This window comes from Salvelinus alpinus, chromosome 36, assembly GCF_045679555.1.
Source record: "Salvelinus alpinus chromosome 36, SLU_Salpinus.1, whole genome shotgun sequence".
Classification (NCBI taxonomy): domain Eukaryota; kingdom Metazoa; phylum Chordata; class Actinopteri; order Salmoniformes; family Salmonidae; genus Salvelinus; species Salvelinus alpinus.
In genome coordinates, this window is record NC_092121.1 from 4,844,197 (window position 1) to 4,916,285 (window position 72,089).

The window sequence follows — 72,089 nt, forward strand, 5'->3', positions numbered from 1 at the left end:
AGGCCGACTGTTTCTGAGATACTGGAACCGGCGCGCCTGGCACTGCCAATCATACTACGCTCAAAGTCACTCAGGTCACTCATGTTGCCCATTCTAACGTTCAATCGAACAGTAACTGAATGCCTCGATGCCTGTCTTCCTGCTTTATATAGTAAGCCACAGTCTGTAGGAGCGAACAATGTTTTTGAATGGGGTGATGCACCTAATTAACTATGTTGAGGATATAAGACATGGTTCACAAGCATAGTGAGTGATCCGTCCATTAGCCCCTTAGTGGTATAGGCAAATACAATAGGTACTCCATCAGAGGCTGGCATTGGGATTCACTGATTTGGGTCAGATTTATTAGAGCCCTACACTCTCAGAAAAAAAGGTGCCGAATTGTACTTAATGGGGTACAAATTCTTATCACTGTAGTGGGGCCAGTAACCGAAAGTTTGCTGGGTTGAATCCCCAAGCCGACAAGGTAAAAGGGGTTGGGTTAAATGCGGAAGACACATTTCAGTTAAATGCATTCAGTTGTACAACTGACTAGGCATCCCCCTTTCCCTTACCCTGTAAGGTACGTCCTTTGTATCATTAGTTATAGGTAGATAATTGTACCCTTGCAGTTTGTACCTTTTTAGGGTAGCACCACAGTGAAAAATCATTTTGATCATTTTAAATGGCAAAAATGTACCTATTGCGTTGATGTCTCATCAAATTGGACATATAGGTAGGATGAAAACATGCCAACGGGATATGTATGTGGTCAAAATTACCATTTGCTTCCATAGTTATTGACAACATTGATGGATTCACTTTTAGCCCACATATACCGTCAACTATTGTTCTAACATGATACAATCACGAATTATAAGACACCATAATGGCATTATGCAGCAAACTAGCAACTAGGCAGGCACGTTGAGCCACGACTGAAATAAAACATATTTAAGTACATAGTTTAAGACAGAAGGCAACTTAGGAATCCCTCCTCAGAAAAATACAAATAGCAATTAACATTTTCTGTATCATGAATATCCCTCATTTGGAAGATATTTATCTAAAATATTGGCAAATATGGACCATTACAGATAGCAACCTACATTATTAGATTGTGAATAGCATAAAACAGATCAAGTGAGAATGAAAATACTACTTCATCGGTAAATCTTTTTTTATTTTTTATCGATATTGCAGACAGAAAAGTAAAGGTGACCCGGAGTAGTTTATTATTAAGAAAATAAATCCCCTTAAATAAATCCCCCCGAAAAGATTAAATTGGGCAAAATAAGACACAATCGCATATAGACTATCACTCTAGCCAATTTAAATCACGTATTTTTTATATTTTGATAGAAGGAAAATGTAAAAAGAAACCATCCGAACTGAAAGTCGACAGAACATTCTCAACAATAGACCTACTAGTATTCTGAAATCTATCGAAGTTAAAAAAAAATATATATAATAGGCCGCCATGCACCTGACCTGCCTTTTGTAGACCTACATACGCTACGCCTATATGAAGTTGCCTTACTTGGCAATGAGTGAGTAACTTCGTTTACTCTGTCATCTACAACATAACGGCAAAATAATTTTAACACTAAACCAAAACTTGGGTGGCTGTTCTAAATTAGGATAGGCTGGATAATATGGTATTTAGGAAATCCATAATGACTGAGGTGCACGTTTCAGTGGTTCAGTTTCCCATTTCTAATAGATTCACCATCGACACAACCCAAGTTTAAGCTTGAACTGTAAAAGTACAGAATAATCAACTCAATTTTGTTTTGAGTAACGGACAGACATATACAGTGGGGAGAACAAGTATTTGATACACTGACAATTTTGCAGGTTTTCCTACTTACAAAGCATGTAGAGGTCTGTCATTTTTATCATAGGTACACTTCAACTGTGAGAGAAGGAATCTAAAACAAAAATCCAGAAAATCACATTGTATGATTTTTAAGTAATTAATTTGCATTTTATTGCATGACATAAGTATTTGATACATCAGAAAAGCAGAACTGAATATTTGGTACAGAAACCTTAGTTTGCAATTACAGAGATCATACGTTTCCTGTAGTTCTTGATCAGGTTTGCACACACTGCAGCAGGGATTTTGGCCCACTCCTCCATACAGACCTTCTCCAGATCCTTCAGGTTTCGGGGCTGTCGCTGGGCAATACGGACTTTCGGCTCCCTCCAAAGATTTTCTATTGGGTTCAGGTCTGGAGACTGGCTAGGCCACTCCAGGACCTTGAGATGCTTCTTACGGAGCCACTCCTTAGTTGCCCTGGCTGTGTGTTTCGGGTCGTTGTCATGCTGGAAGACCCAGCCACGACCCATCTTCAATGCTCTTACTGAGGGAAGGAGGTTGTTGGTCAAGATCTCGCGATACATGGCCCCATCCATCCTCCCCTCAATACGGTGCAGTCGTCCTGTCCCCTTTGCAGAAAAGCATCCCCAAAGAATGATGTTTCCACCTCCATGCTTCACGGTTGGGATGGTGTTCTTGGGGTTGTACTCATCCTTCTATTCCTCCAAACACGGCGAGTGGAGTTTAGAGCAAAAAGCTCTATTTTTGTCTCATCAGACCACATGACCTTCTCCCATTCCTCCTCTGGATCATCCAGATGGTCATTGGCAAACTTCAGACGGGCCTGGACATGCGCTGGCTTGAGCAGGGGGACCTTGCGTGCGCTGCAGGATTTTAATCCATGACGGCGTAGTGTGTTACTAATGGTTTTCTTTGAGACTGTGGTCCCAGCTCTCTTCAGGTCATTGACCAGGTCCTGCCGTGTAGTTCTGGGCTGATCCCTCACATTCCTCATGATCATTGATGCCCCACGAGGTGAGATCTTGCATGGAGCCCCAGACCGAGGGTGATTGACCGTCATCTTGAACTTCTTCCATTTTCTAATAATTGTGCCAACAGTTGTTGCCTTCTCACCAAGCTGCTTGGCTATTGTCCTGTAGCCCATCTCAGCCTTGTACAGGTCTACAATTTATCCCTGATGTCCTTACACAGCTCTCTGGTCTTGGCCATTGTGGAGAGGTTGGAGTCTGTTTGATTGAGTGTGTGGACAGGTGTCTTTTATACAGGTAACGAGTTCAAACAGGTGCAGTTAATACAGGTAATGAGTGGAGAACAGGAGGGCTTCTTAAAGAAAAACTAACAGGTCTGTGAGAGCCGGAATTCTTACTGGTTGGTAGGTGATCAAATACTTATGTCATGCAATAAAATGCAAATTAATTACTTAAAAATCATACAATGTGATTTTCTGGATTTTTGTTTTAGATTCCGTCTCTCACAGTTGAAGTGTACCTATGATAAAAATTACAGACCTCTACATGCTTTGTAAGTAGGAAAACCTGCAAAATCGGCAGTGTATCAAATACTTGTTCTCCCCACTGTATCTGTATAATGACCCCAAACATTATGACCGAGCTGCAAGAGACACTGGCAGCCTAGTCGGATAATTATGACTGGCGTTTAGATTTCAGTCCAGATAATAAACTTGGAGGAATAAAAGCGTTTATGGCAGAGAATTCCCACGCAGTTCCAGGCAGTGCCTTGCGCTCTGTTTCAGCTTGGGCACAGTAAATACCCCGGCTCGAATCATTACACACTTTCATCTTCGTTTTATAATGGCGGTCTGTGCAGTCGTTCAACCAACCTGAGTTAATGGATGCAGAGACGAGAGCCAAGGAAGGTAACAAGATCCTTACCTGAAAAACGGTATAGGCCTACATGAGCGCCATTACGCACAGTTTACGCACCAGCCATTCTGTCTACTCTAGGCTGAAGATTTTTATTGTGGGCGTAGCCTATATGTTCACGTTATCAGTTGGATGACTCAAATTCAGTTGCTAGAACATCTTGGCAATTTGTTACGAAAAGTGCCTAAAACAAAACTTTACTATAACCAAATATCTATGGCAATGACACAGAATATACGTTTTGGGTTTGGCAGACTAATAATGGTGTTCTGACGTAACATCTTGGAGAGGGAAAAGCAATTGTTTCCCTATTATGAAGAGAATGCATTTCCAAGTAGGCACACTTTTAATAGTTTTGTGAACTTCAATAATGTCCATCAATGAAAACGAATACTGCATATACATGCTCCAGTCTTCATGTTTTAATAATAATTATGCATACTCTACTTTTAATAGTAAAATATTATGCTTCTGCTTTGTCTAATAGCAGTGGGGCAAAGGAGCCTATATTCGTTTGATTGCGCTGGGTTGGTTTGACAATGATATGGTGGTAGGGCAATAACTAAAATAACCAAACATTCAAATCCAAGGCGGTTGTTACAATGTGGGCTAATGTGCAGCATATATAACAGGAAATATTTCTGGAACAACGTATTCGATAAATCCAAAACGAGGTGAACGTTTAAGATGACAAGTACACTATCCATAAGAAACCTCGTCGTCAACATTTACGCACGGTTGTTTTGTCCCCTCACAAGAAACAAAATGTTTGGTCAAATTATAGGCCTAAGCTTACTAATAAATATTGAAATGACTATCATTAGGCATGTATTGTAATAATCCTGTAATAACATGATTGTGTTAAGGTACAAACCAACTGGGAAATGAGGTCCTGGCCGATATTCGTTGAAGGAATGATCCTTCAATTAATAAAACGCAGACCTTCATTGTCAATTTTAGTTTCAGGTCTCAGGTCAGAGGATCAAAATCACAATTTAATTGTTGCCCGTGAACGATAAAGCTTAATCAAATATCTAGTTGTCATTTGTTCAGATTTTTTTTTCATTTTAGTTCCACTTTCTCCGAATGTTTTCCACCCATGATGGCTAATGCCACCGTTTTCGTTAGTTTTAGCAAACAAAACATATCCTAAATTAGAAATAATCGGAATGGGTTGCAGAAATGAATATTAGCCTACATATTAATGACAAAGGTGCGTGACTGTCTGTTATCATACAGCTGTATGGAATTCGTCATATGGCATAGGTAACCTATAGCTGATTCGTTTTTGCACCATTTGATGGAAGATTTATATGATAGATTTCCCCTACCAAACTAATTCCAATAGCATTTATTTAATTTCATAATCAGGCCATTTTACAAAATAACTTTGTAGCCGCCTCCCTTGCTGTCCTAAACGTAGGCCTAAATATGGTGTATAGGACTATTTCACGAAATGTGATATTATGGAAGCAGTGGTTATGATTCAACGTATATTCTTTCAGTTCAGGAATCAATTGAGTTATGCTAGAACTATGCATTTGCCATTTTTTTTTGTCTAGGCAAAAATGGCCATTACCACTAGTGCTAGGCTTATTGTGTTCATTAAACGTTTTAGAACATTTAAGTCAGCCTACGATTTTCAAGTCTAATTGATTAAAAATGATGATGGACCAACCAGCCATGTCACCACCCACGATTAAAACAATTCATTAAACGTTCGTGCATGTTGAGCAACCCCATGAGGGTATTGGTGATGTCATGTTTCTTACATATTGCAGAGTGTCGTTAACATTCGGTTTGCCATATTGGACCAGAGAACGAACGACTCTGCCATTTGAAGCTGTTCCGTGCGTTTCATTACGACTCAACGCGACGCCTATTCTTTTTTGAGACCAAAATAAACCAACCGCCCCTGTAGAGATCGGTGGGAGTCGAACAAAATTCTTGAGCCGATGCCAATCCTTCTCCCTTGACTGAAACTGGAGTTTGTTAATTTAACGACGTTTGGCAAAGGCCCATGCCCTCTTTGTCAAGACCGAAGCAGATGTGGTCTGTGTGCAGTCAAGAGGGACCCACACTGGTACTGTTTATGTTGGGGAAACAAATATAAGCTTCACACGCACAGAATATAGGCTATAGGCCTCGGTGGATCCGTTTGTCTGCCACTGCTTCATCGGTTATTTGTATTGATTTCTTTTTGCTTCATCTCTGACAGGTCGTTTTAGCATCTGTGTTATCAAGAGGCGATATGTCAATCCAACGTCACTGTTACTAATGAAGGTACTACTGCTACTAATGACGTCATCAATATTTAAAAATAGTTTTGTAAAAATATAGATAAGGTAGCCTATACTGCAATTGTCACATTGTATATTTTTCAGTCAATGACATACAGAGCGATTCGCGTCCAAATGGGCGTAAATCTTTTATCGACGTTAATGCATTTGCGCAAAGGTTTATTTTCCTCTACCTTATGTAATATAGTGAACTTGAAATGAAGTTGGGTAAATCAATTAAAGAGTGTATTGTTGTCAAAATATTCAATAACAGGTGTTTTGTCCCCCTCGCCCAATGGTTTGACGCTTACCTACAGTGCAGATTAGGTGCGGGAAGGCGCACGTGGTGAAAACATGCGTGGTGCACACACGTCACAAGGAGTGCACACTGCCTCTATTAAGCATTATGATATGATCGTACCAGATGCATCTTTATTTATGGGTCAACAAGCACGTCGAGAGAATGTTCGATAAGTGCGTCGTTAGACCATGTGTATGTAGGATGGAAAGAAAAGCAGCGCTGCTCACGGATCAGCTTTCTCCATTCAAATTATTCCACAAAACTGACGACGGATCAGATCCCAGAGAGATACTACCACCTATTGCTGCAGTAGGCTATTGATGCGGCTTATTATGTTTACCCAATAATAATGGTCTAAATCACATATGGGGCACATCATTGCCCAAACGTTGGCATACACCATCAAACACTTGGCAAAAATGACAGACAGTAGCCTAGTCGCAAAATAGAACTCAATTGATTGAACATGAAATTGATTTCAATATGATTGAAATAGGCTATAGGCCGGCCCATGTAGCTTAATGCAGTCAGCCGTGGTTTTTAATTTATCCTTCACTTGTTTGTAACAATTCCAAATACTATGGCAACTTTGCATTTGTAGTCAACTTCGTTCTGAAGTTCTCTGCTGTCACAGACATACTTTTTTCTTCTTCGTTTTTGCCGCGGAAGAGCACTTTGTATGTGTGCACTTCGGCTGATAGCGGTGGTCTGGATCACTCGAAGATGTGCGGAGGTTTTTAAGAGCCACGTTAATAACGAAGGTTCCGCGAACCACATCCGATACTAAAGATAGAAGGTTCAGGTTCTAACGATGATCGGAACGCTACGAAACGAAGGTCAGCTATCATTGTTTTAACTGGGAACGGAAAATCAATATTTCAAGCAAGCTTATCAGTCCTCCTTATTAATTAGCTTATTGATCCATCCTCTATAGATGTCTAACTACAGCTCTGGAAAAAATTAAGAGACCACTGCAAAATGAACTGTTTCTCTGGTTTTACTATTTATAGGTATGTGTTTGGGTAAAATTAACATTTTTGTTTTATTCTATAAACGACTGACAACATTTCTCCCAAATTCCAAATAAAAATATTGTCATTTAGAGCATTTATTTGCAGAAAACGACAACTGGTCAAAATAACAAAAAATATGCAGTGTTGTCAGACCTCGAATAATGCAAAGAAAATACGTTTATATTCATTTTTAAACAACACAATACTAATGTTTTAACTTAGGAAGAGTTCAGATATCAATATTTGGTGGAATAACCCTGATTTTCAATCACAGCTTTCATGCGTCTTGGCATACTCTCCACCAGTCTTTCACATTGATGTTGGGTGACTTTATGCCACTCCTGGCGCAAAAATTCAAGCAGCTCGGCTTTGTTTAATGGCTTGTGAACATCCATCTTCCTCTTGATCACATTCCAGAGGTTTTCAATGGGGTTCAGGTCTGGAGATTGGGCTGGCCATGACAGGGACTTGATCTGGTGGTCCTCCATCCACACCTTGATTGACCTGGCTGTGTGGCATGGAGCATTGTCCTGCTGTAAAAACCAATCCTCAGAGTTTGGGAACATTGTCAGAGCAGAAGGAAGCAACTTTTCTTCCAGGACAACCTTGTCTGTGGCTTGTCTGTGGCTTGTCTGTGGCTCGTTTATAGAATAAAACAAAACATTTAATTTTACCCAAACACATACTTATAAATAGTAAAACCAGAGAAACTGATAATTTTGCACTGGTGTCTTAATTTTTCCAGAGCTGTATATGCTCCTCCATCCAAATGTTAATTTTCAACTCGGTGACGCGCCCACAGGTGGTACTCTGCACACTCGTTCAATGAAAGCCTTCGAACGTGAGCAGTTAGTGGTCTGATCATAAGGGGGCGCTCAGTGCCTTAACCCACTACCCCTTTTCTGCCCCCAAAACATGGGAGGGTATACACTATGGGAAGCTCAGAAGGTAGGCCTATATTTAGCCAATATAGTCTAATAGCAGAATGCATTCATGTGACCTATTGAATTGAAATCAGAGATAGGTAATTTAAGCGTAAACTGTTTTGTTTTTGATTTGTTAGTCTCTCTGTATAATACTAGATAGACGTGTGTGGTTAACGTCTATATTGGGGTAGAGAAGATACAGATGTCCAGAACATCGATGTTTCACACATCGAATTAAGTTGTATTCGCATTTGGAACATTATTTTGTAGTCCAATTTTGATTGAATAACGGCCAAATATGACTTTCTGGTTATTTGCTCCGTCTGAATGTCCAGGATGATTGTCAGTTAATTATATATATATATTTTAAGTAAAGAGAGAATGTGCAAACTTCCCACTTTGCAGACGTTTAGTGGCTGATATCAATCATGTCGATGATCCCACATAATAATTACCCTGTATTGCAGGCGCCATTGGACCTGGTTTGACCCGGTTTGCCTCTAGACAGAAGACAACAGTCAATCAACGTGGAGCCACTCGGCCATTTGTGATCAAAGAGTCTATGTATAACAATACAAACATCCACTTGGGGGATAGCAGTAGCCTAAGCCATCCTTCAGCGCCATGTCCGCAGATCTAACCACGTGCATGCTCTTGTCTGTCTACGTCTGATAGAGTGGTGGACTACTGCGCACCCAGGCTGCCACCCCTCTCCACTTTCCCGCTGGTCCCGATTTCCATGACCACTCCGCTGGGGCAAGGCAACGTTTATTGGGGCAAGGAAAGGTTTATACGTTGGGGAGCGGGACAAAGAGATGCAGAGGCTCTTCCACCAGTCGTATAGCCTACCCGGAGGCGAGCGTGTGACAACTAACACTTCCTATTCACCAATTACACAAAAATTACGTTCCCATGCTTTTCCATTTTAGATAGCCTATCCAGAATGAGGGCGACGCATCGATTCAGCCATCTCTGCAATTCATTTTTCACAGTGACAAATTAATGAGAGAGTTAGGCGGCTATGCATCAGATTTCGTTTAGGTCTATGATGAACAAATCTGCTCAATAGAATAAATAATCGATCCCCTCAGTGTTTGACGCTTGGCCTAGCTAGTTGAATTAACACTCTTTAATCATCGATGGGATCAGGACTGGATTAAGCATTGTAACAGTGTTCTGATGGAACATAATCCAATGATCCCATTGATCAGTCAACTAGCACCCCATTTACAAGTGCGCACTAGGCGCAACTATATTGACACATTAGTAAGCACTTAAGGTAGGCTATTTCCTCTGATTTTATAGGTACCAACTCCTATTTCAACGGGGGACTCTGATACATTTAGGAATCATATTTAATTTAAAATGTGTTAAATACATGTAGCTACGTTAATATTTCTGTTTGACTCTGTAGCCTATCAATAATATGTTTTACAATGTTTTAAAGCATGCCTCTGTTTCAATAATCATTAACATCATCATCGTCACATGTGTTTACATAGGTGTAATTATACCAGTGTATGAGTTGGTGTTTTAAATACTATTTATGCCAAACTATATGTCTAAAATGTATTAAGTCGTCAACAATATCTGAGAAAATGTTAAATGCCGGGCTTTCTGCCTTTGTGCAGGTTGTACCTCACATTTACGCAATTTACAAACATTAGGGTTCTAATGATTGACTTCCCGAAATACAAACATCAAACGCCACAGAACAATGAGGGCTGGTCTAGTTCGACAGGGAAGCTTCTGTAACAGTAAGGAAAGGGAGGTCGATCTTAATTCTCCATAACAAAAGTACAAAGACTGGTCGGAGACCAAAGACAATTGAACACCTCCTTCCCTCCTTGCGACCAGGCGGCGCCTTGGCGGATAGACCGTGTCTCTCATTAGCAAAAGATGTCTCGACCAGGGAGATATAAAAGACAGAAAGAAGGAGAGAAAGGAGGGGGGTTCAAACCGGGCGACAAAAACAACTCATCCCCTCTCTGTAAACGAACTTGGCTCGAGTCAACAGACAGTGCGTCAACAAGGCAAGGAGAGAGACACCAACTTTGGCGTTATCAATTTTGGATGATACAGTGGCCCACGCATTGGGAATAATTTTAATTTTACGCCAACATTTATAAAGGAGTAAACTTGGTTTAAACTTGAAGCCAGGACACATATATCAGAAAAGAAACGGCAATATGCGTAAGTAGCCCTAAAGTATTCTCAAATCTCGTAGTTGTCTGTAGCCTTGGCTTGCACATGCCAAGCGATAAAGTGTTCTTAGGCTATTCTCTTTTAGGCCCGTGCTACTTTAGTAACGTACGCGTTATTACGCATGGACAATACATTGCCAAATATTATGCTACGGGAGTTATATCTCGACTAGACAACAACGACCGTGATAGACTTCTGTTTGGTATTCTTTTCGAATAGTAGGCCTATCCTATTCTGTTGAGAAGTTTGGATTGAAACAGTTCGCAACAGACATGCACGTTAATTTCTCAAATGAAATCAAAGCTGCTCTTTTTCATTTAACTTTATTTCAATGTTTTGTATTTTCAGTTGCAGAGGGCAGGGAAACGCCGGTCGCCATAGTGGTTGATACAAACAGTGGACATGGAGATGAGCCATGCCCGCGCAGCTCAGTCAATTTGATTGACCACAGTCGGCGACACCGAACTGCCTTTACCCGGGAACAACTGTCCCGCCTGGAGCAAGAATACCTCAAAGAGAGCTATGTTTCTCGACCGAGGAGATGCGAACTGGCGACAGCACTGAACCTCCCCGAGACCACAATCAAGGTAGCTTACCCTACTGCACACATGGAAATTCTAATTTAAATTTCAAATGAGTTTTTACCTCTCTTCCTTGTTCATTTTTAGAGTTAAGCCTACACTTGGCATACTGACAGCCAAGCAGCCTGCCTTATGCAGGGGCCCTGACCAACTTAGTCACTTTAATATGCATATTAACGACATTTATCTCAACTATTTGAGATTTTTTTTATGAATGACAAGGAATGGAAGGCATGACTTCATAAATGAGGGAGTTTAGCAACAGCTTCTGTCATTTACTTTTTTATAGGTAGGGAGTGTCCGTTCAGGCTCCCGGACTACCAGTTTAACAGTGATGGTCCAACCTTACCTGAATGTAACCCAAACAAAGCACATTTGTGATGTATTATAGTGTGGGTCTACTGTAATTTATCATTGAGAAATGTGAAGCAGCCCAGGTTAATTGGGCATTTCGGTAGGTCCCTCCTTCCTTCCCCTCTCATCCTCCTTTCTCTCCTCCCCAACCCCAGGTATGGTTCCAAAACAGGCGAATGAAGGACAAGAGGCAGCGTCACTCTCTCAGCTGGCCACACCCCCTGGACCCCAACCTGTGTGCCCTTATGGTGAGCCAGGCTGCAGCAGGCCTACCTTACCCCTTTCTCCCCCACCTCCCCCTGCACCTCTACTCTCACCTCGGGGTGGGGGCAGGTGCCCCCTCCGTTCCCAGCCCCTTCGCTGCACCCCTCAGGCCACTGGATCCCCTGCACCTCTCTCACTCCCCCTACCCCAGGCCGGGTGGTCTACCCCCAACAGCTCTCTACCCCCATTCCAATGTGATGCACAATCCCGCCACTTGCCCCTGCCCCCTCTGCCTCCACTGGGGATCAGACCAACTGTTCAAAGCCAGAGGCCTGACCGCGATTGGCCTGAATCGACCACGCAGTCCCAAAACGATGGCTGCCAGTCTGGACAGGAGGGAAGAGGTGCCTTTGCCCAGATGAAGTTTCCTGCAGTAGCTACCAGGAAATGACGATATGAAGTCAATGGTGGTGACGGTACATTGAGCACAATCACACCTCATGATCAGATAATCTGCCCTCCCTGGAGGAGTGCAATTTGATCCAGTTTTCCATGTTGTTGGAGCTCTAGATTTGCATGTGTCTGTCTGTAAAACACAGCTGGGGTTGTTAATACTGTTTAATTTATTCATGTGAAATGCAACAACTTTCCAGATTGATGACCTTGAAACATTCCAGCCTAACACTGGGGATGACCTTGAGGCAATAATTTTTTTTTTTTTCCTTTTGTCGTAACTGCATTTTATTTAGCTCCAAGAACGAGAATCTTCATTCTAACTGCTGATTCACTAAAAGGCAGAGGAGATCCATTAGTAGAATGTCCAATTAGACATTGCAGGTGAAACAATATATTTAAAAAATAATAATACTGAAATGTTTCAGTCATAAAAATTCACCTATTTCACTGTTTGCTCTGATAATCAAGTATGCATCTCAACACCCGAGAAATGGCTTTGCAGAAACTACTGTTGCTCGTGTGTTTGTCTGATGTTTGCACTATTCTATTATCTTGTCTAGAATTGAAGAGAATGCATACGGTACCAGAATATGTGAAGGCGTAATGTGTACATAAGATTTTCTTTTCCACCTTTCGGAATATGTGATGAAATATTTTAGTTAATACATATTTATGAGAAATCTCTGGTTCAATATTTTAAAAGGACAAATTGTGATTGAGTACACTCGTTTGTATCAGCAATGACCTATATGACTCTGTCGAGCATACTTTTACAAAGTAAATTAAATAAATAAACTCAAATCAATCTACATTTTCAATGTACTTTTGAATGGTTCAATTGCACACATAGAACCTACATTATAATCATATAACTGTGTCTTATCTGATAACAGTTCCTTGGTCTAGGGCAGCAATACCTGTTAGACTTGTTTAGATTACTGTACGTGGTTCTTTGTCTGATTCAGCAGTAATCCCAGACAGACTGTAGACACAGAGGCTATCAATTACATTATTGCTATTTATTGACATTCAGGTGCCCTGTTATTATAGATTGTATTACACATTCAGAAGCTGCATGTTTTTACCAGGCTAAAAATAGAGCAATTATAGCACAGGCCAAAACATCAACAGATAGGAGATGGGAGGTCAATGACGGACAAGATTAAAAAAGGGCAGAGCGATGGACAGAATGGTTAACATGACTAATAGAAGCCCTCACCGATGTATGTCATAATCAAAGTAATATTATACTGTATGTCCGGGAATAAAACAAAATCAAAATATCCAACTCTCATTGAAGCTGAAAACAAATGAATAGCCTTCTGCTGGACACGGTTGCAGCTGTGTGCCATTATGTGAAACTGCAAAGCACAACAACCCTCCACATCTTGTAAATGGTTAGTGGAGTGGTAATAAAATGTTTTGGACAGAAATCCCCAAAACAATGTTTGTAATGAAGCTCTGTTAACATTGTAAAACAGAAACATGGATGGAAGAGTTCACCCTCCTCTGAGATAGACACAAAACCAACCAATTGGAACACAGCTCTGATAATCAGACTGGAAGTCTGGTTTACCAAGTTGACCATCAGGCCAACACACTCCGCTCCAACTCAACCTGTGCTGTTATCAAGAAGAACAGAACAACATTCTTTCTATACTGTAGTCCCAAACACTGAGTATCCATACAACCGTTTCTTTGCAAGTCTGTCCCTTGAAAAGGTGATAAACTGGGCTACTGGAAAACAAAGGTTGATCCTACTTCGCAAGTCTTAAAACTTGGCGAGGTCACCCTTCTCAAATGCAGATCAAACACCACTTTAATGATTTACCTACAGGAGCGGTTTAGAATATATTACAGTATGTGTAAGAATGTTTTATTGCACGTCTTTTTTTGGAAGCAAGAACTTTCACAGTGATATGGATACAGTTCACTGAAAAATCAATTTGGCACTTGAAGAACAAAAACAAACCAATAACTGCCGCATTATAAGCACTTGCTACTTACTGTATGGTACATTCCGTGGTGCATTAAGGTAACCGAATGAAGTTCAACGGAAGTTTTTAACCCTATGTTCGTTTCAAATTAAATCAGTCTGGATTGATTGCTTTTATCTAAGCACTCATAATGACTGGGCAGATGATTTCTAAGTTACCCTGTGGTCTCCACACCTGCACAGGTGCTTAACAAAGTATAGGGAGAGATTAGTCTGTCTGAATACAGCTTATGTTGGCGGGACACCAAGGGGAAGAGCAGCCATTTGTGAAGGCTCTTCTGTCTAGGGTTCATCTCTACAGCTCTGTTGTGATCATGCGTTTGCCTGACTAAATATGACTGTCTACCAAGACCGTCGAGGTCACATTATATATATAACAGTAGTATCAGCATTGGGAAAGGAACTAAAATAAAAAGTTGTTGCAATGGCAACAATATTGTATTAGAATAATAAATCATGAGTAGCCATGAGTGGTCATCGTGCCCTTGGATGAAATTACTGAATACATTTGTAAGCAGTTATTTGTTGCATAAATTAGTTAGCAATTTACCTTCATTAAAATTGCCTGTGAGGCGCAACCTGCAGGAATGGTGTCATCTTTTTTAGGGACCAAAGGGGATGGAGAATTGCATTTCTGGAGGAGACCTCGCGGTCCTATCCATCTCGGTCACAGGAGCAATGACGTACAAGGTCTCTAAGTCACCACCCTTATGCATTATGGCCAGTCTGTCCTGGCGTAAGATACGAGTAAAAACTCTCGTGAAGCCCTGTTGTCTGAATCACAATCCCCTACCGTCTTCTTGACCAACGCTACTCCAGACCAGCTCAAAGCACAATCTCCAATTCAAAGAACAATCTCAGAGTTCGGAGCGCAAAGTCTTTTGTCTTTCATATGAACAGTGACTGAGGAATGAAGCGCTAGGGAACGGCCTCTGTAAATGCCATGGAAACACTAGATGGGAACAGACAGAGGGGAATCTCTTTCCCTCTGGAAGTCTGCATGGGTAATAAGATCAGACAGACACTGGATAGAAAAGCTCTCTAACTGGAGAACTATGGCCAAACTAAGCAGCGAAAGCAATAGCAGACAGTAAAATCTCTGCTTCCCGCCCTGCGTTTCTGCCTGTGTATGGGGAACGCCACTATGTGATATTTACAACATCCTGCTGCTGGACATGCTAACGACATGCTAACGTAGTCCCTGTCTCTTTCTCTTGTCTTAATAGCAGAAACAGCCACAATGCTCTGCAACCAGACTCCTTTCTATACCTTTACTTCCACATACAGCCTAATAGTAAGAGATTGTTTAAGGTCTGGATTGGTTCACAGCCAAGGCCTTGAAATGGCATCAAGTTAATACGGTATACTTTGTAAACCACCAGCCAAATTAAGAATTTATAAGTACTTTCAAACTTAATACTGCAAATATGACAGTAACGACAACTATGTGACTTGACAAGAGATATATTCACAAAAAGCTGCTGAGGTGCTGGATTGTGTTTAACAACTAACGATAACTACATTCAATGTAATGTATCCAAATGGAGGCCTACCTTTTTTACTTTCAGCTACCAGATATCTTATTTTTTAAATGCTTCCCCTTGTGTTTCCCACTAATCCTCACAGCCAGCCAGCCAGCCAGCCAGCCAGGCAGTCAGTTCCACAAATGGGATATAAATACTGCGGTGGATAACCATCAGTGCTTCAGACTACAGGACAAGTTACAGCCTGAGCTATAAGCACCTGCTAGTTCAAGTTGAAATGATGTACCCACCTGCACATTTCAAAACACTGCTCTGTAAAACATGAATGAGTAGTAATAGATGCTGATATAGATGTTCAGACATTTTTGTTTACTTGATGAAAATATCACAGAGAGTAAACTGCTGTCTCTCTTGGTGGAATTGGTCACAATCAAATCAAACTTATTTTGTCACATGCGCCGAATACAACAAGTGTTGTCTTTACCGTGAAATGCTTACTTACAGTTGAAGTCGGAAGTTTACATACACTTGGTTGGAGTATTTAAAACTTGTTTTCCAACCACCACAAATTTCTTGTTAACAAACTACAGTTTTGGCAAGTCGGTTAGGACATCTACTTTGTGCATGACAAGTAATTTTTCCAACAATTGTTTACAGACAGATTATTTCACTTGTAATTTACTATATCACAATTCCAGTGGGTCAGAAGTTTACATACACTAAGTAGACTGTGCCATTAAACAGCTTGGAAAATTCCATAAAATGATGTCATGGCTTTAGAAGCTTCTGATAGGCTAATTGACATAATTTGAGTCCATTGGAGGTGTATCTGTGGATGTATTTCAAGACCTAAATTCAAACTCAGTGCCTCTTTGCTTGACATAATGGGAAAATCAAAAGAAATCAGCCAAGACCTCAGAAAACAATTGTAGACCTTCACAAGTCTGGTTCATCTTTAGGAGCAATTTCCAAACGCCTGAAGGTACCACGTTCATCTGTACAAACAATAGTACGCAAGTATAAACACCATGGGACCACGCAGCCGCCATACCGCCCAGGAAGGAGACGCATTCTGTCTCCTAGAGATGAATGTACTTTGGTATGAAAAGTGAAAATCAATCCCAGAACAACAGAAAAGGACCTTGTGAAGATGCTGGAGGAAACAGGTACAAAAATATCTATATCCACAGTAAAGTGAGTCCTAAATCGGCATAACCTGAAAGGCCGCTCAGCAAGAAAGAATCCACTGCTCCAAAACCGCCATAAAAAAGCCAGACTACGGTTTGCCACTGCACATGGGGACAAAGATCGTACTTTTTGGAGAAACGTCCTCTGGTCTGATGAAACAAAAATGGAACTGTTTGGCCATAATGACCATCGTTATGTTTGGAGGAAAAAGGGGGAGGCTTGCAAGCCGAAGAACACCATCCCAACCGGGAAGCAGGGGGGTGGCAGCATCATGTTGTGGGGGTGCTTTGCTGCAGGAGGGACTGGTGCACTTCACAAAATAGATGGCATCATGAGGACGGAAAATTATGTGGATATATTGAAGCAACATCTCAAGACATCAGTCAGGAAGTTAAAGCTTGGTTGCAAATGGGTCTTCCAAATGGACAATGACCCCAAGCATACTTCCAAATTTGTGGCAAAATGGCTTAACTTCTCTAGGATAGGGGGCAGCATTTTCACGTTTGGATGAAAAGCATACCCAAATTCAACTGCCAGCTACTCATCCCCAGAAGATAAGATATGCATATTATTAGTAGATTTGGATAGAAAACACTCTGAAGTTTCTAAAACTGTTTGAATCATGTCTGTGAGTATAACAGAACTTATTTAGCAGGCGAAACCCAGAGGACAAACAATTCAGATTTTTCTTTTTTGAGGTCACTCTCTTTTCAATGGATTTTCATTGGGAATCCAGATTTCTAATTGACCTTCTTGCATTTCCTACCGCTTCCACTGGATGTCAACAGTCTTTAGAAATTGGTTGAGGGTTTTTCCTTTGTGTAATGAAGAAGTACGGCCATCTTCAACGAGGGTCACTTGTTGTGTACTGTTAGATAGAGGCGCGTGACCAGAAAGCTAGTGTCACGAATCCCGCCGAAGATGGTGCCTCTTCCCGTTCGGGCGGCGCTCGGCGGTCGTCGTCGCCGGCCTACTAGCTGCCACCGATCCCCTTTTCTGTTTCAGTTAGTTGTGTCTGATTTGTTGCACCTGTTTTGTGTTTAGGTTTGATTGTGGGCTATTTAAACCCAATTGGCCCGCCGACTTTTGTGCAGGCTTGTTTTTCTGTTTGTGGTGTTTCGTTCATTCTTGTGGTGTCTGTTCCTATTCTGTTTAAGTCCTGTTTGTTTGGACTGGGACTTTACGCGCCCTTGTGTGTGTGGCGTGACCACACACACAAACACTGGTATTTTGGAATATTAAATCCACGTCCGTTTTGAACTACCCTGCTCTCTGCGCCTGACTCCTTCACTCACCACTTTTGGAATCCTTGACAGCTAGCTACAGTTTGTTTTAATCCTGTATTGAACACAGATCATCCCGTCTTCAATTTTATCTATTATTTACGTAAAAAATACCTAAAGTTCTATTACAAAAGTAGTTTGAAATGTTTTGGCAAAGTTTACAGGTAACCTTTGAGATATTTGTTAGTCACGTTGCTCAAGTTGGAACCAGTGTTTTTCTGGATCAAACGCGCCAAATAAATGGACATTTTGGATATACTGTATATCGACGGAATTAATCGAACAAAAGGACCATTTGTGATGTTTATGTGTCACGACTCCAACCGAAGTTGGCTACCCTTCCTGTTCGGGTGGCACTCGGCGGTCGTCGTCACCGGCCTGCTAGCTGCCACTGATCCCTTTTTCCCCTTTCTGTTTATTGGCTTCACCTGTTTGTGTTTTAGGCTGATTAGTCAGGCTTTATTTACCAGCAGGCCCGCCTACTGGTTGTGCGGGATTGTTTGGTGTACGTGTGTACACGTCTGTGTGTTACGGGTTTCCCATTTTTATGGGTTTTGCTGGACTGTTTAAGTTCCCCGTGTTTGGGGCATTTGTTTTGGTATGCGCCCTTTGGTTCGTGGGGTTGGTTTATGTTCATCGTTTTTTGTGCATTAAAAAGTATAGCACTAACCTGAACTCTCTGCTTCCTGCGCCTGACTTCTCACCCACTACACCCCGGTCGTTACATTATGGGACATATTGGAGTGCCAACAACAGAAGCTCGTCAAAGGTAAGGCATGAATTATATTTTTATTTCTGCCTTTTGTGTCGCGCCTGCAGGGTTGAAATATGCTTCTCTCTCTTTGTTTACTATGGTGCTATCCTCAGATAATAGCATTGTTTGCTTTCGCCGAAAAGCCTATTTGAATTCTGACATGTTGGCTGGATTCACAACTAGTGTAGCTTTAATTTGGTATCTTTCATGTGTGATTTAATGAAAGTTTGATTTTTATAGTAATTTATTTGAATTTGGCACTCTGCATTTTCTCTGGCTTTTGGCCAAGTGAGACAGTAGCGTCCCGCCTAAACTCAGATTTTTGGATATAAATATGAACTTTCCCGAACAAAACATACATGTATTGTGTAACATGAAGTCCTATGAGTGTCATCTGATGAAGATCATCAAAGGTTAGTGATTCATTTTATCTCTATTTCTGCTTTTTGTTACTCCTCTCTTTGGCTGGAAAAATGGCTGTGTTTTTCTGTGGCTATGTACTGACCTAACATAATCGCAAGGTGTGCTTTCGCCGTAAATCCTTTTTGAAATCAGACATGTTGGCTGGATTCACAACAAGTGTAGCTTTAATTTGGTGTCTTTCATGTGTGATTTCATGAAAGTTTGATTTTTATAGTAATTTATTTGAATTTGGCGCTCTGCATTTTTACTGGCTTTTGGCCAAGTGGGACGTTAGCGTCCCACATATCCCAGAGAAGTTAAGGACAACATAGTCAAGGTATTGGAGTGGCCATCACAAAGCCTTGACCTCAATCCTATAGAAAATTTGTGGGCAGAACTGAAAAAGCATGTGCGAGCAAGGAGGCCTACAAACCTGACTCAGTTACACCAGCTCTGTCAGGAGGAATGGGCCAAAATTCACCCAACTTATTGTGGGAAGCTTGTGTTATGCTCCCCGAAAAGTTTGACCCAAGTTAAACAATGTAAAGGCATTGCTACCAAATACTAATTGAGTGTATGTAAACTTCTGACCCACTGGGAATGAGATGAAAGAAATAAAAGCTGAAATAAATAATTCTCTCTACTATTATTCTGATATTTCACATTCTTAAAATAAAATGGTGATCCTAACTGCCCTAAGACAGGGAATTTTTACTGGGATTAAATGTCAGGAATTGTGAAAAACTGAGTTTAAATGTATTTGGCTAAGGTGTATGTAAACCTCCGACTTCAACTGCACAAGGCCTTAACTAACAGTGCAAATCAAGAAGAAGAAAATATTTACCAAGTAGACAAAAATAAAAAGAGTAATAATAAAAAGTAACACAACAAGAATAACAATAACGAGGCTATATACAGGGGGCACCGGTACAAAGTCAGTGTGCGGGGGTACAGGCTAGTTGAGGTAATCTGTACATGTAGGTGGGGGCGAAGTTACTATGCACAGGTAACAAACAAACAGCGAGTAGCAGCAGTGTACAAAAGGGAGTGGGGGGAATCAATGTAAACTGTCCGGTGGCGATTTTATGAATTGTTCAGCAGTCTTATGGCTTGGAGGTAGATGACATTGAGGAGCATTTTGGTCCTAGACTTGGTGCTCCGGTGCCGCTTGCCGTGCGGTAGCAGAGAAAACAGTCGATAACTTTCCTCTGACACCGCCTATTATATCGGTCCTGGATGGCAGGAAGCTTGGCCCCAGTGATGTACTGGGCCGTTCGCACTACCTTCTGTAGCGCCTTACGGTCAGATGCCAAGCAGTTGCCATACCAGGCGGTGATGCAACCGGTCAGGATGCTCTCGATGGTGCAGCTGTAGAACCTTTTGAGGATCTGGGGACTCATGCCAAATCTTTTCAGTCTCCTGAGGGGGAAAGGATATTGTCGTGCCCTCTTCAAGACTGTCTTGGTATGTTTTGACCATGATAGTTTGTTGGTGATATGGACACCAAGGAACTTGAAACTCTCGACCCGCTCCACTACAGCCCTGTCTATGTTAATGGGGGCCTGTTCGGACCGTATTTTCCTGTAGTCCACAATCAGCTCCTTAGTCTTGCTCACATTGAGGGAGAGGTTGTTGTCCTGGCACCACACTGCCAGTTCTCTGACCTCCTCCCTATAGGCCGTCTCATCGTTGTCGGTGATCAGGCCTACCACTGTTGTGTCGTCAGCAAACTTAATGATGGTGTTGGAGTCGTGTTTGGCCACGTAGTTGTGGGAGAACAGGAAATACAGGAGGGGACTAAGCACACCCCTGAAGGGCCCCAGTGTTAAGGATTGGCGTGGCAGACGTGTTGTTGCCTACTCTTACCCCCTGGGGGCGGCCAATCAGGATGTCCAGGATCCAGTTGCAGAGGGAGGTGTTTAGTCCCAGAGTCCTTAGCTTAGTGATGTGCCTCATGGGCATTATGGTGTTGAACACTGAGCTGTAGTCAATGAACAGCATTCTCACATAGGTGTTCCTTTTGTCCAGGTGAGAAAGGGCAGTTGGAGTGTGATTGAGATTGCATCATCTGTGGATCTGTTGGAGCAGTATGCGAATTGGAGTGGGTCTAGAGTGTTCGGGATGATGCTGTTGATGTGAGCCATGACCAGCCTTTCAAAGCACTTCATGGCTACCGACGTGAGTGCCATGGGGCAGTAATCATTTAGGCAGGTTACCTTCACTTCCTTGGTGGTCTGCTTGAAACATGTAGGTATTATTATTGAGGAGTAATGTCTCTTGATGAGGCTTGATAGATGAACCAATGTTCCATTCATATTCTCATCTGGACAAAATCATCTTGGCAGAGTAAAAACAAGTGTCAGCATGCAATCCACAAGCATGCCTGTAGTTATGTTGACCTGTACAACATACAGTCTCAACGAGTCAGATCGGCTGGTTTGGCTGGATCATGGAAGGGTCAGCAGCCTTGCCGTTATCTAAGTCCATAGCTTCTTCTTTGAGCAGGTCCCTTGAGTGATCGTGGTCGATGGCCTTGTTGTCGACGAGGTGCTTCCTGGTCTGGTGTTCTGCCTAATCACAGCGGTTGACCACAGTCTGGTCTGTAGCCTGGTATATCTTCATCACTCCCTACGACGCCACAAAGTTAGCGCTGGAGAGCTGCGGCAGCCGGAAGTGGGCTGCTGGAGTGAGAGCCTTGCGCTGCGTTTACACTAGGTCACGGCTGAAGACTAAGACAGCTGCTGTGGTTTCCCCAACAGGTGTGGGAAAATCTTATTTCACCCTCCTTGTATTACCAATTTGCCCAAAACCTGAAGAGAGGTGACATTTGTTACCACAAACAATCGCTGGGTCCTTCACATACCTGAGGGTGGGGCAGCCTTGGGTGGGGCGGCCTCAGGGTGATAGGGGAAGGGCCTTGCACGTGCATTTCAGCAAAGGGCCTGTTAGAGCTGCTGCTGTTGTGGTTTCCCAGCTTACCCAGAGAGGCACTGACTAGAGATGAGGAAGAGAGGATGAGAGGGGAGGGAGGGAGGGAGGGAGGGAGGGAGGGAGGGAGGGAGGGAGGGAGGGAGGGAGGGAGGGAGGGAGGGAGGGAGGGAGGGAGGGAGGGAGGGAGGGAGGGAGGGAGGGAGGGAGGGAGGGAGGGAGAACGTTAGGTATGACAAAGGATAAGGAGAGAGGTTATATAAAGTTAAAACAAAAGATGAGTATTAACTATTTGATGTACGTTTTAAGTACTGAGTGACATTTAGACCTCGTCAAAATGTGAAAAACAGTACGGAACAGAGGATGGAGTAGCTAAGCGGATCACCATCAACGTGGGGCAAACAGGCCTCACAGAAAAAGGAAGAAGTGAAAAAGGTACTGGTCCACTTACCGGGTAAGAGGAAACATTGTTCACTCCGAATAGGTGCACTTGACTCCCACTTTGGGCACATGCCCTGGAGAGGCATGGTGGAGACACTGTGGCCCAGCCCCTGGGGGTGCCAGTCTTGGTCCCGCCAGGGCCAATAGGGCTGAGACATAACAGCACAGGGAGCGTGACACTCAGACAGTACTGACGGCTCCTTACCTTTGGTCGCACTGCAGCGGTCGCCCTACGACTCCAGGGGGTCAAACTCAATTCCTGGAGGGCCATGTGTTTGCTGATTTTGGTTGTGTCCTTTCAATGTGTCCAATGAAGACATGAGGGGAGTTCCTAACTAATCAATGATCTTAATTGATTAATCAAGTACAAGGTAGCGAAAACCTGCAGACACTCGGCCCTCCATGAATTGAGTTTGACACCCCTGTGGTAGAGCTCTCAAGCATCTATTCACTTTTCTAATGGGGGTTTTGGGTGGCTAACAAGTGTTAGTATTGTTAGTTTAGTGTGTAGACATGTCTGGCCCTATGTGATGCCCATGTGTGTTGTTGTCGATGTTCTTCTCTCTCCACTTGTAGATGAGTATATCTGGACTGTAATGATTGAGCATTTCTGGGGGCTCTCTGAAGTTCTGATTTCTGAGATTATAACTATGCACCTCTGGGAATATTAATGTGCGTTTAATGAATTTTGAATGACCAAACATATGTGTTTGCATTTATGGGCTATTAAAATAGCATGTGTGTTTGGATTTCTGGATAGGCCTATATAAAGGCTTGGGTCAATCTTTAGTAGAAAACATGGTATTTGCACGTTTACAGTAATGGGATGTTTGAAGGAAATGTTGTTGGGCCTTTTATTAAAGAAACATGTTATTTTACTGTTGTTAAATTGCAGTCTAAAGAATATTAAGTACTAACCTTTGAACCTGTATAATCTGACATCTTTCAAATAGCTTCTCAGGTATTTATATGTGCCTGTCTGTGCACAGCATATATGCATAGTACCGTACACAGTTGACTCCTGATAAGTGAACTTCGGATAAGTGTACATTTCGAAAAGTGCTCACCTTGGCTGCCATGTTGCTTATGTATTGCCGTAAGTCAGTCTTGACAACAGGTGGCATTGTGACGTACACCTGGTCTGCCCAGGTCTCTGAGCAGGCTGGCCCTCAGCTGCAGCCCCTGAGACGCTCTTCCTCCCCCTCCTCTTCCTCTTTCAGCGCTTGGGTCACCCTGGGAGGAAGTGAGCGGAGCCGGCCAGAGGCTACAACGCAACGCCATAAAACAGTTTATTTTGAGTTGAGGAGGCAATGCAATGTTATTGATCAGGTAACAGAAACATATTTTTTTTGGGGGGGGGGGGGGGTTGAGGTAACTATAGGACACAGCAGCAGGCAGCAGACAGTACTCACATTGGGATGGATGGGGCAGAGGGGTACTTTGTGGATTTTACCCGTGTCCCCAGCAGACTCCCCCAGCAGGCCCAGTCTCTGACACCTCCTCTGGCTTTGTTTCTCACGGGGCTACTGCAATTGCTCTCTGCACAAAGAAACGTTCCTGAGTATACTTTGTGTAAACCTGTATACAAGCACTGCTATCTGCGCCACACATGGACAGAAACATCCCTGCTATGTGTATAGTCTATCCAGTAAACCTGCATGCACACATTATGGATGGCACTGAGGTTGGAACTGATGTTGTATACAGGTGTGGATGGGCACTTGTTGTTAATGTGTGGGTGATGTGTGTGTCTACCTGGTGCACCTCTCTCTGGCCTTGGTGGCAGCTGTCTCATGGAAGAGGGAGCTGCTGTGTTTGAGGTACTTGTACTCCTCTCGTCCCTGGTGGGGGAAGATCCTGCGGATGCCACCCAGGTGCTGGTCCTCGTAGCTCAGGTCTCGCTCCACACTGGAGGTCTGCTGCTGGCTCTGCTCCTTGCTCCTTGAGCACAGAGGACATTGGAATGGGCTTGGTCTTTCCTTTTATGTTTGGATAATGACGTATGACTCAGTGCAGACTAACTCTATTATGACTCAGTCAAGGCAGACTATTAACCCCGTAAGGATCCGCCCCTTTTTTTGAATGACATACCCAAATCTAACTGCCTGTAGCTCAGGACCTGAAGCAAGGATATGCATATTCTTGATACCATTTGAAAGGAAACACTTTGAAATTTGTGGAAATGTGAAATTAATGTAGGAGAACATAACACATTAGATCTGGTAAAAGATAAAATATTTTTTTTATTTTGTACCATCATCTTTGAAATGCAAGAGAAAGGCCATCATGTATTATTTCAGCCCAGGCGCAATTTTGATTTTGGTCACTAGATGTCAGCAGTGTGTGCCAAGGTTTATACGGATCCAATGAACTATTGCATTTCTGTAAAAAAAATGGTGTCAAGACTGCCCGAATGTGCCTAATTGGTTTATTAATAACTTTAAGTTCATAAGTATGCACTCTCCTCAAACAATAGCATGGTATTATTTCACTGTAATAGCTACTGTAAATTGGACAGTGCAGTTAGATGAACAAGAATTAAAGCTTTCTGCCAATATCAGATATGTCTATGTCCTGGGAAATGTTCTTGTTACTTACAACCTCATGCTAATAGCTTTGGCCTACGTTAACTCATCCGTCCTGCGGGGGACCCACTGTAACGCCAGGGCAGGCAAAGTGCAGGTCCATCGCCTTGGTCTCCGGACCTGACAGGGAATAAAGCTGCGCCTGAGGCGGTGTAGTGCCCGGGAGAAGGTCGATGGTGCAGTCATAGGGCCAATGCGGAGGAAGCGCGGTGGCACGGGCCTTGCTGAAAACCTCCTGGAGGTCCTGGTACTCCGCGTGAACGGGAGAGGTCCGGGGCTTTTCCCAAGCCCACAGGAAGATGTCCCGGGGCAGGCAGCGCCGACTTCTGGCAATGCCCATGGCAAAACGGGCGCCAACCCAGGATAGAACCAGTAGCCCAGTCGATCAGGTGATTGTGCCTCTGGAGCCAAGAAAACCCCAAACCCACAGGTGCACGAGGGGATTCGATGGGCAGGAACTGCATAAACTCACTGTGATTACCCAACACTCTCAGGTTAATGGGACACCTGGTGTGGGCGACTCTGCCAATAGAGCGCCCATCCAACGCTCTGACGTCCATGGGAATGGAAAGGGGTGGGGATTCCCTGCTCGGACACCAGGGTAGCATCCAAATGAAGAGGACTGCAGCTCAAAGATGAGAGAACATTGGGAGAGAAACGCCCGGCAGAATCCGGGATCTCCAGCGTAGCGATCCGGAGGTATGCGGGGTTCTTGGGAAGCCGGGGTAGATTGGGGAGAAACGCCGGTGGTAGTGGGGTAATTGGCAGTCTGGGGGATTACTGTAGTGGGGGGCTGCCTCACAGACAATCTGTCTGTCCACGCGTATCGTCAAGGTCTGGAATCCTTCCATAAGTACTTGAAGTAACTCCTTGTGTCTTCCAATGGTGGCTCCCTGGGAGGAGATGGCGCTGCAGAGCTGGTAAGAATCTGCTGTGTCAGTCATGGCCAGTTTGTACTATCAGACTCAGGATATGACACAGATGCAGACACGGGAGGCGGATAGTACAGTTCTCAGATTATTTATTAGGAACACAGGGCAGGCAGAGGTTCGTGATCAGGTCAGAGTCAGGTAGGTACAGGACGGCAGGCAGGCTCGGGGGCAGAGAACTAGAGAAAAAGGAAGGCGGGAAAGAACGCTGGTAAGACCTGACAAGACAAACTGGCAACAGACAAACAGAGAACATAGGTATAAATACACAGGGGATAATGGGAAGATGGGCGACAACTGGAGGGGGGTGGAGACAAGCACAAAGACAGGTGAAACAGATCAGGGTGTGACAAGCAGACTATTATGACTCAAAAGCAGCAGACTATTATGACTCAAAAGCAGCAGACTATTATGACTCAAAAGCAGCAGACTATTATGACTCAAAAGCAGCAGACTATTATGACTCAAAAGCAGCAGACTATTATGACTCAAAAGCAGCAGACTATTATGATTCAAGAGCAGCAGACTATTATGACTTAGACCAGTATTATGACTCAATTGGGTTATTCCATGCCAGGAAGTCCCAAAAATAGTTTTGGTATATCAGATTGTTCTGGCAATTCTCACATAGAAGCGTCATTGGGAGGAAGGATGTTTGATATGCGTTTTACATTTGTATCACAAACCATTTTTGAGAAAGTCATGATGGAAGAGGAGATTTTAGGCCCTTTTTAGACCTATACATGCCTCCTGTAAGACCCTATGATCCGTGAACAGCACATGATACAGACAACATCTTGGAGTCATTATACTCCTGATAGTGTGCTGTAAAATGTGGAGTATGTCTGCATTCTGAAATACAATGTTTCACATTAATTTATTAAACATAAAACAAAAATACAAATATCTCAGAAAGTACCTGTCACGATCGTTTTGTAGTGAATGAGCGGACCAAGGCGCAGCGGGTGATGAATACATAATGAATTTAATAGAGAAAAGAATAACGATGACGAAGCACACTTTAGAAATACAAAATAACAAAACGAACTAAACAGACCTGAACATGAGAACTACATAAAACGAAGAACGCACGAACAGGAAAAACGAATGAACGAACGAGACAGTACCGTGTGGTGCAACAAAACACAGACACAGCGACAATCACCCACAAACAGTGAGAACAGCCTACCTTAAATATGGTTCTCAATCAGAGGAAACGTCAAACACCTGCCTCTAATTGAGAACCATATCAGGCAACACATTAAACCCAACATAGAAATACAACACATAGAATGCCCACCCAGCTCACGTCCTGACCAACAAAACAAAGGATTAACACAATAACTAGGGTCAGAACGTGACAGTACCCTTTTATAATTTATTTGGAATAATATACTCTTCAAATACCTCACATTTCCAGAGTGGGTGCTCTGCTACTTTTGAAAATATAACCCATTTTATATATAGAAATGGACATTATAGGTTATTAACCAATCACATTCAGCAAATCACCAGCAGAGACAGTTCCCTTTGACTCCATTTTCCCATTCACTGTGTTCATAGCGCTCATAAGATGTATCATAACTTCAAAAGTAGCAGAACACCTGCTCTTGAAATGTGATGTACTTGTAGAGTATCTATAAAAATTAGCTAAATCAAAAAGGGTACTTTTGAGGTATTCATATTGATTGTTTCAATGTTGAAAAAAAAGTGTTTTATTTATTACAATCTAGACATACTCCATATTTTACAGCACACTATAAGGAGTATAATGGCACAAATATGTTGTTTGTATCATGCACGGTTCACTGATCACAGGATTTTACAAGAGGCAGGTCTAAAACGGGCCTAAAATGGCCACTTTCATCATGATTTTCTAACCAATGGTTTGTGATATGAATGTAAAAAGCATATCAAACATCCTTCCTCCCAATGAAGTTTCTATGTGAGAATTGCCAGAACAATCTAAGATATCAAAAATATTTCCGGGCCTTCCTGGCGTGGAATCACCCTATTATTATGACTCCATAACATCTATGTGCTGTGACTCTATCATGACTCAGTGAAGTGACTACAATGACTGTGCTGTGACTCTATTGTGACTGAAGTTTTGCAGAGTCCTCACCACACCTTGTCTCCTTGGAGCGGATCTGCTGCAGCCAGTCTCTGATCCTGCGCCTCTCTTCCTCAGTGGCTTTGCGTCGGTCACAGGCCCCCAGGTTAATCAGCACCAGCGTGTCAGCCTGTCCTTCACCTCTCTGTCCAGCCTGGAGTCTGTGGTGAAGCTAGCGGAGTGGTTGATCTCCACACACAAATACACAAGTACATCACACTGTACAACTACACGAGCAAGTGAGTGTGTGTGGTCTCATCTCGAACAGCCAGGGCTTGAGGCGGTGGTCGATGAGCACGTCGAAGCCCAGGATCTCGAAGTAGGCCCCGGTGGCGGTGTTGAAGGCGGCGTGGTGCGAGAAGCAGGTGTGGTAGCTGTGGTGGAGCACAGAGCCTTGATCACCACATCCTCGATGTCAGCCCACACCTTTCCCGTATCAGTGCACCGTCTCCAGGAGATGGGTCAACTTCCTGTGGGGAGAGAGAGAAAGAGAGACAGCGAGCGAGACAGCGAGAGAAAGACCATTCAAACAGACAGGAATGTCGCCATGTACAGTATCGGTTGTGCGTCGTGTCATAGACCTGTTCCAATGCCGCTGCCTCTTCTTGCGAAAACACTTTCAACTGTCACAATGTTGTCCGTGTGTACAACTGTAGACACAACTTCATTTTCACTTTATCCACACTGCTAAGGTTCTTGGAGTTAGTTTTGTTTGGGGGGGCTATAATAAGCTCGACATACCAAGCCAGTGATGAAATATGAGCGGCAGTATATCAGCCTCCTGAGTCTGATATATATACGTGCTGCAAATAAGATTGGCTGCTTGGCCTGCTGACAAGCCTGGCTGTGGCTCTTGCATACTGATACGAGTATGGTACGGGGGACCTGGGCCGGAGATGATCATAAGTCTCAGAGTGGGACATGACTGACAGCTCTGAGTCATTGCTTTTAGACTGACATGAATTGGTCGAGCTGCTTCATTCCGACACCGGTCGCATTTGCATGGTCTGTTTTGTGACCGACAGAGTGGATTGAGCCATTATCCTAATGAGAGGGAAACATATAGAATTTATACCTAAAAGAAAAGGCATTGTGCTTGCCTTTCCCTCCTGGAACCAAGCACTAGTACATACCCACGCTACCGGAACACGTTGGTGAAATACCATAGCTGGATAGTCAAATACAGCATCAAAGTGAAAGCCCAGGAAGACCCGTGTCAATAGATCACCTTTTTGCTGCCAGCGTTCTCGTCCCAGACAAAATTCTCACTGTGTTTGTTAATGGTGTAGTTGGTCAGATGCATGAAAGAGGACAGTGAGTGAGATAGAGACTGTATCGAAGAGGAACTAGAGAACAGGAGTACATTCACAGTGTTTGAATGTTTGGCATTGTTGCTAAGTCTTTTATGACAAGAGCTAGTAAAACGGTAGCTTGAGTCATCAATGGGGCCATATCACTGGTAAACAAATACGGTTTGAGAGGAGCAAGATTGAACACACCCACTGTAGGTCTGAGTTCAAGGACAGACGTCTATCTTATCTAAGTCCGTCTGCCTGCGTGTCTGTGTCTGATTATGTTCCTGTCTGTCTCAATCCCCTTGAACACGTTTACTACATACTGATGATGTACAACATATCAACACCGACAGAAAACAAATGCTACCATTTCTATCCTACATTGTACTATACATGAATTGTATTTTTGCACTGTCTATGCACTCACACACTCCAACACACACACACTTAATTTGCTCACACACACGTAACATGCACACACATTTAGACTGACACATTTACACACACTCACATACAGTACAATTATCATATGCTGCTACACTGAGGTGCTGCTATACCATGTACATATGCTGCTATACCATGTACTGTATCCTGAGGTCTAGTCACCTTACCTCTACACATATCCACCTCTATCCACCTCTACTCCAGTATCCCTGCACATTGTAAATCTGGTATTGGAACTGACCCTGTATATAGCTTACTTACTTCTCGTGCTCTTATTTAAATTTCTCGTGTGTTTTTGTTTTACGTTATGTTATTTGTAGCACTACATTAATATTGAATACTGCATTGTTGGGTTTAGCTCTTGTCACTGTACTTGTGCACATGGCATAAAAAACTTGACACTTTAAATACGATCCCTAACAAAACTACACAGTATGAACATGAAAGACCAATGACATTGAAATAAGTGTTATTTTCATAGTTTTGATGTCTTCACTATTATTCTACAATATAGAAAATAGTACAAATAAAGAAAAACCTTGAAATGAGTAGGTGTGTCCAAACTTCTGACTGGTACTGTACATCTTGTGCTTCTTGGCCCTGGTGTAGGCCTGGAAGTCACTGTAACTGTGGAGCGGTAGTGGGAGGGACACAACAAAGACGTTTAAATACAAGAGGCAGTTTTATAAACGACAAGGCTTCAGTTGCCAAAAAAGAAGCACAGATGTTTAGATCCATTTCCAAAACAGCTGCATCTTCTTCTTCACATCTTCTTGTAAATGCAGTACAATAAAATAAAATAAAAGCTCATCCTGCTCCTATTGTACTTTCATAAATGATTTAAATCAGGGGCCCCAACCATTTTCCCCCCAGGGCCCCTTTTTCACATTTAAAAAATGTCATATAAAAATGTGGTATATTTAGATAGCGTATATTAAATAAAACACCAGCTTGAATTTGTTAAATTTGAAGGACCTAGGAAAATGTTTGTTTTGAAGCTCATTTCCTGCAATTATACGTAGTTTAACAAGACTCATTACATATTTTGGTAGGCTAGTTAATGCTAAAACATAATAATAGTAATAATAATAATAATCATACAAATAATCATAATAATAATAATAATAAGCAAAATAAAGTGTAGACCCGATTTCCCTAAATGGTTTCCTGCTACCAAATATGTTTTATGAGGATCATTTATATGAACCCTCAATTTAATTATACTAATCATCTTTTACAGAAAGTTATTCGATCGATTGATAGTGACACAGTCACACATTGTATAAGATTACGTCTCAAATTTCTTTGACTTTATAAGGTCGTAGCTCAGCTTCTGTATGTCATAGAAACAAACCAAAGACATTCCCATGGGCATCTGAGCAGTGTCTTCCTCTGGCATTTTACAGCTTGTTTTTAGGCTAAATCAATGCAGATTTTTGCGTTACTTTAGATCGGTATAAACAATATTTTTTTTTTTATCAAGTAAGGTTGGGAACCCTTGATTTAGATAACAAATAGACAACATTATCAAATTCCAAAGTACACTGCAGGGTACAGGGCCAATAGTGTCCGTCTCCCCTCTGTCCTCTAAGAAAGAGTTTGGGATTTCAATTCACAGACATCATGCAATCAAAGGATAAGGGTGTATTATCTAATGTTAAAGGTGTATCAATCTAGCCTGGTTAAACCAGATTGAATGGTGAGCAGGGCATACAATTAACACCCGCCGCCTGCCAAATACGGGTAGATTTTGCCATTGTCGAGTAAAATGTCTATTTCACCAGCCACGCTGGCGGTTGGTCAGGGCTCCACAACGCAAGCATTTGATTTATGAATAAAAATAGTCAAGTGTGATCACATTTATAGTCAAATAAATGCTGCAGCAGCTGTTTTGAAAGCATTTGCGCAGTTTTGTTTCATAGCTGGTAAATTAATCGCACAAAGTCAAAGAAATTCGAATTAATCGTTTGGACTGACAACAAAGATGGCCGCGGTGATTCCCCCAAGAGCATAAAGCGAGGGTAAATGGAGGAGGGTGTGTCTTTTATGAGTTTGAAACGCAGCCTTAATCTCAAAGGCACAAACATGACTTGAGTCTCGCTACCACGGTGACTTCCCGGTTTTAAAGAGGCCAGTTAACTCCCCCCCCCCCATCTGTGATATTTTGGTTAAAAGAAAAAAATATATATTATTCAATATACCACATTAGTTACTTCTTACTAGTAATACATTTGAGTGTTTTAGAAACATTACTTAACATGCTCATCCGTTTTTTTTCTGTTTTTTTCTGAGTGGCTAGATTCTTTAATCTACCTGCCACAGTGGCTAGGGGACCAAAAAGTGAATTTTATGCCCTGATGGTGAGCGCAGAATTCAGTTTGGTTTAACCAGGCTAGTGTCAATTGACTAATGGGAGCGTCACCAGGTGCGGGGGAAGGTTCCTTGGGGAACCTCTTCAGCATGCGGTAAATGCTGCGAGCCTGTATGTTCCTCCTGCACAGCTCCATCATGTCAGGGAAGTGGTTGATCTTCTGTCCGGCCCACATTCAAAAATACTATAGTTTAAATACTGTATTATTACTATAGTGGGAAAACCATAGTTTTTTGAGGACTGTAGTGTTTTTTGCAGACTGTAGTATTTACTACTGTTTTTACAGTTTACACTAACATTTTACCATAGTGTTTTTGTTTAATTATATTTAACATAGGACATGGTGGCTTTTCTATAACCTGTAGGTAGGTAGGACTGGGGTCTGAACAGATAGTTCAGAGCTTCTGCTCTTTTCTATAACCAGTAGGGACCACAATAAATGGTCTATACTTGGCATGTAGGTTTCTCACTAATGGGTGGCACAAATTGGGATATGTGGGAGGGGAATGGGCAGGGTATATGCAAATTAAATACTGTACTATTACTATAGTTAAACTGTAGTGTTTTTGCGGACTGTAGCGTTTGAGGACATAACTTGTAACGGATCCCTTTGGAACTTTCATTAAGCACACCTGACCCCTATTCCCACTGATTGTATTTGTATATATATGTGTCCTTTTGTTCACCATGGTGCTGTCGATTATTGTTACAATGTCCGAAGATCACCATGCTCAATGCCATGCGTCGGCTGGAGTGGTGTAAAGCTCGCCGCCATTGGACTCTGGAGTGATGAATCACGCTTCACCATCTGGCAGTCCGATGGACTAATCTGGGTTTGGCGGATGCCAGGAGAACACTACCTGCCCGAATGCATAGTGCCAACTGTAAAGTTTGGTGGAGGAGGAATAATAGTCTGGGGCTGTTTTTTATGGTTCGGGCTTGGCCCCTTAGTTCCAGTGAAGGGAAAACTTAACGCTACAGCAAACAATGACATTCTAGACGATTCTGTGATTCCAACTTTGTGGCAACAGTTTGGGGAAGGCCATTTCCTGGTTCAGCAGGACAATGCCCCCATGCACAAAGCGAGGTCCATACAGAAATGGCTTGTCGAGATCGGTGTGGAAGAACTTGACTGGCCTGCACAGAGCCCTGATCTCAACTCCATTGAACACCTTTGGGATGAATTGGAACATTGACTGCAAGCCAGGCCTAGTCGCCCAACATCAGTGCCCGATCTCACTAATGCTTTTGTGGCTGAATAGAAGCAAGTCCCTGTAGCAATGTTCCAACATCTAGTGGAAAGCCTTCCCAGAAGAGTGGAGGCTGTCATAGCAGCAAAGGGGGGACAAACTCCATATTAATGCCCATGATTTTGGAATGAGATGTTCGACAAGCAGGTGTCCACATACTTTATATCATGTAGCGTATGTTAGTGTTTTATTTTCCATGAATATTTAAAAAAAATGTATCCCACTTTGTAACACAACAAAATGTGGAAAAAGTCTAGGGGTGTGAATACTTTCTGAAGGCACTGTACATCATATTATCAGTATGTGTTCATATTATGGTACTGTATCAACTTACTGGTCTTGATACCATTGACAGACTGTCCATATGTAGACAATACCAAATGAGCAACATCATATTTTCTTGGCGTTTCTGGAAATAATAATCTACATCTGACACTCAACTAGAGAACGGATCTAAGGATCTTTATTTGCCATTGGTAGGAAGTGAAGGAAATGTGTGGTTTGGTTCATGATGTGTATGTATGGACACAGTAAATGTATGTGTGTTCTTGGTTGAGTATCACAAGTGTTACTTTGGTGTTGTGTTGAATTGTGTGCCGTAGTGTAGTACTTTTGTGGATAACGTAATCAAAAGGTTGTGGTAATGGATCGGGCCTGTGTAGTTGTGTGGGTTTTGTGATTGTGTAGATCTGTGGCTGAGTACTTGACTATACAATTGCATTTAGTTCTGTGGTTGCAGATCGGATATGGTCGCAATGCTTACTGCTTAGTTCTGTGGTTGTGTACATGGTTGCTCATGTTCTCCCTCTGTGTGGGTGTGTTTGCATGTGCGTGCATGTTGTGCATTTTACACACTTATAGTATGTTGTTTGAACCCAGAGACACAGAGTGTGGGAAATCCCTATGCGAAGGGAAAGGAGGCACAGCACAGCTGCCTTCTCATCACATGCCCCGAATGTAGAGCAGTCTGTACGCCGTCTGGCTCTGCCAACAAAGCATGCCACAATTTTATGGGCTTGTATATACAGTGGGGAGAACAAGTATTTGATACACTGCCGATTTTGCAGGTTTTCCTACTTACAATGCATGTAGAGGTCTGTAATTTTTATCATAGGTACACTTCAACTGTGAGAGACGGAATTTAAAACAAAAATCCAGAAAATCACATTGTATGATTTTTAAGTAATTAATTCGCATTTTATTGCATGACATAAGTATTTGATACATCAGAAAAGCAGAACTTAATATTTGGTACAGAAACCTTTGTTTGCAATTACAGAGATCATACGTTTCCTGTAGTTCTTGACCAGGTTTGCACACACTGCAGCAGGGATTTTGGCCCACTCCTCCATACAGACCTTCTCCAGATCCTTCAGGTTTCGGGGCTGTCGCTGGGCAATACGGACTTTCGGCTCCCTCCAAAGATTTTCTATTGGGTTCAGGTCTGGAGACTGGCTAGGCCACTCCAGGACCTTGAGATGCTTCTTACGGAGCCACTCCTTAGTTGCCCTGGCTGTGTGTTTCGGGTCGTTGTCATGCTGGAAGACCCAGCCACGACCCATCTTCAATGCTCTTACTGAGGGAAGGAGGTTGTTGGTCAAGATCTCGCGATACATGGCCCCATCCATCCTCCCCTCAATACGGTGCAGTCGTCCTGTCCCCTTTGCAGAAAAGCATCCCCAAAGAATGATGTTTCCACCTCCATGCTTCACGGTTGGGATGGTGTTCTTGGGGTTGTACTCATCCTTCTATTCCTCCAAACACGGCGAGTGGAGTTTAGAGCAAAAAGCTCTATTTTTGTCTCATCAGACCACATGACCTTCTCCCATTCCTCCTCTGGATCATCCAGATGGTCATTGGCAAACTTCAGACGGGCCTGGACATGCGCTGGCTTGAGCAGGGGGACCTTGCGTGCGCTGCAGGATTTTAATCCATGACGGCGTAGTGTGTTACTAATGGTTTTCTTTGAGACTGTGGTCCCAGCTCTCTTCAGGTCATTGACCAGGTCCTGCCGTGTAGTTCTGGGCTGATCCCTCACATTCCTCATGATCATTGATGCCCCACGAGGTGAGATCTTGCATGGAGCCCCAGACCGAGGGTGATTGACCGTCATCTTGAACTTCTTCCATTTTCTAATAATTGTGCCAACAGTTGTTGCCTTCTCACCAAGCTGCTTGGCTATTGTCCTGTAGCCCATCCCAGCCTTGTACAGGTCTACAATTTATCCCTGATGTCCTTACACAGCTCTCTGGTCTTGGCCATTGTGGAGAGGTTGGAGTCTGTTTGATTGAGTGTGTGGACAGGTGTCTTTTATACAGGTAACGAGTTCAAACAGGTGCAGTTAATACAGGTAATGAGTGGAGAACAGGAGGGCTTCTTAAAGAAAAACTAACAGGTCTGTGAGAGCCGGAATTCTTACTGGTTGGTAGGTGATCAAATACTTATGTCATGCAATAAAATGCGAATTAATTACTTAAAAATCATACAATGTGATTTTCTGGATTTTTGTTTTAAATTCCGTCTCTCACAGTTGAAGTGTACCTATGATAAAAATTACAGACCTCTACATGCTTTGTAAGTAGGAAAACCTGCAAAATCGGCAGTGTATCAAATACTTGTTCTCCCCACTGTACGTGCGGTTTGCCCATGATCCTAAAGCCGGTCTCTTAACGTCTCTTCCCCAGCCCAGATAATCCTTTCCCTTCTCTCTCTCTCTCCCACAGAAAGTCATACAAATCAAATCAAATCAAATGTTATTTGTCACATACACATGGTTAGCAGATGTTAATGTGAGTGTAGCGAAATGCTTGTGCTTCTAGTTCCGACAATGCAGTAATAACCAACGAGTAATCTAACCTATCAATTCCACAACTACTACCTTATACACACAAGTGTAAAGGGATAAAGAATATGTACATAAAGATACATGAATGAGTGATGGTACAGAACGGCATAGGTAAGATGCAGTAGATGGTATCGAGTACAGTATATACATATGAGATGATTAAGTTAGGGTATGTAAACATAAAAGTAGCATAGTTTAAAGTGGCTAGTGATACATGTATTACATAAAGATGGCAAGATGCAGTAGATTATATAGAGTACAGTATATACATATACATTATATTAAGTGGCATTGTTTAAAGTGGCTAGTGATACATTTTTGATCAATTTCCATCAATTTCCATTATTAAAGTGGGCTGGAGTTGAGTCAGTATGTTGGCAGCAGCCACTCAATGTTAGTGGTGGCTGTTTAACAGTCTGATGGCCTTGAGATAGAAGCTGTTTTTCAGTCTCTCGGTCCCTGCTTTGATGCACCTGTACTGACCTCGCCTTCTGGATGATAGCGGGGTGAACAGGCAGTAGCTCGGGTGGTTGTTGTCCTTGATGACCTTTATGGCCTTCCTGTGACATCGGGTTGTTGAGGTGTCCTGGAGGGCAGGTAGTTTGCCCCCAGTGATGCGTTGTGCAGACCTCACTACCCTCTGGAGAGCCTTACGGTTGTGGGTGGAGCAGTTGCCGTACCAGGCGGTGATACAGCCAGACAGGACGCTCTCGATTGTGCATCTGTAGAAGTTTTCCTGACACCACACTCCGAGGGCCCTCACCTCCTCCCTGTAGGCCGTCTCGTTGTTGTTGGTAATCAAGCCTACCACTGTAGTGTCGTCCGCAAACTTGATGATTGAGTTGGAGGCGTGCATGGCCACGCAGTTGTGGGTGAACAGGGAGTACAGGAGAGGGCTCAGAACGCACCCTTGTGGGGCCCCAGTGTTGAGGATCAGCGGGGTGGAGATGTTGTTACCTACCCTCACCACCTGGGGGCGGACCGTCAGGAAGTCCAGTACCCAGTTGCACAGGGCGCGGTCGAGACCCAGGGTCTTGCCCTGGTTAAAAGCAGTGGTTTGCGCTTTCAGTTTCGCGCGAATGATGCCATCAATCCACGGTTTCTGGTTTGGGAATGTTTTAATAGTTGCTGTGGGTACGACATCGCCGATGCACTTCCTAACGAACTCGCTCACCAAATCAGCGTATTCGTCAATGTTGTTGTTGGACGCAATGCGGAACATATCTCAATCCACGTGATCGAAGCAGTCTTGAAGCGTGGAATCAGATTGGTCAGACCAGCGTTGAACAGATCTGAGCGCGGGAGCTTCTTGTTTTAGTTTCTGTCTGTAGGCTGGAAGCAACAAAATGGAGTCGTGGTCAGCTTTTCCAAAAGGAGGGCGGTGGAGGGCCTTAGATGCGTCTCGGAAGTTAGAATAAAAATGATCCAGGGTTTTACCAGCCCTGTTTGCGCAATCGATATGCTGATAGAATTTAGGGAGTCTTGTTTTCAGATTAGCCTTGTTAAAATCCCCAGCTACAATGAATGCAGCCTCAGGATATGTGGTTTCCAGTTTACATAGAGTCAAATAAAGTTCGTTCAGGGCCATCGATGTGTCTGCTTGGAGGGGAATATATACGGCTGTGATTATAATCGAAGAGAATTCCCTTGGTAGATAATGCGGTCGACATTTGATTGTGAGGAATTCTAAGTCAGGTGAACAGAAGGACTTGAGTTCCTGTATGTTGTTATGATCACACCACGTCTCGTTAATCATAAGGCATACCCCCCCCCGCCCCTCTTCTTACCAGATGCTTGTTTCTGTCAGCGTGATGCGTGAAGAAACCAGCTGGCTGCACCGACTCCGATAGTGTCTCTCGAGTGAGCCATGTTTCCGTGAAGCAAAGAACGTTACAGTCTCTGATGTCTCTCTGGAAGGCAACCCTTGCTCGGATTTCGTCAACCTTGTTGTCAAGAGACTGGACATTGGCGAGTAGTATGCTAGGGAGTGGTGCGCGATGTGCCCGTCTCCGGAGCCTGACCAGAAGACCGCTTCGTTTGCCCCTTTTACGGCGTCGTTGTTTGGTTCGCCGGCTGGGATCAGATCCATTGTCCTGGGTGGAAGGCAAAACACAGGATCCGCTTCGGGAAAGTCATATTCCTGGTCGTAATGTTGGTAAGTTGACGTTGCTCTTATATCCAATAGTTCTTCCCGACTGTATGTAATAAAACCTAAGATTACCTGGGGTAACAAAGTAAGAAATAACACGTAAAAAAAACAAAATACTGCATAGTTTCCTAGGAACGTGAAGCGAGGCGGCCAGCCCTTACTAAACACACCATGACCTAATTTTGGAGGCTGAGCTTCTCTTCAACTCAAAAATATTGCTTTGGAAATTTACACTACCGTTCAAAAGTTTGGGGTCACTTAGAAATGTCCTTGTTTTTGAAAGAAAAGTCACATTTTGTCATTAAAATAACATCAAATTGATCAGAAATACTGTGTTCCAATGGCACGTTGTGTTAGCTAATCCAAGTTTATCATTTTAAAAGGCTAATTGATCATTAGAAAATACTTTTGCAATTATGTTAGCACAGCTGAAAACTGTTGTGCTAATTAAAGAAGAAATAAAACTGGCCTTCTTTAGACTAGTTGAGTATCTGGAGCATCAGCATTTGTTGGTTCGATTACAGGCTCAAAATGGCCAGAAACAATTAACTTTCTTCTGAAACTCGTCAATCTATTCTTGTTCTGAGAAATGAAGGCTATCCAATGCGAGAAATTGCCAAGAAACTGAAGATCTCGTACAACGCTGTGTACTACTCCCTTCACAGAACAGTGCAAACTGTCTCTAATCAGAATAGAAAGAGGAGTGGGAGGCCCCGGTGCACAACTGAGCTAGAGGATAAGTGCATTAGAGTGTCTAGTCTGAGAAACAGACGCTTCACAAGTCCTCAACTGGCAGCTTCGTTAAATAGTACCTTCAAAACACCCGTCTCAATGTCAACAGTGAAGAGGTGACTCCGGGATGATGGCCTTCAGCTGTTTCTAGCTACAATAGTCATTTACAACATTAACAATGTCTACACTGTATTTCTGATCAATTTTATGTTATTTTAATGGACAAAAAAAATTGCTTTTCTTTCAAAAACAAGGACATTTCTAAGTGACGCCAAACTTTCGAACGGTAGTATAAGTTAGGCCAATATGAATAGTTGGCTATGCCGAGACCGTCTTGGAAGAGTCTGTAAATACTTGATGTGTCGGGATAATTCCTTTACTTTCAATGTGACAAGACAGAACCATTGGGTCTTTACAATTTCTAACTGTGTGTATCATTGAAACTGTACAATGGGTCAAATAGTCAGAGGGATATATCTGTCATCACACTGGTGTTCCAACATTTGACTGTGACAGTACTAACTAAACAAATTTGACACTTAATTCTACTGCCGATCAGGATAACAATATTACACTAGATCAGCATTTGATAAATATCGCAAGACAGCTTGTCAATCACTTTTGCTTCTTACTAAAAACCTGATGCTCAAGGCCACGAGTGTTGAGAGCACACTAGGTCTAGGTTAATGAGCTCAATTGATGATATTTTAATGAAGCTTGATCAATGGCACTACATCATGGAGACAATGGCATTGATTGATCAGCTCTATAGGGATTAACCACGATCCATTATCATTAGTCATTACTGTATTCAGTCATTCAGTGTGTACATCTCTTTGCTAATCATCAGGTTTGATAGTTAGGAGGACGGGAGGGAGGGAGGTACTCACCGCTCTCGAACTTGCAGTTGGTCAGGTTGATCCACAGTCATCTGAAAGAGAAGAAACAGACAGACAGAGGCACAGATAGGTGCATTCTGACGAAACACAGACCATCCCTGACTAAACACTGACCATCCCTGACTAGACACTGACCATCCCTGACTAGACATTGACCATCCCTGACTAAACACTGACCCTCCCTGACTAGACACTGACCATCCCTGACTAAACATTGACCATCCCTGACTAAACATTGACCATCCCTGACTAAACAGCGCCCGGCTAGCACCAAGTTTAACTGCATTTCCATTCACAATATTGAAATGTTTTCTCCCAACATCCAGATTTGAGTGGGATGTAAAATGCACTGACTATAAATCCTTGTAATAACAAGGTATGGTCCCATCAACATATGGTTTCATTGGGACGGCTTTCTACATTGATTGTATATTGTGCTTCAAGTCAAACATATTGCTACCCAAGCTTTTACAATAACATCCAGCTATACTGAGCTGCTCCCGGGAAGCTCTCAGTGTCAGCAGCATGTCATTTCTGTAAAGGCCTGAGTTCCCCAGTGCCTACTAACAGGAAGCACAGTGCACCAAAGGCCCCTCCATCCATTTCTCCCCCTCTCCCTTCCCCTGGTTACTGAGCCAAGATCCTAGACATACACATCATTGGCCAATACAGGAGTCTGATTCATACTAGTGTTACTACCACCACCTACTGGCTACTGGTCTACGGAGCACCATGCTCGCCCACACTGCCAAAGCTCACACCTCATAGTAAGAAGTGCTAGAGGCTGCTAAACCGCAAAGCCACAATCATGTTATCAGCGTGCCCAAATGTCAACCTCGTATTTGTATATACATAAACAAAAACATAAACAAACAAATACATAAATGACAACGAAAATAAATAAATAAATGGACAGAACCAACCGCTCTCTTTTAATAAGAGTCAAAATTAAATTGTCAGGTGTATCGCATTGTGACTGGTCCTCATAAAAATCATGCACCCTGACAATAATTAAGAGGAGGGCAATTTGACTTTCCGCCGTTGGAAAAGACAGACTCTTAAAAGGTACCGGTCTTGTAAACAGCATCTGAGAGCTCATTTTAAGGACCTGTATAGTTCACATGGCGCTTATTACTAGTTTCTGAACTGTTAAGCCTTCTCCTCTCCCAGTAAAAAAAAAAGGGGTGTGCCAAACTGTGCAGTAAAGAAATCCGCCATAAACTGTCCTTCACGGGGACTACACAAGGAATCCGGACTTAACTCTGCTCTCTCGGTCCTTCATCGGCTCCTGAATGTCATACGGTATGCAAGATATTTTAACAAGGAGATCAACTGGGTGGTGTGCCATGGTGGGTACAATGTTGACAACCAGGGTCTGGGTAAAAAACACATTGCCTGCTTATACATGACATTATTTTAACTACCAACACAATTTTTGTCATTATTATCGGTACTGTTTCTATCATTATTATTATCATCAATGTATATATAAATACTAAACGTTTATAACAGTATTTGGTATGCAGTAATAACATAAACCAATACATGGGATGGTCATTGATTCCTGGTCGTTGCTTTTAGGATCCCAGCTCACTCTGGGCTCTCTATTTGCCACCACCACCACCACCTGACACCCCTACTCACCCACCCGTACCACCCGGCAGCACCCAATCCTATTTGGATCTCTGACCCTCAATGTCGGGCAGCAGACATCAAAAAGAACCCCTTGTTTGTGGGATTGTGGCCCCATAGCCGCAGCTTTCGTCGCCTGTGCGATTTGTAGGTCGTGCCGAGGGACCTTGGGGGGCCTCTGGAGGGGAAAGAGAGGGACGAGGGGCCTGATTTTATGGACAGGTACTGTAACCGGAGAGCTGTGCTCCTGGCTGCTGCAGCGTCGCCCACTGTCTTTACAGACAGGCAGCTGCTCATAACCCGCCCGACGCTGCCTCCAGGCCCCACCCCCCTGTGCCACGTCCCTCCCTGCCAACCCCCTAATACATTCCTCCCAGCATCCCCTCAGACGAGGCTCAGGCTGCCCCTTGGGATCCAAATGGGCTGCCAGCACTGCCACATTTATGACAAGTAATATGTGTGTGTGTGTGTGTGTGTGTGTGTGTGTGTGTGTGTGTGTGTGTGTGTGTGTGTGTGTGTGTGTGTGTGTGTGTGTGTGTGTGTGTGTGTGTGTGTGTGTGTGTGTGTGTGTGTGTGTGTGTGTGTGTGTTCCAGGGTTTTAACTTTTTAATTTTTTTTTCTATATTGTAGAATAATAGTGAAGACATCAAACATATGAAATAACACATATGGAATCATGTAGTAACCAAAAAAGTGTTATTATTATTTTTTTTTTTTTACCAAATAGGGCTATCTTCTGTATCCCACCCCTACCTTGTCACAACACAACTAATTGGCTCACACGCATTAACAAAGACAGAAATTCCACAAATTAACTTTTAACAAGGCACACCTGTTAATTGAAATGCATTTGACTACCTCATGAAGCTGGTTGAGAGAATGCCAAGAGTGTGCAAACCTGTCATCAAGACAAAGCGTTGCTACTTTGAATAATCTCAAATATAAAATATATTTAGATTTGTTTAACACTTTTTTGGTTACTACATGATTCCATATGTGTTATTTTATAGTTTTGATGTCTTCACTATTATTCTGCAATGTAGAAAATAGTAAAAATAAAGAAAAACCCTGGAATGAGTAGGTGTGTCCAAACTTTTGACTGGTACTGCATTTCAACAGTACCAGTCAAAAGTTTGAATCAAAATTCGGCATTCTTTCCAAAATTCGGCATTCATTCCAAAATATTTACATTCAAGACCAATATAAAATATTAGTTGGCCCCCAAGTAGGAAATTGCATGTGCTTTGAATTAAAAGCATTGCGGGTGTTCTGGAAATGAATCATTACCACAAACTACCAAAATAAACACTGAACAACCACATCTCTGCTACCAGTTTTAACTGCTGTGTCAGTGTCAACTGGCTCCAGACACAGAGTCTGCTTCTGGGCAACATGTCAGCATAGCAAGAGTAAACACATTCACCTCCAGGAGTAGAATAGTAGAGATTATGTATTCTACTAACCAACACCCCTGTGAATGTAAACAGTGAGGAGTACCCACATGGCTAACCACAGGGACACCTGAGGTAAGTAGGGCAGACATTAAACAGCTCAGATTATGAGTGTGGGCTCATCAAAGCACTGAGGTTAACCAAAAGGGTTACTATAAAAGTCTCAGGTAGGTAACTGGCCAACATGCAGGTGGATGGAAGCTGAGACACTATGGGTAGACTGGGACACACCCAACCTGGCTGGATACCATAGCAACATAACCACCTGAGTTGTCTGGTCCTTATTCCTCTGGTTCGATGGATGGTATGTTTGAACCCAGGTAAGGTAACAACAGCCCTCAGACTAAAAGCGCAAGCTGAGAAGTGGAAAAATGTGTGTGTGTGTGTGTGTGTGTGTGTGTGTGTGTGTGTGTGTGTGTGTGTGTGTGTGTGTGTGTGTGTGTGTGTGTGTGTGTGTGTGTGTGTGTGTGTGTGTGTGTGTGTGTGTGTGTGTGTGTGTGTGTGTAACTGATAGCCTACCGAGCAATCCTTACAGCACTGCGCAAATATGACCACTGGTCAGGTACTGTTCTCTTACCAACCTTCCCCTCTCACGGTGGAACAGCTATGGGGCAAAACAGGATTATAATGCAGCTGTACTTTACATGTGTCAAGTGTATGCCTACTCTGTCCCAAAAAGACAGAACGATTCTGTCAGATTGTCAGAACCATAGCCTACTCATATCAGTAAGCTACTCTACGACCATAAAATGCATGACATAGCTAGCTCATCTTTGAAGTTCTGACTAACTAAGTTACAGACAAACTGTCATGGGGGAAATGGAGGGAAACGTGAGGGCACAACTCTGTAGCTAGCCTACAGTAGACAGTAGCTAGCATACATAACAACGTTTCTCATTTCAAGGTGCACATCAAACTGTGCCACTGTGGACCAACTTCAACTTAAGCCCATTCTAGCTAGTCATTATTGACTGTCTGTTGTTAGTGTTTAATATGAAATATTTTCTTACTTTTATCATGTCTGGCCCGAATCATTCTTCTTCACAGGTCCGCAAGGATGACCTTCGAGACCGAAGGAACGTCGTCTTTTGATTGGCTAAGCTTTACTGTTTTTATGACCCGATAGGCTTTTGATCGAGGCGCCAAATATTTTTTTTTACACGCGCTGTCAACCGACTTGAAACCTCTTAGTATTGGTTACTATGGACATTCTAGAATACTTGGGGCAAATTACATTATCCAGTGTAACAATCTATCGCTAAGGTGTAGGCTAATGCATCAGATCAATTTCTATATTCTCTATGAGTCTATCTATTCAACTGGTCACGGAAAGCTACAGGCCTACTGGGTGTGCAGACTTTCGTTCCAGACCTGATTCCTAATTTTACTGTTGACCAGAGGGCTGGGGTCAATTTGAATTGAATGCAGTCAATTCAGGAAGTCATTTTAATTTAAAATGAAAAAATGAAAAAAGATTAGAAATTAATAGCTTCTACTTCTCAGTTTGAGAAGTCATTGAAAATAGATGCTGTTTTTTTGGGGGGGGGGTTATTGTTTTCAAGTTTACTTCCTAAATTGACTGCCTTCAATTTGAATTGACCCCAGCCCTGGTTGACCAGACTGAAGACCATGATTAACCTAAAAATCAAGATAAACAGTATCATTCAGTCCACCGTGCACATTATGCTCCCTGGATCAGTCTCACCTTTTCCTTCCTAAGACCTAGTAAGCCTACTTACTGTATATGGATGTGAGTTGTGACATTTGATCTCAGAATGGGGGCGGATGAGCGCACTCCTGCTATATCCACATAGTGCACGGTAGTTTGATAGTTTAGACATAATCTTGGTTCACCCAGAATGTTTGGAGAGATACGTTTGACACAACAGCTAGCAGAGGGTGGACTTTTTCATGGTAGGCCATCACTGTAAATAAGAATTTGTTCTTAACTTGCCTAGTTAAATGAAGGTCAAATAAAATGTATTCAATAAATGCTCAGTATCATAGTAACACATTAACACCCCAAGGGGGCAGGTGGTGTGAGTGTAGCCTACACCAGCTGTTTCTTCTGTGAGTTGGCCATGGCCTCAGTTGGAACCATTGGATGGTGGGTGGTGGCTGCTCAATGGGTGGGCCTGCTATGGATGGACTGCTTTGCGTCAGTGCTGTTTCAGCCACACATATGCTCTTTGAGTGACTGACTGCTTGGTTGGGTTTACAGCACACCCATTGTCTGACCTATGGGGATGGCTTCTTTATATCAGCCTACATGACATAGCCACTACAGTCTACTTCCTTCCCCCATCAGTACTCTCCTCTGACTGATCCTGTCAGATATCTAGCTGTTGGGCGGCCATTTTCCTTCCTCGCCCTGAACAGGCCCTATAAATCAGGTGGTCCCCTCCTCCACCCCCCCACCACCACCCTTTTACGCATTCAATTAATCCAAATGATTTCTACAGGAAATCTGATGGACCAATCAATTCACCTGCACATTTCAATACCCCTGCAGATCCGTCGAGTGCCTCTGTGGCCGTAACTGCACGGCTCCATCGCTCTTGTAAAAACATTATTAATTGCCACGTGAGCTGGGCCATCCATCTTTCTCCGTCCGTCCGCCCGTGCAGGCAGCACAGAAAAGGCTGAATGTGTAATAATGTGCTCCGGCGACAGGCCGCGCCTACTACTACGTCCCTTTAATCCTATTAAAACAGCTAGCAGCCTTAGGGTCGCTCCTCTCCTCTCTCTCGCCATGCAGGGCCCAGTGTGATGCTACTGACACTGGGAGACAATGGTGTGGTCAGGAGGTGGGGGAATTTCAAAAGACTCATCCGTCTCCAGACTCCGCACCTATCGATCGCTCTGATGGTGGTCATTATTACCGTGTTATTGTTGGAAGGAATGCTGAGGTGGTGTGCAGTGTGTGTGTGGGGGGTTGGCTTTGGTTGTAGCTACGGTAACCTACCACCACCCCCCCATGCCTCACAGTAACGCGTGTGCCTGCCATTGTCTGCTAGAAGCTCCCCTCCCTTCCCTCTGCTGAATGAATGTAGTAACAAACTGCTCCAGTTGTTTTGTGGTAGTTCAGTGCTTGTCTTTGGACAGTTATGTACTGTGTATTTGGTGAACATTATAACTTAATGACTGTCTTTGTCAGAGGCAGCTGTGGCACCACCTTCCATTTTACTTGTCTAAAGCCACGTCACCAGCAGATGGTCAGTGGGGAAGAGAGAACCCTGGACCCCTCCCCTCCCCCTCATCCACCCACCAACCTCCACGTATCTCACCTCTCAAAGCTGGTCAGTGTTCACCCCATCGTCCATCAAGGTCTGGACAAATCCCACTCACCATAAAGCCATTGCATGAAACGCATGGATTCATGGATATAGTATCTGAAAGTCTATATTTTGAAGTTGTGACACTGTGTGACAGTGTTAAGAAACGAGATCTAAAATCTATAGATCTACAACCTTCCCTATAAAGGCCTGATGAAGCAGATTCGTGCTCTTTGGTATTGTGTAGAACATAGCCTGGAGAGTTGGTTCTAATATCATTTCCTCACTCAGCCAGCTAATTAAACCAGCGTCGCATCAGCAGTTAGCACTTAGTCATAATGACAATCATAACCCTTCTGTAGAATCGGCAGAGTAGTCTACAGGGGTTTTCATTCACAGTGAATGGGCACAATAAGCATCCATTCATTCACCCAGTGGATGAATGGTCCACTGTTGGGATCAGGGTCCCTGTTCTGTGTTTGTGTGGTGTTACAAACACAATGCCGGTGGTCATCGGGCCAGTCGGACACACTGCGTTTTAATATCAACCTGCTGAGAGATTGCCCCGTTTCAGAGCGCTAATCAATTAGCATGCTCTCGTTTGTCACAGCCCGTGCCCAGAGAAATAAGCTTCAGTCGCCTGTTAAGAGTATATTGATTTTACACTTGCCACAGCCAAGGCATATTGTTGATGGTGCGCGGCGTAGGGGTGGTGAGGGGAGGTGTTCAGGGTAGGGAGGGAGGGAGCTTGTTGTGGTCTTTAAAGACCTTGCATGTGATTCAGTACACCGCCCACTCCCCTACTCCCTCCCAACGTCTTGCAATTTATTAGCGACTTCAGCCCTAACCAAAGAGGCCCTTTGGCACAAGCAACTGATAACCATTTTGACAGCAAGGCCCACTTTTTCCAATACCTCAGGCCATGTTGTGCTGCTACGGCTGCGGCTATAGGCCTCAGAGAACCTGCAGTGTTTACTGAGGCTCTTAGCAGATTCTCTGTCAGTTCATGGAGGGTTAAGGGGTTAAATTGGAGAAGGGGTATGGGAGGAAACAAAGTACAGTGGCAGTTGAATTGGTTTCCCTTCAAAATAATTATGGGAAACCGATTAATTTCGGGGAAATTATGCTGAACAAAAATATAAACGCGACGTGCAACAATTTTACAGAGTTACAGTTCATATAAGGAAATCAGTCAATTGAAATAAATTCATTAGGCCCTAATCTATGGATTTCACATGACTGGGCAGCCATGGGTGGTCCTGGGAGGGAATACGCCCACCCACTGGGGAGCCAGGACCAGCCAATCAGAATTATTCTTCCCAACAAAAGAGCTTTATAACAGACAGGAATTACTCCTCAGTCCTCACAGGTGAAGAAGCCAGGTGTGGAGGTCCTGGGCTGGCGTGGTTACACATGGTCTGCGGTTGTTAGGCCGGTTGGACGTACAGCCAAATTCTCTAAAACGACGTTGGAAGTGGCTTATGGTAGAGAAATGAACATGAAATGGCAACAGCTCTGGTGAACCGTCCTGCAATCAGCATGCCGATTGCACGCTCCCTCAAAACTTGACACATCTGCGGCATTGTGTTGTGTGACGAAACTGCACATTTTAGAGTGGTCTTTTATTGTCCCCAGCACAAGGTGCAAATGTGTAATGATCATGCTGTTTAATCAGCTGCTTCTTTAATCAGCTGCTTCTTATTCCACACCTGTCAGGTAGATGGATTATCTTGGCAAAGGAAAAATGCTCACGAACAGGGATGTAAACAAATTTGTGCAGAACATTTTAGAGAAATAAGCTTTTTGTGCGTATTGAACATTTCTGGGATCTTTTATTTCAGCTCATACAACACGGGACCAACACTTTACATGTTGCATTTATATTTTTGCTCAGTATAGTTCCATCACGACAAAATCCCAACCGTAGTTTTACATTGCTTACAACACGTTGAGATGGTTATTCTGTTGAGAGGGAATTAAAATCATTAATGTACACATGACCAAATTGCTCTGCACTATTTCCATATATTGTGATATGGATAAGTGTAATTATTATTTTCTGTGATATATGAAAACTGTTTTATATTTTAGCTTTAGGGGATAAAAAAAAACGGAGATGGCTTCATAAGTCGATGCCCACTGCCATTGGTTACAACATAATTGCAACCGATACCCTATGCTCCGCCTACCAACATCCTCTGCTGTCTCCATCTGCGCTGTGGGCTCAGGTGCCAGGCTTCAAGCACGGCTGCCCTTTGACCTCACCGACGGATTACCTCACTACCCAACTGTTTTGCTGAGGAGGGTCAGTGTTACGTCATTTTTCATCCTCCGTTCACTGCATTGTCATGGAAATCATGTGCACGTCGTCGCAGCAGCAGAGTGCTCACAGTGAACGAGCCTCAAACATTTCTGGCCAAAATTGGACACAGCTCACAACCGTATTGCCGCGTATGTCCTGTTTATTGTACAGCCGTCATGTGGGCTCATGAGGGATGGGCTGTATTGTATCGGTAATTAAAACAGTCATAGTGGCCATCATGGAAGGACCAGTGGAGGCTTCCATTTCAACCAATGGAGGCTTTAGTTTCAACCAGAAACAATGAAGGCTTCCACTCCAACCCAATAGGTTAATAATTAAAATATTTATGGTTCTGTCGCGTTGCCATCTCATAACTGAAGGTTGCGTCTTTATTGGCAATGACGGGTAATCACTATTTTTCTCTCCCCTTTTTTTATTCACCCACACACACACACACACACACACACACACACACACACACACACACACACACACACACACACACACACACACACACACACACACACACACACACACACACACACACACACACAGAGAGACACGCACTGATGTAAGCTGTCTGGTGTTCCAGTCTTGCAGCTTGGCTTAGCCTTCGTGTATATAGGTCCAGCAGGAAACACAGGGGTTTTGGCCCATGTTTCCAGGCCTCCCAGCCTCTGGCCTCAGTCCGTCCTGCCCATGTGTGTGGCGACCAGGGTGGGCCTGATGGAAACTCGACACCATGGCCCCATGCGAGACCCATCTCCCCCTTTACAATTATAGGAAAAGTCCCCCTAGCTGCAGCTGTCTCAGCCCCCCACCTCCAACACACACACACACACACACACACACACACACACACACACACACACACACACACACACACACACACACACACACACACACACACACACACACACACACACACACACACACACACACACCTATAGTCCACAACCCAACACTACACCTCACCACATGACCATGTAAAGACACCAAAACACAAACAACAAAACCACCTCCTCACTACTTCCAGCCCCCCCTCCCCCCAGACGTTCACCATATCTCCTCAATCTTCATCCACCATCAACCACTCCACCTCTCTTCGACACACACGCACACAAATACACGCACGTCCACAGATGAGCAGACAAACAAAAACACACAAACACACACACTAAGCTGGTTGGGAAACTCTACACATCTGAGTGTGGGTTTATCGGCATCCGTGTCGACAACAGCCGTCAGCCCGTAAAACCCTCTCAGAGCCTCCAACTTCCCCACAATGGAGACCTATTAGACTTTTTATCACGTCTATGCCGGTGGGTTTGAGAAAAGAGGGGTCTCACAACCCACAAAATGGCTGCCCAATGACCAATAGTGCCCACTGTTGTGAAAACATGATTAGTGTGACTTTTCTATGGTTTTTATACATTCATTGAATTATGTCTCTAATTTACAATGACTTGCATGAAGCTGCGTAGTGAGTAGCGACACCGTGCACCAACTTTGACTTTAGTGTGAAATTCTCACCCTTTGATGTCAGCTGGCACTGTGGAGAGCTGTGAGATAGCCGACATACCTACAGAAGCCAAAGCTGCTGGTTGAAGTTTTGACACTGGTTCAGCTGATATGACTGCACCCACTCAGTTAAGAGCTCCCCCTTGAGCCATCAGAGGGGGAAAGGATCATCTCTGGACGATTTGGGTGGCAGGAAATGCAGGAATACCATTCAGGTATTTCAAGAATTGAAGTCATACTCTTCAATAATCAAGGTGTATATTTCAAAAGTTGAAATTGTCAACGGCACCTCGAGGGAGTATAATTTTCCACTCTAGTGAGCAGGTTTGTCATTCACAAGCTACAGGAAAGTATATTTAAAACCCACTTCCCTCACAACCCCATGTGACTAGGAGAATTTGCAATATTCATATAAATCAAACTGAAATTGTTTTAAAGATCTCAAATCTGGACGATCATGACCTGCCTGCTCAATTATCTGCTTCCAGTACATTATTTGTATGATTGAATCATGCATTTTGTTTTTTAAATTCTAATTTATTTAACTATTTGAGTCATGCATAACGGATGGATACAGCTATTGTCGGTGCTGTAGAATACCTGGTAGGCCACTCTGTGTGAGAGAATGTCTGGATGAATATGTTGGATTATTGATGAGCAATGAATATGAAACATCCTAATGATGAGCTATGATGGATGAACTGCCACCTGGCTTTTCCCGTTAACGCATAGTTTATAGCTGGTATTTCGAAATAGATTGAGGCTGAGCATTTATATTCAGATTCAGTTAAAAGCGAGGGGTTTCATACAACTAAGTAGAATGAAAGTGAAAGTGAAAAAAAGCCATTTAGAATTCATTTTTAAGGACCAGATCTGACCACTGAGAAGATAGTGCCACCTGATGGTCTGAATTAGCACATACACCCCTACAGAATCATAACGCTTGAAATGCAAATCTCAATAACTACCAGAACAGTATAAACGTGAGATGAAATGTGGATTAGATAGGATATTACTGCAGTCTGACTTCTAGTGAATTATTAGGGATTCTCGAGGGTTATTTCTACATCTCTATCATGTAAATGCAACCCCCCCACCCTTTGTATGTCGCTCCTCTTCCCCCCAACAGCATGCAGACTGACTCTGTGCTTCTCTCACTGCAGCTTGTAAAGGCGCTATAATTTATTGCTCTTGTCATCTGTAAAACATATCAAATCTTCCTCCTGCTGAAGTGAAGCAGCTTCGCATAGGAATAGGGTTTGTCTCGCTGTTTCAGGACAGGACGAACCCATACCTCCTCCCCTCCTTCATACCCCGCAAATGATGAGAAAAAAAACACACAAAAAAAAACAGGGGAAGACAGAAATTATGTCGGTCCCAATATATGCCTACGTTTTTATGATATTCTGTATAATTAGGAATATATTATGGATGATCTACTCGTGTATCCTCTTACGAGAGTTATACTGTAATGAATGAGAAGCAGACCATGTCCATATCTAGATGCTTTGCATATTCATAATTCATGGTGAACGTCCAGAAGGTCCGTTCCTTTGTTCTTATCTGTGCCGTAAATGTTGCCTGTCTCACTAAAATTGTCATGAGAGGGAAATAAAAGTAGGACATTATTTTGAGGTTCTGTTGTAAAAACATAATCCCAGTTATGTTTTTCAGTTTGTATAATATTTTATTTGAACATATTATTTGTAAAATAGCCTGACTATAGAGAAAATGCACAACTAATTGCTAGATATTAGGAAATCATAATATTTATGCTTGTATCTATAGAACTTTGGTGATAGGGATAATGCATTATAAATCACAAAAATTCATCAACAATTAGCCCTCGATAATTTGAAAACACAAGACACACCAAGCCCATTTATACAATAGCATACATTTATGCAAAAGTGACCTTGTATTGCAAATACTGAATATCCAAAAGACAATAATTTCATACCAATCCTTTAACAAAAAGGAGCCATTTTTTCAGATTTCAATATCATCACATGTAAACGGCTTTGAATCTGTTGACATGTTTTATGTGTCAACTTGAGTTTGTTCAAAGTATTCCCACCAAATGAGGATTTGCATTAATTAGTTCTACATCTTGCTGCACGACATCTTTCTGCGTGGTGAACTGTATCTAACAAACTTCCAGATACATCCAGATTCCTGACATCTGTAAATAGTAATGGAGTAACTTTATGGAGATAAAGTTGGCGTTTTGACCAAATCCTTTCTTTTAGAAGCTTTAGATTTGATATTCACGCTGTCGATGCCACTTTGGGCCGCAGCAGTGCTACTACAGTTGTTGCGCATTCTTGGGTTATTGTCCAATGGTAGTTAGTGTTGTTAGAGCGTGACCAAGCACAGAGAGCAGCAGAGAGGTCGATTCATTACAACAACCTCACTTGTGGTGTATCAACATGGCGTCAATGAGTCATAGATGATTGGACACACTGGGTGCATCTCAATAGACTAAAGTGACCTCCCTTCGTCTCCTCTTCTTCATCTGCACTGATCTGAAACTCCAGGATACTGTAGGTGAAAGCAATATGGCGGTTGAAAGAGGAGGCATGCTGGTTTAAAGTGGAAGTGGAGGGTGCAGAGGGGTGGTGGTGGTGAAATGGGGTTGGGAGGAGAAGGAGAGAGATTTTGGGGCTGATTTATAACCTCACTATAATCCAGCGCGGCCCATGTTCAGGCCGGCAGTTAAAATGATATAGACATCTTGACACGGAGAGAAGGAAAGGTCTGACAGCTCAGGTCATTGGGGAGAAGAGACTCAGAGTTCACAAACACTGCTGAAGGTATGCATGTATATTGCACTCCTGTTCAAAATAACCTTTCACTCTAACAGGCTCAAGTTCATGCACAAGAGAGCATGGGAAGGGTGAAATATGAGGACACATATACATACACACACCACCAGTGGCTCCAATTCATAGTAGTGTACAGGCAGATTGTCACCAACAGGTGGAGACAAAGCCCTTATCAATTAAGTGGATGGAGTTAACATTTCTACCTTGGAAATATTTGTTGATGAAATAATATATGGACAAGAGTGAAGTGACTTATTGGCTAAAGCCATGAAATCAAAGGGTTGCATGATGTTTACTGACAGTGTTGGGGAAGCTACTCTGAAATTAGTTTACCAAGCTACCAATAACTTCACACTGGAAGAAGTTAAGCTACACTAAAGCGACACTTAAGAAAAATATAGTTTACTTAACTAAAGTTACTTTAAAAAAGTAACAAGATGGCATTGTAATTACATTGTTTGTATACCCAACCAGGACCATTGTTGATGACTATTGACTACTGAATACAGGGTTACATCATAGACAACAAATTGCATATGTTAACAGAATGTGTAATTAAGCCGATTAAACACAAAAACGATGTTTCAAGTGAGAATTAAGCAGGTCTGATGCTGAAAAAGAAAGGAAATTATTGCCTACTTCACCCAAATTTTATTTTATTTTTGCAAAAAGAGTAGGCCTAGTGTGCAGGCCTAGTTACCCAGCAAACCTGACCCCATTGGCCCCATGTGGGTATTCGGCTTCCTATGCTCTCTGTGCATGAACTGGAGCCTGTTCGAGTGAAAGGTTATTTTGAACGGGGGTGCAATATACCTGCATACTTTCAGACGTGATGGTGAACTCTGAGTCTCGGGCTAGCCCATGTTGGGGTTGATGTGGGCCGGTGTAGGCTAGCCCATGTTGGGCTTGGTGTGGACTAGCCTACACCGGCCCACACCAACCCACATCAAGCCCAACATGGGCCAGCCCACACCAGTCCACACCAAGCCCAAAATGGGCTAGTCTACACCGGCCCACATCAAGCCCAACATGGGCCAGTCCACACCAAGCCGAACACGGGCTAGCCTACACCGGCCCGCACCAACCCATACCAAGCCCAACATGGGCCAGCCCACACCAAGCCGAACACGGGCTAGCCTACACCAGCCCAACAGAGGCCAGCGCGGATCCGAGGCTCAACATGGGCCAGCCCACACCAACCCAACACAGGCTAGCCCATACCATCCCAACACAGCCAAGCCCCCACCAAACCCAGCACTGACCAGCCCACACTAAGCCCAGCACTGGCTAGCCTACAACACCACAACACCTGCTAGCTCATACCAGACCAACAGGACCAAGCCCCCACCAAGCCCAATAGGGGCTAGCCTGCATCAAGCCCAGCACGGACTAGCCCACACAAAGCCCAGCACATGCTAGCCCACACCAAGCCCAGCTAGAGACAGGGTATCATTAGAATATTTGGGGTCATGGTTTGCAAACAGTTGTAGTGCATGTGACATATAAACTTATCAATTTCTCTTGGAAAAAATATATGTATGAAAGTAAGAACTTGGTTGTCTTTCTGTTACAGGGTATCACATTTCCTAAATACCTTTAATTTGTGACAAATACATTTAAAATAAATACATTCCTATTAAATATCAAAGGCTCATCGGCCAAATATGGGCAGCCTATGTTGGCCATTATTTTTGCCTGCTTTGGGGCCACATCGTGCCAATGTGGGCATGTTTTCTGGAGAAATAAAGGCTTATTTCAGGTAAACTGAGGGCTGCCTTAACCTGATATGGGCTGCCTACACTGTGCAGCACTGGGCTGCGTTCAGTACGAAAAAACATAATGCAACGTTCAATTAAATGCAAAAGGTGCTGTACTGTACGTCCAGTTGAAAAATAGGGAGGGGTTGGGTTGTGGGTTGTGGAACGCTGTCAGCATGGCCACTGTCCTTTAAATACCTCACTCATTGCTTCAAGCCACATCCCGCCACACCCACCATATGGAGCAAACGTATCTCAAAGTCTAAGAACATTTGAATTTTTTGGGGGGGAACAAGCCATTACACAAAGTATCAAACGTTTAAGCGAACTGAATATACCCCTGGGAAAATGCCTTTGGCTGCCAACGTGGTGCCAATGAGCATTGACCCAATGTTGGCTGCCTACATGGGGCCAATATTTTAGCCTGCATTGGCCAATGTGAACATGTTTGCTGGGTAGTTACACCACTATATGGCAAAAAAATTATTAACTACTGAAAACAATACCTACATTTGAATTTAGTTCAACTACCATAAATCTACTGCAAAATACAGTATAGTTACATTTTTCAGGACCCTGTCTTTCAAAGATCATTTGTAAAAATCCAAATAACTTCACAGATCTTCATTGTAAAGGGTTTAAACACTGTTTCCCATGCTTGTTCAATGAACCATAAACAATTAATGAACATGCACCTGTGGAACGGTCGTTAAGACACTAACAGCTTACAGACGGTAGGCAATTAAGGTCACAGTTATGAAAACTTAGGACACTAAAGAGGCCTTTCTACTGACTCTGAAAAACACCAAAAGAAAGATGCCCAGGGTCCCTGCTCATCTGCGTGAATGAGCCTTAGGCATGCTGCAAGGAGGCATGAGGGCTGCAGATGTGGCCAGGACAATAAATTGCAATGTCCGTACTGTGAGATGCCTAAAACAGCGCTACAGGGAGATAGGATGGACAGCTGATTGTCCTCGCAGTGGCAGACCATGTGTAACAACACCTGCACAGGATCAGTACATCCAAACATCACACCTGCGGGACAGGTACAGGATGGCAACAACAACTGCCCGAGTTACACCAGGAACGCACAATCCCTCCATCAGTGCTGAGGGCTTGTAGGCTTGTTGTAGGCAGGTCCTCACCAGACATCATCGGCAACAATGTCGCCTATGGGCACAAACCCACCGTCACTAGACCAGACAGGACTGGCAAAAAGTTATCTTCACTGACGAGTCGTGGTTTTGTCTCACCAGGGGGGGGTGGTCGGATTCACAATTATCGTCGTAGGAATGAGCGTTACACCGAGGCCTGTACTTTGGAGCAGGATTGATTTGGAAGTGGAGGGTCCATCATGGTCTGGGGCAGTGTGTCACAGCATCATTGGAATGAGCTTGTTGTCATTGCAGGCAATCTCAACGCTGTGCGTTACAGGGAAGACATCCTCCTCCCTCATGTGGGTCCCTTCCTGCAGGCTCATCCTGACATGACCATCCAGCATGACAATGCCACCAGCCATACTGCTCGTCCTGTGCGTGGGTATACTCTATCCACATTTATCATTCAAGGGTGACAATTTTAGGGTTGATCAACAAACCACCTACTTGCGTAGGTTATCACTTCAGTGGATTGATTCAGAAGAGATGGCAACCAGATTATCTCCCATTAGATTATCTACGGTAGATAGTCGAAAGGAGGTGGCAAAGAGGACCAAGTTTTGTCTTATTGGGTCTTCATGCAGCTTGGTTTATTGTGTAGATGTAAAATGGATTATGGAATTAAGATTTGGCTTCGATGAGAAAGACACAATATGATAATGTACTGTAGGCCCACTAGTATATCAGTTAGCCTACTTGGCTACGTCAAGAAAAAAATAAGACTTGTCTTGATGTGGAACCTCATTACTTTTGGTGAAGCGTGTGAATAGGAAAAAAAATGTGCATAGCAACCTAATGTATTCTCTTAGTAGGGGTCACGTGCAGTGTTGGGGAAGCTACTCTGAAAACATAGTTTACCAAGCTACTAATAACTTCACACTGGAAGAAGTGAAACTACAATAAAGCCATCCTTGTGAAAAAAAGACAGTTTACTTAACTAACGTTACTTTGAAAAAGTCGTTCACCGCATCCAAGCTACTTTGTGAAACATTGTCGTATGGAAAACGGATATGTCATAGACTACAAACTGAAAGGACAGAGAACTTTGGGGTCAACACATAAATCATGTTTCAAGTGAAAATTAGTCAGGTCTGATACCAAAAAAGAAAACATATTGCCTAAAGTAGTTTGTACTTCCAATAGTTAGCTACACCGCAAAAAAAGTAATTAACTTCTGAAAACCTTACCTAGATTTTATTTTAGTTCAACTACCACCAAGCTACTGTAAAATGTAGTTAAATGACTAGATAAACTACATATAAGCCTAGTTCACTACTCCGCAACACTGGCCACATGATCAAGCGCAGGCCATAAGCATAATGCCTGTTCCTAAGAGGTTCCTACATCAGGAGCAAGGTCACTACAGTGGCCACTTATACAGTAAGAGTCAACAGTTTGGACACACTGTAACGTGTACGCTAAGAATCAGGAAGCAAGTACAGGGAGTGAATTTAATAAATGAACATTGAACCAAACAAGAGTAGCATACCTACATAAATACTGAAACAGAGTCAATAACACCTGGGGAAAGCACCAAAGGGAGTGACAGACATAGGGGAGTTAATCAGGAAGGTGATGGAGTCGAGGTGAGTCTCACGAGGCGCAGGTGCGCGTAACGATGGTGACAGGTGTGCGTAATAATGAGAACTGGCGACAACGAGAGCCAGAGAGGGGGAGCGGGGGTAAACGTGACACACCTACGCATTCAAAGGCTTTTCTTTATTTTTACTATTTTCTACATTGTAGAATAATAGTGAAGACATCAAAACTATGATGTGAAGGTTTTGGAGCTTATTACCAACTATTTAACTTGCCAGTATATAATTGCGCACCCCACCCCCCACATTTTCCTCCCTTTCCAGTCTGACTTTGGTGATGAGCAGTGCACAGAATATTTCCTTGCCTTAATATTTCTTTATCTCTTAAACGTTTATCTCTTAAACATTTATCTCTTAAACATTTATCTCTGAACATTTTCAAGTAATTTTTTATGTAAATATTTTTCTTCTTATTGTAAATATTTGTAAATAGTTTTCTTTTATTTATTTATTTATTTATTTATTGAATATTCGAAACATACAATATACTTGCAGTGAAAGCCGCTCAACAACTCCATCATACCAGTCATCCAACAGATTCCCATTGAGAGCGACACACAGAAGCATCCAGGGTCAATGCCCTGCTCAAGGGCACGTTGACTGATCTACCACCAGGCCAAAAAACGTGAACCCGAACCCTCCAAGATCCCCCCACAGTTCCCCAATAGCTGTCCCTCAACCATTCGAGACCCCATCCCACAGTCCTCCCCCAGGAAGAAAAAATATATAAAAAAATGCAATTAATTCCATTCCCCACCCCCAAGAACCCCCCAATGCATCAACAACCAAGAGAATGAACTAAAGAGAAAAAGGAAAAGACAGAAGAAAACAGCAAACAACAATGCAAAAAAAATTATAGAACAAAATAATACATTTAAAATAAAGGACATCAAGGACAACTAAAATCATAGCAGCAATGCCAACTGTATATGTTTGTGTGCATTTCTGGCACTATCACCTGTATGTGTGTGTTCTTGTATGTGTTTATTTGAATGAGAGTGTGTGTATATGCATGTGTACCAACACATGGGAGTGGAGTTGCACTGGTCACCATAGCAGCACCCACTCGTAGCACGCGCTCCAGCAGGTATATCTCACTGGTCACCCAAAAAACGAATTCCTCCTTTGGTCGTCTTTCCTTCCAGTTCTCTGCTGCCAATGACTGGAACAAACTGTAAAAATCTCTAAAGCTGGAGACTCATATCTCCCTCACTAGCTTTAAGCGCCAGTTGTCAGAGCAGCTCACAGATCACTGCACCTGTACATAGCCCATCTGTAAACAGCCCATCTATCTACCTACCTCATTCCCATACTGTATTTATTTATTTATCTTGCTCCTTTGCACCCCAGTATCTCTACTTGCACATTCATCTTCTGCACATCTACCATTCCAGTGTGTAATTGCTATATTGTAATTACTTCGCCACCATGGCCTATTTATTGCCTTAACTCCCTTATCTTACCTCATTTGCACTCACTGTATATAGACTTTTTGTTTTCTTTTGTTCTACTGTATTATTGACTATGTTTTGTTTATTCCATGTGTAACTCTGTGTTGTTGTATGTGTCGAATTGCTATGCTTTATCTTGGCCAGGTCGCAGTTGCAAATGAGAACTTGTTCTCAACTAGCCTACCTGGTTAAATAAAGGTGAAATAAAAGAAATAAAAAAGGCCAGAAGTATACAGAATGGTGTCGTCTGCGTAGAGGTGGATCAGAGACTCACCAGCAGCAAGAGCGACATCATTGATGTATACAGAGAAGAGAGTCGACCCTAGAATTGAACCCTGTGGCACCCCCATAGAGAATGCCAGAGACCCGGACAACAGGCCCTCCGATTTGACACACTGAACTCTATCAGAGAAGTAGTTGGTGAACCAGGCGAGGCAATCATTTGAGAAACCAAGGCTATCGAGTCTGCCGATGAGGATGTGGTGATTGACAGAGTCGAAAGCCTTGGCCAGGTCAATGAATATTGTTGGTGGCAAGAATTCTATATAATAATTTTAGCTGAAAAGCACGAAGTCTTGAATCTTGCGTTGTTTTATATATCAACTCATACCATGGAATCGGTACATAAAAAATCTCTTCCCAACTATTTTGCATTCTGTATGGCACAGTTGTCAACATCCGGGTCCTCAAATGAAACTGCTATACTTTCCTATTTATGCTATTTTTATTCCTCCGCCAGTTTTTATCCTTTATATTGGGCAGACAGACCAGTTCCCTACCTCCTCCCACTGCTACCTGCCTCCCCCCTTTTTGGGGTAATGCTGTAATCAATTGGTTGTACCCTTGGATTGAGCAGACCTTTCCGTACAATTCTCGTAACTCCATGAAGGACATAGCTCTACCATTCCAATTTACAATATAATTTAAGAACAAAATACCCTTTTCAAACATCTTTCCCATAAATACAGGTATTTTATCAACCAGCAAATTTGAGTTCAGCCATAATATTTGTTGTAATATTTGGTCTATCTCTTCAGGGGATGAAATTGAAATTGTAGCCAGCTCTGCAATGCTTGCTTGAAAAAGAGAGATACTTTGAAAAAAGTATCATTTTCAATTAATCGAAAATGAGACACGGCAATCTGCACAAAGGCAATTTTTAAACAATGCTTTTCTTAGTAATCTACTTGAGAACCATTTAGGGTTCAAATAAAACTTTTGAATGAGTTAAGCTTTTAGAGAGAGGTTTAGTGCTTTTATATTTAATAATCTCAACCCACCCAATTCATATTCATTATATAGATAGGCACGTTTTATTTTGTCTGGTTTAGGGTCCCAGATAAAGTGAAATATTTTTTGCTCATATGATTTGAAAAAACGAATCATCTGGAGTAGGCTGCACCATAAGTTAGTTAGTAAACTGAGATATGACTAAGGAGTTAATCAGGGCAATTTTTCCATAAATAGACAGGTATTTACCTCTCCATGGTTGCAGGATCTTGTCTATTTTTACAAGTTTTCTATTGAAATTCATTGTGGAGAGCTTATTTATATATTTTGTGATATGAATACAGAGTATGTCTACTTCACCATCAGCCCATTTTATAGGTAAACTGCAGGGTAATGTAAAAGCATTTTTTAAGGATCCAATACGTAATATTGTACACTTATCATAGTTAGGTTTTAGTCCAGAGAGTACAGAAATCTAGATCTTCAATGAGACATAAATAGTTTTCTTGTTTTATGACCATATAGATGGGTTGGTGGTTTAGCCACAAAACCAAAGTGTGTGCAACTGTGGGCAAAACAGACAGTATTGGCATAGATTGTTGACAACATGTAAACTACATTGAACACAAATATAAATGCAACATGTAAAGTGTTGGTCCCGTGTTTCATGAGCTGAAATAAAAGATCCCCAAAATGTTCCATATGCACAAAAAACGTATTTCTCTAAAATGTTGTGCACAAATTTGTTTACATCCCTGTTAGTGAGCATTTCTCTTTTGCTAAGATAATCCACCCACCTGACATATGTGGCATATCAAGAAGCTGATTAAACAGCATGTTCATTACACAGGTGCACCTTGTGCTGGGGACAATAAAAGGCAACTCTAAAATGTGCAGTTTTGTCACACAACACAATGCCACAGATGCAATTGGCATGCTAACTGCAGGAATATCCACCAGAGCTGTTGCCAGATAATTGAATGTTAATTTCTCTACCATAAGCCGCTACCAACTTCCTTTTAGAGAATTTAGTACGTCCAACCGGCCTCACAACCATAGACCACATGTACTATATGGTGTCGTGTGGGCGACCGGTTTTCTGTTGTGTACATAGTGCCTCATGGTGGCGGTGGGGTTATGGTATGGGCAGGCATAAGCTATGGACAATGAACACAATTGCATTTTATCGATGGCAATTTGAATGCACAGAGATACAGTGACAAGATCCTGAGGCCCATTGTCGTGCCGTTCATCCGCTGCCATCACCTCATGTTTCAGCATGATAATGTACAACCCCATGTCGCAAGGATCAACTCCTGGAAGTTGAAAATGTCCCAGTTCTTCCATGGCCTGCACACTCACCAGACATGTCACCCATTGAGCATGTTTGAGATGCTCTGGATTGATGTGTACTACAGCGTGTTCCAGTTCCCGCCAATATCTAGCAACTTTGCACAGACATTGAAGAGGAGTGGGACAACATTCAACAGGCCACAATCAACAGCCAGATCAACTATGTGCGAAGGAGTGCATGAGGAAAATGGTCACACCAGATACTCACTGGTTTTCTGATCCAAGCCCCTACTTTTTTTAAGGAATCTGTGACCAACAGATGCATATCTGTATTCTCAGTCATGTGAAATCCATAGATTAGGGCCTAATGCATTTATTTCAATTTACTGATTTCCTTATATGAACTGTAACTCAGTAAAGTCTTTGAAACTGTTGCATGTTGCGTTTATATTTTTGTTCAGTATATACAGTATTTCATCGCCAAACGTTTATTGAAAACAAATACATTTTCACAATGAGCACTTGTTTTCTATCAAATACATTGTTACAGTTGTTGGTTAGCTGGCTAGCGAATTTAAGCCATATTAGCATTAACCTGAAAAAAATCAAGACAAATTTAAAGCTGCAAGGGTTGTCAGGGTTCAGCTGTGTGCTCACTGTGCCACCATCAGGACAAATTGGACACATTGCCGTAGCATGAGCTGCTTCTATTCTGTTTACCACACTTGCCAAATATCAGAACTTAACATCGAACAGGTCATGCAATATTATGCTTTTGAGGTATTCTGGACAATTTTCAATGATGTTGACTACTTTAAACGGCTTCTTCTCCGGGACCGCTGTACCAATTGGCACCAGACTTGGTTTATATCATCTATGTACCCATGACTCTAACTCAAACAATATGGCCACTATGTGCCAATGAGCTTGCAAGAATGTTTTTTAATGTTCAACAGCACCACCATGAGGCAAAACTGAACCATACTTTGCAGATTAGCTAGACTCATATCCCTCAGTATGTGTGCCAAATTTCATCACTCTGAGTACAAAAGATTAAAAGACATACAAACATGTGCCCGTTATAGCGCCACCGTGTGGTTGATCTGAATGTGATTGAATATGTTGAGTCTTCACAGTGTTTGGAACAATATAAACATTTGTGACTGATTTATATGCATTTATATGCCAGAGCACGCCCACGTGAATGATAATTGGTCAACACAGGCCACGTTGTTTTAGGTACTAGTCTGGAAAATGTTGGCATTGCATGAGAGGGTTTGGCCCTTGGCCCGTTACCATCATGCAAGGTTGCACCATCCGAGGCTTCACCATCTCATGGGAATTAGCATTTTAATTTTGCCTTATGGAAGAAGAAGAAGAGTAATAATAATAATAATAATTAGGGGTTCGCTATTTGAACCACTAATAATGAACACTAACAAATACAATGAGGTTTCAACAGTTTAGCTGCAGAATCCCTAACAAGACATGTTATCAAGAACAACATGAAACTTGCTGAAATGAGCCACCTACGATTCCCCACATGGCAGCTTCTTGTTGGTTTTGCATGGCCCGGTACCCCGGGTGAGCGGTTTTTGCACATTTTAGAACCTTCCATTGGTACTTAAGTGAAATCTCCACCCAACGGGGCCCTGGGCCATTCAAAACGTACTCACCCATTGTTGCTAGCTATCTGACATTTCAGAGTCATAACAAAGCACGGCTTCAACCCCCATCGATGGGCGGCCATAATTTTGTGAAATTTTCAACCAGCCCGTCTATTACGCTAGCTATACAAATGTAGAGGGTCGTCACCAGTTACCAAAGCCACCAAGTCATAAACCTGCCTGATTCTGGTCAAATTGAGAGTTACTAGCTAACATTCGGGCCACTTAATTTATGTTTTCAAAGGCTGAACTCTCCTAAAGTGATCACCAATTTGATCACAGAGATTTTGAAAGGGACAAATGTGTCAACACGTGCTACGAAGTAAGTTGTCATTAGTTGATCTAAAGGGAAGAGAAGTCACATTGTTTAAAATATGGATATATACTGAACCAAAATATAAACGCAACATGCAACAATTTCAACTATTTTACTGAGTTACAGTTCATATAAGGAAATCTGTCAATTTAAATAAATAAATTAGATCCTAATCTATGGATATCACATGACTGGGCAGGGGTACAGCCATGGTGGGTCTGGAAGGGCCTAGGCCCACCCACTTGGCAGCCAGGCACTCCCACTGAGAAGCCAGGCCCAGCAAATCAGAATCTGTTTTTCCCCACAAAAGGGCTTTTATTACAGACAGAAATACTCCTCAGTTTTATCAGCTGTCCGGGTGGCTGGTCACAGACGATCCCGCAGGTGAAGAAGCCAGATGCGGAGGTCCTGGGTTGGCATGGTTACATGTGGTCTGCGGTTGTGAGGCCGGTTGGACGTAGTGCCAAATTCTCTAAAATGAAAAAAAGTGTTAAAAACTGTGGAAAATCAGAAAAAAATGGTGAAATCTGAAACCTGGAAAAACAAAACCAAGAAAACTGAAATTGGAAAAAACAGAAGTAGGTAAAACTATTTTACGGATTTTAAAAGAACCCTACCAACGGTTTTGGCTTTGCATGACTGCACTTTAAAGTGTGTGTCATCCTGCAGCACAGCCCGTTTTTGGGGAAGTTGAGGTCAGGTCCAATATTGACTATACACCCAAGAGGGAAAGAGGTTTGGCCATCCTAGAAGTGTTTTGGGGAAATATAATATAATATATCAAATTTACACTTTTATCCAAAGCGACTTTCAGTCATGCATGAATACATTTTTATATGGATGGGTGGTCCAGAGAATTGAACCCAATATCCTGGCATTGCAATGCTCTACCAAGATGCATGCATGCATGCAAGATGCATGAAGTCTCAATTTAATGATTTATAAGGCCATTATTAAGCGTTGCTTATGCCACCCTTTATAAAGCACATGTTTGTCATATTTGACATAGTGGGTTATGTCACATTTGACATTGGTGGTTATGTCACACATTAATGCCACACTTATGAACCCTTTATAAAGTGTAACATACGGTTATAGATGATTGCATGAAGTCTTTATAAGCTGCACGTCATTTAAAGCAGACAGAATAGCCCTTATGCACATTCCATGATCGAACGTTCTAAACACACTTCCTATCGGTTTGGCAATTTCCGGTCAGTCTAGTTATCGACGAAATAACGTTACTACCACTATGTCGGAGTTTTTTACTAGGTGTCTTCAGGACTTGCCTCAAATTAATATTAATGATGTACATCGAATTGTTAAATCAGCCTCCGAGACTCCAGCTTGTAAGAATGAAAAGGGGTTCAAGATGTATATATGAAGCTACATAGACAACTATGAAGGTGAGTACCAAGTCAGTGACAGATATAACGTTAGCTAGCTACAATCATTAGTTAGCTAATTTAACTATTAACTGTAGCTAGCTAGTTACTTCATAAAAGGATGTAACGTTGACAGAATCTACCTGAGAATGTGTGTATTTTCGTTAGCTTGGTTATGCTTGCTAGCTATATTTGCTAGCTAAAAATAATTGTTATTCATGTCTTCTACTGTTAGGATTTATGTTTATGCACTATAGCCTGATAGCATATTGTTCGAAGATGAATATTGTTTTGTTACACACACACACAAACAATACAGATGTGTGTGTAAAGACTGACCAACATTGAGTGACAAGCCATAAAAGCTGTGGTCAATCTGGAGAGGGGAGGGGTGCATCTCTCTAGGCCAACCAGGGAGGTTAGATTACTGGACAATACCATATTAGGAACTGTTTCAGTGTAGAATCGACAGACACAAGACGGATCTAATCTACGCAACGACCAGATGCGGACATCTGAAAGAAGGGGACCAGTCTGAGTAACGGTGATAGGCTGAGCAAAGTCTAAACCGCGCCCAGCCTCTACTGTGATAGGCCAACAGACGCGTTGGAACTACGTCATCACGGTATAAGAACAGCTGTTTACGTACTTCCTGCCAGTTCCCTGCTTTACCCTGCGTGGTGATACAGCGAACCCGTATATACGAAAATTGCATTTGCCATTCATTGTTTGCGGTAATTAAACATAATTAAAGAAAGTTAGCAGACCTTGCTTTTTATTTATCCTGATACTGGATGTGTTACACGCAGCGTTGACACTACACAGTATCTAACAAAGATACATTGACAGGGGAGATCACCGTGAGGGCTGCCTGTCACAGGTCCATGAGGAAGAGTGAAAAGCCGCACAGCATGAGAGTAGGGAAAGGTTATAGATAGCTACTAGGGACCTTGTTAAACATCTCCTGTGAGACACTGTCATCATGGTCAAAATGTGTTGGAGACAGTGTCAACGTTTAATCTTATCAGTAGATAGATATTAATAATGGGTCCCAATCCCAATTTAGAATTTCCCACTTAACAGGTTATTTGGTAAAGATCTGTTGATGCAGTGTTTTGTAATTGTGTTACTGAGACACAATGTATTCCTGTATAGTTAAATGAGCCCCTAGTTAAGAAGACTAGACACTACTATGTTTGTTATTTATGGGCCGCATGTGAAGGATGGTTTTGTTCTCTTTTTAACAAAAATATATGTCTTATAGAAATAGGACATGTAAATCACAAAACATAGCGTGACGGCAGAAAAGCTGTTGTTAATCTAGGGTGTTGACTGTGCTAACCAGAAGGTTGAGACAAGATGGAAAAATGCTGAATAACAAGAAAACAGGAACTGAGCAGTATAGCCACCGACAACTCAGCTCAAACTTCACAACAAACACTTCCGGATATCTGGATCCTGTGTGCTGTGAGGCTGGGACCAGCCTGGGCACCACCGATAGGCTAGCAAGTTTAAACCACGCTAAGCTTCTACTGTGACAGGCCAACTCTAAAGTTGGAACTACATCTGTCACAGTATAAAAGAAGATGTCTGTACTATTTCAGTCAGTTCTCTGCTTTACCCTGCGTGGTGATACAGTGAACCCGTATATACGAAAATTGCATTTACCATTTATCGCTTATGTTAAATAAAAATACTTAAAGTATATTCGGTGACTCTGAATCACATTTTATCCTGATACCAGATTCGATTGACGCAACCCTTTACACGCATCATTCTTGTTTTTCACTTCAGTCTTATTTTCACAGATGGTGTTTAAGCACTCCGTACCAGTGATAGTGGTCCAAAGCCACTGCTCCTGTGTTGCAGGAAGTGCTCTGTGCAATCATCTGGTGGCTCTTCTTTACCAGAAAGCGCACTACTCTCAACTAAACATTCCTGCTGCACGACCAGTTCACAGCTGCACAGACACAGAACAGCGTTGGCACAAGCCAAGAACACTTGTGAGTCTATCAATATCAATAAAAAAATGCACATGAAAAGTTTTCAGCCTATGTAACAGTAAATCCTTGTTAATTAGGGTGTGAAACCAGGTCCGGTTGATGGGATAGAGTTCAGTAAACCTACTAACTCGTGTGCTGATGGAATAAGGTAAGTTGGAGATTCCTAGAATGGGAACATTTTAGAAAACATTTTCTTGTGATTGTTTTTGTATCCAGATGATAAGCCTAAACAGTGGCGTCTTTACGATGTAATGACAAATGTTTGGGACAAAGACTGGGGGGAAATATATAATCTTTAAATCTGTATATTTTTATTCATTTTATTTGAACTTTCGGGCTGTTTCTGGAAAAGTTACATGAGTCTTTGTCATAGTAATCTCTCCAACCTGATGTTAAGGTTTTAAAATGTTTTGCAGAAGTTCTCTCTACAAAGCACTCAATGGATACATGCCTGACATGGACCTACTCTGCGTCTCAGAAACGTATGCCAACTTTTCTCCACTTACTGCCAACAATGGAAATGTCAGCTGACGTGCCCCTGGTTGAGTCCGCCTTTGGGCCAGTGCAAGCCGGCAGTGTTCTGTCCTATCTGCTTCCACAGCCAAAGACCCGTGAAATTGTGAAGATTGCCGATGCCCCTTCTCCACCAATACTTCCATTAGATGGCTACAGGCTTCAGGCTTCCTAGTGTGCTTACGTCCTTAGCCATCAGGAGCAGTTCCACCTCAAGGCATTAGAGACAACCTACGAGATGTCATACAAAGTTGTCGTTTCCGAGAGGTTTGCCATGTCCGGGGAGAGACCTCAGCTGACCACCTAGCTGAGCGGATGTTCAAGGGATCTGGTATAGAGGTCGACCGATTATGATTTTTCAATGCCGATACCGATTATTGGAGGACAAAAAAAGCCGATACTGATTAATCGGCCGATTTATAAAAAATAAAATAATAATTTAAATATATATATATCATACACACACACACACACACACATTTACGTAATAATGACTATTTCTGAACAATACTGAATGACCAATGAACACTTTTATTTTAACTTAATATAATACATAAATACACACAGCTCTGAAGCGACAATGATACTGAAGAGTCTGCTTAGGAGACAAATACTCTCAACTGTTTGAATAAAAATACAGTTTAAGTTACCTGTGATGAATGTTGAAAACAAAAACTTTAATTTCTATATGCAGGAAATCCTATTTTAATAATGGGCATGGTAAGAATTGACAACCAAAGTGCGAGTCATAATTCCATGACACCTTTTAGCAAAATCTGAAAAGCGGTTCCTTCATTTATTCCATAGGATATTTTTAGATTCACTTAAAATAAGGTCTGTGTTTCGTGTAGGCTTACATCACCGTGCCAATTTTATAACTGTGTAGATATCCACAGGACAAGGTAACTCTGATCAATATTGGCTAAATATAAGCGAAGATAAAAAAAATTGTAGAGTGGATTTATGAAAATATGTTGACAAACGTTACCTTATCCTAGTGAGATTTACACGGGTATCAAAACGTTGAGGCGGTTTAAGCCTGCACGAAACACAGACCTTATTTGAAGTAGATCAAGACATTCTCTATGGAAGACATGAACGGTAAAATAACGAAGGAACCCCTTTCAAATTCAGCCGCAAGTTATTACAGGAATTATAACGCGTCGACTATTTCTCTCTAAACCATATACCTTTGACTAATCCGGAAACTATCACCTCGAAAACAAAACGTTTATTCCGTTCCGTATTTTATCATCCATGAGTCTAAATATTCCTGTTACATTGCACAACCTTCAATGTTGTCATAATTATGTAAAATTCTGGCAAATTAGTTCGCAAAGAGCCAGGCGGCCCAAACTGTTGCATATACCCTGACTCTGCGTGCAATGAACGCAAGAGAAATGACACAATTTCACCTGGTTAATATTGCCTGCTAACCTGGATTTCTTTTAGCTAAATATGCAGGTTTAAAAATATATACTTGTGTATTGATTTTAAGAAAGGCATTGATGTTTATGGTTAAGTACACATTGGAGCAATGACAGTCATTGATTGATTGTTTTTTATAAGATAAGTTCAATGCTAGCTAGCAACTTACCTTAGCTTACTGCATTCGCTAACAGGCAGGCTCCTCGTGGAGTGCAATGTAATCAGGTGTTAGAGCATTGGACTAGTTAACTGTAAGATTGCAAGATTGGATCCCCCGAGCTGACAAGGTTAAAAATCTGAGGCAGAACGTTCCTAGGCCGCCATTGAAAATAAGAATGTGTTCTTAACTGACTTGCCTAGTTAAATAAAGATTAAATAAAGGTGTAAAATAAAATAAAATAAAATAAATAGGCAAATCAGCACCCAAAAATACCGATTTCCGATTGTTATGAAAACTTGAAATCGGTCGACCTCTAATCTGGTATGCAGACCATGGAGATGAAGAGGGGGCTACCCATGGAGCCAGTGGCTGTACAGGAGTACTGCACACTGAAGAATTTTAACTTCTTTCCGTGTGTCTTCGTAGTGCACCCAGATGCTCCGTGGTTAGGATCCTCTCCAGATGGCATCATATTTGATCCCAGTGTAAGACCACACTTTGGACTCTTAGAGGTCAAGTGCCCAAATGTACCAAGTTATGTTGACTGCCCTTACCTGAAGATACAGAATGGAGAGCTGAAGTTGAAGAGATCTCATGTTTACTACTGGCAGGTGCAAGGTCAAATCCTTCTCACAGGTTGTAACTGGTGTGACTTTGTCATCTGTGCACAGGAGGACATCCTAGTTGAAAGGATATATAAAGATCTACAGGTTTCAAAAACTATAAGAGAGAAGGTTGACGACTTTTATTTTTACCACTACTTGCAGAAGTGTCTATCTCGCACCTGAATGGATCCCCTGCATGGGTGCCAAGTTTAGTGGTTTTATGAAAAATAATTATTGTTATTGTGAAGAAATTTACAGTAGAATAGATTTGTTTAAAACATGTATTTCAGCAAATGTTCAACAGTTCAGTTAATCAATTACACATCTCTGACATTGAATACAATCTTGCATTCTGGCTATTCTGTGTTTACTTGATTTCTTTCCCCCACCCCTGTTACTCATTGCCTAATTAAAGCCAATACACGCTCCACACAAACTGATATTCACTACAACACAAATGATTGATACATGTCGTAGATAAACAAATTATTATTTTGCTGCTAGCAAATAAACACATGTACATTTATAGCTTTAAGCCGTCCCCTCGCCCCGACACGGGCGCGAACCAGGGACCCTCTGCACACATCAACAACGGTCGCCCACGAAGCATCGTTACCCATCGCTCCACAAAGGCCACGGCCCTTGCAGAGCAAGGTGCAACACTACTTCTAGGTTTCAGAGCAAGTGACGTAACTGATTGAAACGCTATTAGCGCGTACCCGCTAACTAGCTAGCCATTTCACACCCGTTACATTTACACTGGCTTAGCCCATGCTCTGGACCGGATCAGAGACGGCACAGTCCATTGGCAGCGCACCTTGTTCTTCATCCCCCTCAGTCGGAGCAGGTTTCAGTCTTCTTTCCCAAACACCAGGTCTCTTTTGAATTTGCCAGTTCCACGCGAAGACAGTAGGAACAACACCTCTTTTTAGGTATTGTCGTCCCCCAATTTTTCCCTCAACAAAGTCACTTTCGACGAAATGTGTACTACACACCTTTGTGTGTTTGGTGACAGTAAAGTTGTCACAACGTACTGCCACCAACCACCTTTTTCTGAGCTCTACATCGACTGGGAAACGATGGAAGCTCACAATACCATTACATTTGGAAGAAACTGAACACAGAGGCACTGAACAATGTTCATTGGCACCTCCTTCGCGGGGCTGTAATTTAAACGTAGTCATTGCGAACTATTTCAATCAGAAAAGCATCGGCGACAGTTAGCTAGCTAGTAAGCTAATGATAAAAACAATAGCAGAACTCGCTCCGGAAGTCATCAACCCGGTCAGAAGTAAATTAGAACGTTGGAGGCGGTATAATGCATAGAGCCTGGAAGTAGGCGGGACGTCCTTGACACTGTCCTATAGATATCGAGGACACTGGATGTAGTTTGAAAGGTTAACGGAAATATGGTCCAATGGGGAAAGGGAATAGGATTCGAGTCCATTCTTACTATACCTTAGCGTTCGAGTCACCCAGCCGCCCAAAAATACTGTCAACCAATTGCAATTATTGTAGTTCATTGAAAGCTCCATTATAGGCTAGGTTAAAAGTAGTGACAAGATAAAAATGAAATCACAGTCGAAGGAGGTTTCCTTTTGTCCAATGGACGTTTAGGACGTATGAACTAAGCTTATAAATAACAAGGTGACAGCTGTCAGAGTGCACATTGACTGCTGCTGTGAGCGAGTAATCGAGGACCCCGTGTGTACTGTAACATTAAGGTGAGTTAATATAGTTAATCGTGTTTCAGTGTGACATATTTTGTCATTTCGCTAAACTCATAATCGCATTGTGAATATTTTGAAATGTTCTGTCTGCATTGCTGGGGCGAATAGAAATTGTTAGCATGCTAGCTAGCTAACGTTATCCATGCATTGTAGGTGAAGTTGACGGCCATTCAATGATTTCTTCCCAAGAATGACATTTTAGTGAATGTATTTGTGCTGTATAATTCTTATCAGAGTGTCTACATGGGCAGCCGCGTATACTGTTGGGAAATAAATATGCAAATGTTAACTTGCGAAACCATGCATTGGCGTACAACCGATTCTAAGATGAGGTGAAGCGCCTGCAAAATGTCTGACTTGCTCGTCCATATCTGGGCCTAGTGAATCAGTACATGTTTTCGGTCATTATGGATTCATGTCCCTGAGGATTGAGAAGGACGTTTAACAATTTCTATCAAATGCTATAGTTTGTGTCCTGTACAAAATGCCGCGTCCTTGTCTCTAAATCCTGTATTGGTGTCTGGGTCATTTTTGACCTTCACGCCTGGAGCTGGCTAGCCAACTCCTCCCACCTATCTGTTAATGTTAGCAGTGTCCGCCTGAAGTATATTAAACCTAGCTAGCTATGGCTAACGTTAGCCAACTAGCGTTTCATGCTTTCGTCTTTTTGCAAATCGC

At 42.5% G+C, this 72,089-nt stretch overlaps 2 protein-coding genes and 1 pseudogene across 2 annotated transcripts in view; 2 read left to right on the top strand and 1 right to left on the bottom strand.

Annotated features, from left to right (window-relative positions):
• Positions 1 to 10,413: 10,413 nt before the first annotated feature.
• LOC139564835 (homeobox protein XHOX-3-like) lies at positions 10,414 to 12,795 on the top strand. Its single transcript, XM_071384678.1, has 3 exons — positions 10,414 to 10,417; positions 10,778 to 11,016; positions 11,520 to 12,795. The coding sequence occupies exons 1-3, from the start codon at positions 10,414 to 10,416 to the stop codon at positions 11,988 to 11,990; spliced, it is 714 nt and encodes a 237-aa protein (XP_071240779.1). The 3' UTR covers positions 11,991 to 12,795.
• A 10,874-nt stretch (positions 12,796 to 23,669) lies between these two features.
• On the bottom strand, positions 23,670 to 32,412 carry LOC139564836 (tubulin polyglutamylase ttll6-like; annotated as a pseudogene).
• A 38,701-nt stretch (positions 32,413 to 71,113) lies between these two features.
• LOC139565207 (ATP synthase F(0) complex subunit C3, mitochondrial-like) overlaps positions 71,114 to 72,089 on the top strand; it is a 9,368-nt gene continuing 8,392 nt past the window's right edge. The window contains exon 1 of the mRNA XM_071385359.1: positions 71,114 to 71,405. The gene's annotated coding sequence lies outside the window, so the exon portion shown is untranslated. The remainder of the gene's footprint in view (positions 71,406 to 72,089) is intronic.

What these genes read in the sequence shown, in the direction of transcription:
- LOC139564835 (XM_071384678.1), top strand. An exon ending in TCCCCGAGACCACAATCAAG is followed by an intron (nt 11,017 to 11,519) that starts GTAGCTTACCCT and finishes CCCCAACCCCAG; the next exon opens with GTATGGTTCCAAAACAGGCG.